This window comes from Musa acuminata, chromosome BXJ1-2 (genome assembly GCF_036884655.1).
Source record: "Musa acuminata AAA Group cultivar baxijiao chromosome BXJ1-2, Cavendish_Baxijiao_AAA, whole genome shotgun sequence".
Classification (NCBI taxonomy): Eukaryota; Viridiplantae; Streptophyta; class Magnoliopsida; order Zingiberales; family Musaceae; genus Musa; species Musa acuminata.
This window is the reverse complement of record NC_088328.1, coordinates 23702014-23760753: the sequence shown is the minus strand read 5'-3', so window position 1 is coordinate 23760753 and position 58740 is coordinate 23702014. Positions and strand designations below refer to the sequence as shown.

Here is a 58740-nt window from a genome sequence, read left to right as displayed (position 1 = left end):
CAAGCCGCATGACGAACAGTGATCTAATAGCTTGACGAACAGTGATCTAATGTGGAAGCCGGACTTTTCTTGAGAGAGAGAGAGAGAGAGAGAGAGAGAGAGAGAGAGAGAGAGAGAGAGAGAGAGAGAGATGACAAAGAAACATGTTTAAGAACTGCACTTAGTGTCGGACCAAAACGTACCTCTTCTTGGCCCAGCAATAGGATGAGAGAGATCAGCCGATGTGTTTGCAATGTGGAAGCCGGCAGCAAAGTTCCCGGTGGAGACGACTGACACAAGTGTTGTTGACTTGTCGATGATTGAAGAGTGGTTCTGTCGCACGAGCGATCAAACCACCGTGCGTGTTGTTGACTTGTCGTTGATTGAAGGCTGTCATCGAAGAACAGGGAATGAGATATACTTCTGCCAGCAGAACATGTGAAGAGAGAGAAGAGTAAGGTGGGGTTGCTGTAAAGAGAGGTGGAAATAGGATGTTGATGATGAAGGAGGTGTATTCCATATATGAAGCTGTAGGCATTTTTGAGAGCCGACATACTTTCTTCTATACTCCCTATAAGGATGATACCATCGGGATAAATCTTCATGATGTTTGCGTTAAGATTGATAATATATTCCAGATCAAATAAAGGAAACATCAGCAGAATCTGCGTCGCCTTGGTCACATGGCTCCGTAACGTAAGCCCTGACGCAGAAGCTGAGCAGCTCCAGCAGGGCGACAGAGGTTCTGCGAAGTTGATTTGACTCGGAAACCATGGCATGGCAGAGACAAGCAAGCAGGTAGCTCCTCGTCGGCCATGTGACCAGCCTGGACGCGTCCATAGTGACTCTCGTGGACCACATGTAGCTGCTTCTCGATCTGCACCTCTGCTTTAATCTTTGTTGTTTCTTCTCCTCACAGTACTTTGTCTGTTGCTTGCTGCTCCGTCCTCATCTGATTACATCATTTTATTTTCCCTCTTGTATCGTATATTACGTGGCTATTACAGAGTATCTATCTATATATGTATATATGTCTACCTGATTTAAGGTGGAGAACTTCCTCTCCTACTGATCGATTTGATGGCGTCTGCAATAGATCGATGAATATATCAGTATTTATATCTGCTGCAATGATTGTGAGGAAGCAATTATTATTCTCTCGCCTCAGTCATAGTTCCTGCATGCGACAGCTTCTTAGGTCACTAACCATTTGTTTTTCCCTTCTACCATCAGCTCAGATCCCCAAAGACGCAGATAGAGATGCTAACATTGTCATGGTTCTGAAAAAGATCACCATGATTCTTTTTCTTCTGCTTGACTTGGAGCAGCCTTTACTGCCCATCCATGGAAAGCGGTACTTATCGTGTGCTTGCATCCAGAAAATACGTACGCCTGGTCTCAGTAGTTTCACCATCTACTAAGGTAGCTTTTTTTGTCCTGGTCCTCGATGTCCAATTCAAAGAAAGCAGCAGAGATCTTTTCTGTGGCCGATGAGAGAGGTAATTCGCACGCAAGCAGCTGTAGCAGAGTCAGCTCTGCCATTAAATAGGCCTAAAATACAATTGCATTCCACCGGTCTCTGATTTTTATTTCCAGATTGATCATACTGTTGTTGATGTTGATAGGAAGAGAGGATAGATATATCAAAAAAGGAAGAGTACGACAAGCTTTTAATCTTCTATATTTCTCTCAAGAAAAACACTTTTATAAATTTCAGAAACTCTTTCATTTTTTCTTCTTGACGTAATGATTCTCCCACTTGATGCAATGAACCTTTTTATGACACTTGAACAAGTTTAATTCCAACATTCTCCCCTTTTAAACTTGTTCCATCTAGCATGCCAAGTTTTTCTTCGAAGTTGTTGAATATATACATCTTCTTCAAGAACTCCATTAAGAAATACTGATTTGACATCCATTTGTAAAATCTTCCATTTCATCTGAGCTGCTAGAGAGATAAGTAATCTTACTGTCTCTAATCGAGCAACTGGCGTAAATACTTCTTCATAATCAATCCCATATTGTTGTTTATATCCCTTCGCAACCAATCTGGCCTTGTATTTCTCCACCTCTCTTTTTGCATTTCTTTTTGTTTTGAAGATCCACTTAACACCGATAGCTTGGTGGTCTTCTGGAAGTGTAGTAAGCTCCCATGTATTATTTTTGTTAATTGCATGAATCTCTTCATTCATAGCTTGTCGCCATTTTTCATCTCTATAAGCTTCTTCGAAGGTTAATGGATCATATCCTGCAAAAAGACAAAATAAAGAAAGTTCATCATTGTTAGTATCAATCCTTCGAGTCACATCATATAGGTCCTGAATAGGTCTTGTCCTTCTTATAATTGGACTTCTTGAATCATGTAACCTAGCTGATCTAGGTGATGATTCCGGCACAGCAACTTCGGTACTTGCTTGTATTATATCATCTTCTTCTGAAACTACAGCTTTCTTATGCTGCTCATCACTTTTCGAGTTCCAAATCTATTGTTCATCAAACTCAACATCTCTTGACATCACAACTTTATTTGTGATAGGATTGTAGAGTTTGTAACTATTGGAATTTTCTGGATAACCTAGCAAAATGTATTTTTGACTTTTATCCTCCAATTTTGTTCTCTTCTCTTCTGGAATCTTGGCAAATGCAACACTTCCAAAAATCCTCAAATGATCAACTCTTGGTTTCTGTAAGCTCCATGCTTCTTCTGGTGTAACATTACCAATTCGCTTTGTCGGAAACCTGTTAAGCAAATAAACTGCACAAGCAACAGCATCACCCTAAAATTCTTTCAGAATTTTTCTTTCCTTTAACATGCATCGGACCATATTAAGGATAGTCATATTTTTTCTTTCCGAGACACCATTTTGTTGAGGTGTGTATGGCATGGTGAATTGATGTAGAATTCCATTATTTCTACAAAAACTTTCAAATTCATTTGATATATATTCACCACCTCTATCTGTTCTTAAACATTTAATCTTATAACAACTTTGTCTTTCAATCAAATCCTTAAATTCTTTGAATTTGCTTAAAACTTCTTTCTTTTCTTTTAACATGTAAACCCAAGTTTTGCCACTATGATCATCAGTAAATGTAAGAAAATACCTGCTTCCTCCAAGTGTTACTAGATTGATAGGGCCACAAACATCCGAGTGTACCAGATCAAGTCGATTCCATGCTCTTTTTGTCCTTCTCACTTTGAAAGGCTTTCTTTCTTGCTTACCCATGACACATACTTCACACAATTTTGTTGGGCGATCAATTTTTGGCATTCCTGTCACCATATTATACTTCTCTAGAAGTTTCAAAACCTCAAAATTTAAGTGAGCATATCTAAGATGCCAAAGTGTAGAGATATCCTCAATATCAGTTTTAAAACAATTTGATTGATTAAAAATACTTAAATGCAGAGGAAACATTCTATTCTGTGCCATTTTCACATGTGATATCATTGTTTTATTCTTATCACGAATTGAGAGAGCCATATCTTTCATCTCAATTTCATAACCTTTTTCAAGTAATTGTCCTAAGCTTAAAATATTATTTTTCATATCAGGAACATAATAAACATCTGAAATGCATAATTCCTTGCCATTATTAAGTTCAAGGAGAATTTTACCTTTGCCTCTTACTGGTCTTTGAGACAAATCACCAAATGTAATATTCTTGGAATAACTTGTATCCATTTCTGAAAATAGCTCTTTGATGCCACACATGTGATTTGAGGCTCCTGTATCTAGATACCATGTCATAGACTGATCATTTTTCAAATTTTCATAACTCATTAGCAAAACTTGATTTTTCTTTTTTTCTTCCTCAACAAAATTTGCCTTATCACCTTGATTGTTAGGATTATAATAACATTCATAAGAGTAATGTCCATACCTTTTGCAAACATAGTATTGTATTTCAGACATTTTAGAGTTTCTGCCACGTCCACGGCCTTGGCCACGTCCTCGACCATAACCTTGGCCTCTTTGGCTATAATTTTCTCTAACATCTTCACTGTTTGGAGATTCTTGATTGGTCTGATTTCTGCCTCCTCTTTCTCTTTGTCCTCGTCCTCTTCCTTTTTGAGAATTTGATTCTCTTTTATTTTCAAGAACAAACTTAGCTTGTAGTGCTTGCTCTATAGTTTTCTCTTCTTCTCTTTTTGTAATCCTTTGTTCATGAACTTGAAGGGAACCCATAAGTTCTTCTAAAGACATTTTTTTCCAAATCTTTAGATTCTTCAATCGCAACAGTAATAAAATCAAATTTTGAATCTAGAGATCTCAATATTTTTTCTATTACTCTCTGATCATTTACTTGTTCACCATTTCGTCTCATTTGATGAACAATAGAAATGATTTTTGAGAAGTAATCAGAAATAGTTTCAGAAGTACCTTGTTGTAATTTCTCAAACTCGGCTCGTAAAACTTGTAGACGAAGTTTCTTTACCTTATCAATACCACCGAATGCTTTTTGAAGCATTTCTCAAGCCTCCTTTGAAGTATTTGCTGGAGCGATGATCTCGAACATTGTATCATCAAGACCTTGGTAGATTGTGAACAAAGCCTTTTTCTCCTTCTTCTTTCTTTCTTTGAGTTGTTTTCTTCCTTCTGCATTCATTGCTCCTTCTTCTGCTGGACTAGGTTCAGCAAATCCATCTTCTATAAACTCTCATACATCTTGGGAGCCTAGAAGAACCTTCATTTGGATGCACCATATATCATAATTTTCTTTTGTCAATCTGGGGATCTGGAGTTGGATGGCACTTGAGGAAGAAGTTATAGCTTAACCTATGCTCGGATACCAAATGTTGATGTTGATAGGAAGAGAGGATAGATATATCAAAAAGAGGAAGAGTATGACAAACTTTTAATCTTCTATATTTCTCTCAAGAAAAACACTTTTACAAATTTCAGAAACTCTTTCAAGAATCAATAACCAATTTGACTTATCCACTTCTAATCCATTTTTTCTTCTTGATGTAATGATTCCCCCACTTGATGCAATGAACCTTTTTATGACACTTGAACAAGTTTAATTCCAACAACTGTATGCTGTCCATTTCTTTAGTTTCCAGTCACTCACATGCAGTGTGACATTTTCTTAATTTTCTCTGCGTTCGAAAGAGAAAGAAGATGATCTGCATCGAAGTTCTTGCTAATCTGCCCGCTTCCAATTGCCATACTGTCTACAAACACAGTGGTCACCCTCATCAAGAATCAGTCTCATCTGTATGAGTATATACGTATATATCTATTTGTTAGCATCTTGCCCGCCAATAAATCATTATCATGTGATCCATCAGACCATTTTTTAACTTGATCTACAGATATTCTGATCATGTGACTCACAGATTGGCTCTTCGGATTAGCTGGTATGGCTCTCAGAAGGCATGACAATATGAAGCAAGATTTGATGTCATGAACACCAAATCATATTCATATATGCTGTTTTAATCATAATTTCCAAGCAACATCCGCTGACTCGTGGGTTTCAGTTGTCCCTGGAGACCGTGGTCGGAGAATGATTCTGTATGCCTCTGTGGGTACTCTTTCCATGAATGAAATGACACGAGTATGGAGGCACTCACTTGAATGATTGATGAATGTAATTGTACAACAATTCAAAAGGACAGTAGTAGCGTAAATCGTCACATAGGTGGGCTGGAGGAATCTAAGATAGCTGACAAAGCTGGAGGGACAAATACCTACCACAGCTTCACTGGAAAAGGAGACCGGAAAGACTGATAAAGCAGACGTGACATGCATGCCAGAATGATTAAAATGTGAGTCGAACTGAAGGGATAATTCGTGGTGGTAAGCCGGGGGTTTTGTGAGGTGGGAGAGGCAAACACTTGGACTGGCCATCTTCCTACATGGAGGAGGAAGAAGAGAAGTTGGAGTGGTAATGCTCACTGATGGATGACAAGTCCTCCCGGCGTAGCCGTTTTGTCTTATAGCAAGTGAAGGGATAATGTGGAATATTCGTCGGTGGATGGATGTGGATCTCTTACAAGATATTCGCCGACCTCAGTATCATGAAATGAAAACAGTCGTAGGAGAGCAAAATGATAGGTCGAGTTCATCTTTCACTGGTCGAGAGAGAATGACTGATAAGCGTACTGATGAACAAGGAGGGATGGCCCATGTTGTGCCACACGAAGCAAGGACGAGTGTGGCATCAAATTGACTTCCCTGGGATATGCCATGATCACATTCTAATGAAGAGAGGGAAGAGTACATGCCAAGGGAATTCTAGCTAAAAAATGCAACTGTTCTTCCCGGCTACTTCGGTGGGGATCATGAAACTGAGAGCTGGAACAGAAGGTAGAGAGGTGATGATGCTCCACCGATGAGATATGCTGCAGATGCATTTGTTCTAGCTATCTCTTTCAATGTATCGGATGAAAGCACTAAACATGATTGCCAAACAAGTGAAGAGATATTGTACTGTAAATTTCCCTTCTTCAACCTCCTCATTAAGCGGTGAGTGTCTCACTCAACCGAGACAGAAGAACAGCACAATGAAGGGCAAACGACATAGATCTACTCGCGGGGTAGTCAGATGAATCTGAATCATTAAAGTGTCACCTAACTCGTATGAGGAAAAGGAGTTGAGGATATCAATAATGACAGACACAAGACTTGCTATTTAATTCCAACGGGATATGTTCCTTGGCATTATTACTTGCTCGTTCCAGTGACGAAAACATGAAGTGGCAACAGCAATAAGAGTTGGAATGTTTGGCAAGAATTCCGGGTCAAAAAGAACCTCTGATGATGAACATAAAGCTAGAAAGCGAGATCTCCGAGCAACAAAACTCTTACCTGGAGAGACAAGATTCTTTTATTATGATTCAAACACAAGGGTTTTTATTTTATTTGATGGCTATTGCCCAGGATAATATTTTTCTTTTTGGGTTTTCTCAAATCATTTTAAATATCTCAAAAACATCCTCCAAAAATTATTCATAGTATTTTTTTTTAGCAATTTCAAAAAGTTTTCCTCATCTTTATAAAGTTTTTATTAATTATTTTTATTCACAAATATATATATATAGTATTTTTAAAAATGATGTATAGTTTTTTAAAAATACTATATAATATTTTTGTTTCAAAAATACTGACATAAAAAACACTTCACAATATTCTTTTAAAAAAATACTATATAAATTTGTTAAAATATTTTTGATACAGTAATTTGTAGATAAAAATCAACACAAAACACGGTAAACAGCTAAAAAAAATTGAATTCAGGCGAAAAAATGATAATTTTAAGGGGTATTTTTGAAATATTAAAAATAAGGAGCGATGATTTGAGAATTTTGAAAAGGGGTACCATCCGGAAAAAAAAAATCTAAAAAGATGATAGTTTTCTTAACAATTACCCTTTATTTACTTTTCTTTGGAGAAAGAAAATAGGGATAGTTGGGCTTTGATTTCCTGAGATAATATCGATGTTACATTAGAATTATGATTTGTTTTAATTATAATGTACTCTTATAAATATTTTTATAGATTATTGCAGATTAATATTTTCGTCACTATTAGTGTTGACAATTATTGGATTATATGATGGTGTTCGGGGATGATTTTAAAAGAAAGAAATTCCATAGATCAATAATTATAAAAAAATAAAAAAGAAAAAAGATTTACATAGTCCAACAATCATTTTTTCTATATCTCGAAGAAAATCAAGTTTTTTATTATGTGAGATGAACTAAAAACTTTATTAGGTTAACCATCCATTAAAGCATAAATTTCCTCTGACTATATCGGAGAATAATTAAAGTATTTCATTATATCTTCTTCAACAAGGTATATCTATAGAATAATAAAATATTAATTTTTATGTTTTTTTTCTTTTATAAAGAGGTATTTTCTATACCTCTTTATAAAATAAATGAGAGTAAAAAAAAAGATCAATTAAAAAACAACATCACAGAAAGTTCATGGAATTTCTTGCTCTAAATAAATACAATGATTTTATTATTTTTTATACAAAGATTACAATTTGAGTGTGGGTAATTTTTCTTTGGCTCAAATATAATCCTCCTTAGTTCTTTTCCGGATCCAATTACTATCTGACGATTGATATCATAACACAATGATTGGATGTAAAGCCGTGTTCATCGAGTTCTAGGAATTGGACGATTCCAACTTAATTCACTATTGTAGAGGATCTCGCACGAGTAGATAAGTATGCACTTTATTTATGTGAAACAAGAGTAATATTTAAAATAAAATTAATGACAATTCATATATATATATATATATATATATATATATATATATATATATATATATATATATATATATATATATATATATGTATGTATGTATGTATGTATGTATGTATGTATGTATGTATGTATGTATGTATGTATAGCCACCGTAGATAGATAGGAAACAACAGGATCTTCTCCATAAATAAGAGCCGCCGGCAAATTCTTCTCCTTGTAGAAACCCTTTTGAAAGGTCGCCTCAAAGGCTTGGAGCCCTTCCGGTTATTGGTGTTGCACAAGAGGAGCTAAGCCGCAGGAGAAAAGAGAGAGAGGCGCAGCATGAACGGCCCTTCTTGGTACGGTGTCATCAACAGCGGCAGCAGCAAAAGCTTTGTCGTATACCTCCTCGCAGCGTCATCCCTCGCTGTAGCCTCCACCTTCTTCATCTCCCACGGCCCGTCCTCTCCCTATGGATTCCAAGACCAGCACGTCATCCTGTCCTCTCGATCCGTTCGAGTCTGGCCTGTGAGTTGTTGTTACCGTCCCCCGTGTTCATCTTTATCTTTCTCCGTCTTCTTCGTTGCAGGCGTTTGGATCTAACGAAACCTTGCCTATACACGTCAGGAGCTCGAGGTGAACTGGAGGAGCGGCTTGGCCACCGTCATTGGCTTCCTGGGCTCCGCCTTCGGCACCGTCGGCGGTGTCGGCGGTGGCGGCATCTTCGTCCCCATGCTAACCCTTGTCGTCGGCTTCGATGCCAAGTCCGCTGCTGCCCTCTCAAAATGTATGGACACCACGGTTACTGCTGCTAGACCACTTTCTAGTCATCATCATGAGATCGACAACTGTGTGTTCTTGGTCAGGTATGATCATGGGGGCATCGGCTTCATCAGTGTGGTACAACCTCAGAGTGGCGCACCCTTCCAAGGAAGTGCCCATCATAGACTACAACCTGGCTCTGCTGTTCCAGCCCATGCTGATGCTGGGGATCACCATCGGTGTGGAGCTCAGCGTGGTCTTCCCCTTCTGGCTCATCACCATCCTTATCATAATTCTCTTCATAGGTTGGTCCTTAGTCCTCGCCTAGGGCTCGTCATCTTTCATGGACATGGTGATAAAACTCCAAGTGTGGTTCAGGTACTTCCTCAAGGTCAATGTTCAAGGGAGTTCAGATGTGGAAGAAGGAAACTCTCTTCAAGGTTGAATCCCTTCTTTCGGTTTCCGTTCTTGATGATAGTTTTGTGGTGTGGTCATTGTCTGACTTGCAAATCTGTGAATACGGCGAGCGCAGATGGAGATGCGGAAGCAAGAGGAGGCTAAATCCAATCAGGAAGTGGGTATGTATCAAGTAGACACATGCAGGAATCATCGAGTCATTAGCGTCATCTAAAAGATGTCATCTTTTTATCGATACAGAGGGCATCGACACAACAAGCGAGCCTCTCCTTCATCGGCCGGAGAAATCCATGCTTGTAAGTGCCAATTCATATGCTCTGACGAGTAAAATAAATCTGCCTTTGTACTATGTTGTTTACCATCTAATATTACTCTACTCCGACGCTGTCGATGGACTAAAGGAGGCGTTGCGGTTCAACATAAGGTGGAAGGGGATCTCGGTCCTGCTGGTCGTCTGGTTCTCATTTTTACTGCTTCAGATCCTAAAGGTGTTGTCTTTGTTCGCTTGCTCACCTTTGATCGTGACAGATTCCTTCGCCTTGTTTTGGACCATGCTCTCATAATTAGTGTCCTGTTGCAGAACAATTCAGAGACCTGCAGCCTTTTCTACTGGGTTGTAAACATCTTGCAGGTGGCTGACCTCATCTCATTGGATCCCCGTTTCTGATTCATGTGATGTGTTTCTCCAACCGTGCTTAGGTTCTTTTGTTGATCACCCTCAGTTTCCGGTGGCGCTAAGCGTGTTCTCGTGGGAGGCGACGAAGCTGTGGAGGGAGAGCCGGCAGCGGCGAATGCAGGGCAACTGGGAGTCCGTCTGCGAGGCCTCCATCGAGTGGACAGGCATGCAGCTGGTGTTCTGCGCCTTCTGCGGTCTTCTCGGCGGCACCGTCGGCGGGCTGCTCGGCTCCGGCGGCGGCTTCATCCTGGGCCCCCTCCTCCTCGAAATCGGAGTCATCCCGCAGGTGCGTGTGCGCGAACCCAAGGTGCTCGATGTTTTGCTCCACTCAACAACACTTGCATTTGCATTTGCTTCGCTCGACACATCACCTGCACCGTCAAACACTTCGGTGGCAAAGGAATCGATTGGAGGTTGAGAACGTAGAGCGATCAGTTGCAGCACATGTTGGTCTATCGATTACGTCCTGCATGATGCAATGCCCTGTGGCCAACTTGGATGGATCAGTATCACTTTTGAGCTTGGGGACCAAATCGTCTGCAACATTCTCGTGAAAATGCCTCACTGATCCATCACAATTGGCCTTGTAATTTAGTCGAGTTTTCCTAAACCTAAAGTTGAAGATAGTCATTGGCAGCGCATAAAACTTATTACAACCGAAACTTAAATGCAAGGATTACAAGAAAAGAACAATGTGGCCATTAGCTGTCTGACGAACTCACAGAGTTATTATTACCCAAGTTTGATCTGCTGTGCTCTGTTTCTTATTCCTGTGCAGGTAGCCAGTGCCACAGCAACCTTCGTGATGATGTTCTCCTCATCCTTATCAGTGGTGGAATTCTACTTCCTGAAGAGATTTCCCATCCCCTATGGTACGTCAACCTATCGCATTCTCTCTCTCTCTCAGCAAAGTCACTAGGCTGAGCAGAAGCTGACAGCAGTGTTTCCTGTGGCAGCTCTCTATCTCATTTCTGTGTCTGTGATGGCCGGCTTCTGGGGACAGTTCTTCGTCAGGAAGCTGGTAAAGTTTTTGAAAAGAGCATCAATCATTGTCTTCATTCTCTCCTCGGTCATCTTTGCCAGCGCTCTAACCATGGGTATGTGCAAGAAGCAGAAATCTATATCTTAATCTCCCTCTCTCTCCATTTATATACCTTATATCCTCTGACCACTCTTAATTTATTTCTGTGGCAGGTGTTGTTGGCACTGAGAAGTCGATTACTATGATTAAGAACCATGAGTACATGGGATTTCTCAGCTTCTGCGAGAAATAGAAATGGGACTGCAACCTGTATTACCTAGTTAATCAGATCATCTCTAGCATAAACCATTAAAAGCTTTCATGTTCTTGTTTGGTCAGCACCTTGCTGACCCCCCCAAGTAATGCACGTCCAGTTATGGGATTTGCATTTGTCAACGGTGGAAGTGCTGGTCAATACCCAATTGACCGTATCATCTCCAGCATAATCCAATAAAGCCCGCATTTATCATTATTGTTGGTCGGTCAGCTCCTTGTTGACCATATCATTTGCTGTTCCAGCTATAGCATTGCGTCCATCATCAATTGTTGATTTGTGTGTGAAATGAAGTAAAAACATAATATCAGTGAACTTTGTGCTACAGTTACAGAGTGACAGTGGTATCCTTAGTGTTTGGTCAGAAGTAACTATTACTGCTTCCAGGCTTTTGACACTGATCTGTATTGCAAAAGCTTTCTTACTTGAAAGCTTGAAGCATGCCTTTTGCCTTTTGGAAAGCTTATGAAGTTGATAGTCAATAAAACATAGAATCAACTTGTTTCACACCAAAGTTGATGAAACTGTAGAAGTTAATCTAAGGAACTGTGGCCAGATCACAAAATCTGTAGTTCCACATCCCCAGTTGCTCTCTGCTTGGATCATTAAATATGCAGAAAATCTACTGCTGCCCAGCTTTCAGTGAAAGATGAAATTCCAGACATCCAGGATTTGCAGGCTAAGGATGTCATCAGTCTTAAGAATAAACAATCAATTACTTATCTTCTTGTTTCCCATGTCTTTCCTGGTTTGGCTGCAGCATTTTTGGCCTTGAATTGAATCCAACCCAGCCCTCCACTTGCAGAGCTACACACTTTAGTAGCTTTGCTCACCTCTGCCATGTTAGCCTGAGCATCACTTGTTGTTGTGTGACACTGATGTAAAAACTTGCAACTTCTGTTCATCAGATCATGTCATTCTTGGAACTCAGCTTCACTTGTGTCAGGTTCATTTCTTCTCATTATGTGCTTGAAACCTGTTCGCCAACATATATATTCCCATCTCTGAATTCTGTTCTGTATTGATGTCTTCAAGCGATTCACTAACCTTTTGTCAATAGTGTCTCCTTCCTTCCTCTCTGCACTCTCCGTTAGCTTCACATCTTTGCTTCCGATGATTAGTGCTTCACTCTCCTCATCAACAACTTTGCAAGAAAACACTTTTGACAAGACTAAGCAAAAGCATCAATTTATTCAATGAGGAATTATTGAGAGCACATAAAGCAAAAGTTCAACCATCAACCCCACATATTTAGGGCAAAAGCAGTTGACCATGTGATCTTGGTCACATGAATAATCCTAAGGAGAACTGATAAGAACATGCAAAATTCATATACTGACCTATATATACATATAAAATGTGGTTTGCAAAAGTTGCTTAGGCCAGTGCACAGCCTCAAATTGATCCATCAAAGTTATGGAATACTGGTTCTTGTTCTTCCTATTTCAACTTGATCCTGAGGTCAATCTTCTCAATTTTCCTATTTCTATTCAATGATCATGATATTGGGCCCCTTGAGGAGAATGCACCTTCAAGTTGTCACCATTGTTGTCACCTTCATATGGAGATAATTGTTCTGGGGATTGTGAGGCAGGTTTCCCATATTATAGTTAGTTATTTGTCACCATCTTGGAAAGAGTAGCTTTCACCAACAAAGGGATGTGGACAATAATATATTGGAGATTTTCTACCACCTAACCCACCCCATAATAATTAATGTCTTGAGAGATCTGATCTTTTCATATGCTTGTTCTGCAAAATAAATTTTATCCGAAAAATACTTTTGATTGAAATATCATTAAGTTTCATGAGTAACATTCTTGTCGAAATATAATACTAACTTCGATTTCTTTTTCGCCAATCATTTATAATCACATTAGTTACTGATCATGAAGTCACTATTGCTGTAAAGATCAAAGACTATCAAGTTAAAGTCACATTAGGTTGTACTGATGGAAAGGGATTGGCATCCTATTCTTCTACCAAGGAAATTATCACCATCAAGATAAAGTCAACAACAGTATCCTATTTTGCCTGGAATTAGATCTCTAATACTCAAGAAAACCAAGAAGAAGAAATAGATACAGCACACAAAGAGGTGACCGATAACTATTCTGTATCTAAATTCTTTGCTGCAGTAGTACATCATGTTTGTTTGCCTTGCATGATTTCCAGATGATGACAAAAGCAAAAAGGACACACAAACTTGTAGTCACCATATTCCTATCACAGTCAACCTTTCATGATTGGAGATTGATTGGGAAGTGAGATGCAGATCTAAATTGTCAAACTCCTCGGAGGAAAAAGCGTCACATGAAGAGAAAGGCAGAACAACTTTCCCCATAATAGCATTCAGAAAAAGAGGAGGAAGAAAACAGGACTAATTTTCTCACTGCTCTCTTCCCAAAAGCAGCATCAAGTAGCTCAGGGGAAGAGAAGAACCCGAAAGTACAAGTCCATAATGATGTCTTTGGAAGGAGAATAAGCTCCGATCACCTAGTCTTAAGCAAAAAGAAAAAAGCTCCTTTCCTTTCTTTTCTATCACATGAGAGCTGAGTTCAGCTTCTTCACCAGGTCCTTCGCTGTCATGCAGAATTCCTCTTCGATCTGCAGAACAAGAAGATAACAAGAGTAAAGCTCGTCAAGCGCTAACAATTCTAATCCCGAAAGCAATTCAGCCACCATCGGCTCATCTGTGTAGAGGTGTAGAAAGCAGTGGCCTGTGAACAGACCAACCAGACTTGCCTGAGTCATCACAGTGATGTCGAGAGAAGAAATAGCGAAGGACATGGCACTCGTGCATATTACAGAAAGGTGGAGCTTCTCGATCTCGGAGAGTGCTTTCACCAACACTCCTTTCTGGTTCTCGCAGTGGATCTTAATTAGGATGCTCTTTTGGAACACTCTCGCTTCGATCTCCACCAGGAGCGACCCACAACGTTGGCGTTCGTCGTATGATCTCTTCGCAAGCACCGCTGACTCGGTATTCCTCTTGGCAACTTGATCCTCCAGGCTCTTGACCTTCTCTTGTAGTTGCTTCAGGTACTTGATGGCATCGCCAAGAACAGAGGCCTTGTCCATCTTCCACAAAAGCTACAGAATCAAGAACATCGGAAGGAAAAGATGAATCGACATGGAGCATATGTACCTTCTTGAGGCCGGGAACTACTGCCGACAGCGCTATAAATCTCTGCGTGAGCTTCTCCCTTCGCTTCCTCTCGGCCATGACGTGTTCCTGGTTGTGGGAGGCCGAGCTATTCCCCATGCTCGGTCTCTTGGTTCCATGGCGAATCATGATGTCCCACTTCCGTTTTGAGCCATCAAGAACCAGGACATCCTTCATCTCTGCTTTCATCTTCGCCGTCGCTGCAGCACCGTCATGTAAGTCCGAATGCCATGCCGCAGTGACTATTTCGTTGGGTGGATGGCATGAAGGGAGTGAAGTATAGCTCTCAGAGGAGGGAGATCCGAGTGCCACTTCTAGTTGTTGTGCACTGAACTGATCTAAAGCAGACAGCTCCCACCGCTTGAAGGAGCTCTGATCCATTCCCTGCCCATTTGCACAAACGAAGGAACCGTAAATTATCTTTCAGAAAACAGAAGGACTCGATCTCGAACTCCTTACCATGTCAGAGTAGCACGGGGATGCTAATGCTTCCATGGTGATGACAGATTCTTGCTTTGCAAGAGAAATAGACAACCTGAATCAAGTACAAAAGTTCAAGCTTCTGGTTGTATATGATCAAATCTCGAAAGCAAATGCCGACGGGTTATCTGAATGCTTCTAATACTTTACGGAGCACCAACTTAGAGAAGAGAGCTAACAGGAACACAGGAAGGGGCAAAGAGGAGGAACCCAAAGAACGCTCAGAGAGTCTTCGAGGAGGAGAAGATGGAAATATATAATCTGCAGGAAGCAGAAAAGAGCGGTCGTCTCCTTCCTCGCTTCCTCTATCACTATGGCTGAATTAACGGCAATCGACGATTGGTTGGTAACCCATTCGTCGCGAATGGAAGAATGGGTTAAAATGGAGCATTGGCGAGCGTCTTCGTCTCCTTTTTGTGATTGCAACGCATTAGGCCACGAGGCCGATTGACTGACTCATTACCGCTCCCTTTCGTGATAGTTTCGGCCACCACACGAATTCAACTCCACAACGTCGTGTTCTCCGTCCATACTCACTCCTCCGTCCTTTCGTCACAACTTGCAACTTATCGCCGATCACTGGTGACGGCACAATCATTTGGATTGACGCTAACATTCCTCTTAATGATTGGCCAACTTAGTCAACGTTAAGAAAATACGTAACTTTCAATTTGTAGCTGATCATTTGTCACATTCTGCTTGCAAGTCGACAGTTTTGATGCCCCCTTTTTTTTCTTCCACCGCTTGTTGATCGATAGGATTCAAATAATTTTTTTTGTAGTAAGGCTTATGATGATTTTTGGGTATGATAGTCTAATCTATCTGACTTGTAATGTTTAGTGAAGCATAAGTCATTAAGAATTAAAAGGTTAGCCAAAATATTCAGTACACACAAGTATATAATTTCTTCCAATATTTTCATTGCAAAACAATAAATTGCACCACTGATGGAGATTATTCTCTTCCAGTATCATCTTAATGGTGTTCTACTTCAATATCAACTCATTTAAATACAGTAGCGGCCCGAAAATAGAGAAAACATCATGTTGATAGATAGGGTGAGGATGACAGTGGACAACCAAGACCAGCAAGTAATAGACTGAATTGATCTGCATCAGCTGTAAGTAAATGCCACTCAACAAAGAAGGCTACACTCTGGCAGCTTGATATCAGATTGACATGGTGATTACTCGGATGTTTTAGCAGCTAAACAACTTATCCCACAACTTCGAAATGATGCAAAGAAGTTGAACAGAAATAGGCTCAAAGCTCAAACCTGCAAGATATGCTCTGTTGTACTACCATTAGACGATAACCCATGTCGGAGACTAGAAAGACCATACGGTCTGCCAGATAACGATTGTTGCATCACATGTAAAAGAAAGTTAATACAACAAATCGGGGCGCAGACCCCAGCCCTACAACTGATTGATAACAAAGATGAGTGGGTTGGATTCATCCAACTGTTAATAGGTTGTTAGAGGAAAACTCAGTCTTTGAGTTGACCCTCGCTCCGCTGAGCCCAGATCTTGACTGTCTTATCATTACTGAGTGCGCCAGAAGCAATCATGTTTTCAGATGGGTGGCACGACACTGCAATAACAGTATCGGTATGACCTTCCAGTTTCTGCACAATTTTTCTTGTTTGGAGATCCCACAGGTACACGCAGTTGTCTTCCGATCCACTGACAATGTACTTCCCGTTTGTGACCGAGAAGGTAGCTGGAATGCAGAACTTTGAGTTAACGTGTCCGGTATATGTCTTGAGAAATTTACCTGCCGAAAAGTTCCACAGCCTCTGCATGCAACATCAATTTACATTGCTGGGTATGAGTTTTGTCCCAATATGTAATGTCGCACATGCATCTAGTCAAAACATAAGAATAGAATGTAACATCAATTTACATGGTTGGGTATGAGTTTAGTCCCGCGATGTAACATAACACATGCATCTAGTTAAAACATAAGTACAGAACAGCAATAAATTCTTTAGAAGGTTTTAAACAATGGGTTTGAAAAATATCTGGATGAATCTATTCAACCTGACAAGAAATATATATAAATGGACAGAAAGACACATACAAGCATAAAGGGAGGGACCCAATAAATACCTAAAAAGAATTCTAAGAAGCTTTTTTTTAGAATTTATATGCCTACTTACCTATTCACCTCTCTACACTGATGAATAGATATAGTAGACTTCATTATACCTACTGGATTCTCAGTAGTATGACAGAAAAAAAAAAAAAAAAAGTTGTGGTAAAGCAAAGCAAAGACAGCATTGCCCATCTTTTATCAAACACCGGGTTTGAATGGATATGATTTGATATCCACAAGCAAGGAATAACTTAGCCTGAAAGTATTGTTGCATATATGTCAAAGCATCTGACTACAAGTTCTACAAATCATCCCACCATTTCTCTAATTAATTTATTTCCAACCAGAAATTTCTCATGAGAAAGCCAAGTATATGGCTTCTTGGTAATTGTCGCATCACTTCATATTCCGAGAAGTTCACTCTTAACTACCTTTGATATAGTGTAAAAATAATTGGGACTCATCATACTCTAAGTAACTAAAAATTTAGCCTCCTTATCTGTAAGGCTGCCAACCAAGCAAAGTAACATAGGTGACCATTAGAGAAGTTATTTTAACCACCCAAAAAAAATGGATTAAACCTTTCATAAGGGTACTTTTTTGGCTATTAACTTATCAGAATCATCTCCAACTCACACGTGTTTATGTTATGTCCTGTCATACCGGGTAAAATCATGCCCGTCAGAGTACTAGGTTACCATGAAATGTCTCTTGTGCCAAGCACTCTGTGTTGTAATATGCAAGCTGTGTCGCCATGAATGCCCCCAGAATTTTATATGGTTGCACTAGCAATAAGCAACCACGCTCGGTGTCAACACCCACCCAACACAAAACAGATGGATGGTGTAGGCAGGTTTTACCTAGTGCCATTTATCCTAATATTTTGCATCATTATACAACCAACCTATACGAAAGTCAATAACATCTTTGATATACATTTTCTCTAAGTCCAAAAGCAAAACAGTCTCATAGGCATCTATAACACAAATCGAGTGATGCACAACTTCTCCCAATCTTATGTAACAAGTCCAGAAGCAAGACAATCTCTTGAGCATCATAACTTTTCAGATTTTTTTTGGGAGACTAAAAGATAGATGATACAATCAACAGGCCCATTAGTGATAACTCGAGTTCCACAAAGTCCAATTTTCAGGAACAGAATAGTCAGAGTCAAAAAACTTCAATCCTACAGTGATGTCACTGGTGATTGCCTGGGCACCTGAGCTAATGCCTGAGTAGTAAACAAACTTAAGGCTGTGTAGGCTATATATATGCTCCCCTGGACCATATGTATCATCTATAACATCACATATATTTGTATATGTGAATACAGAAATATACTGACTAAAATCAAACAAGTAAACCGAAAAGTGCAATTGACAAGGCAATTGCATTTCAGATCCAAGCCAGACAAGTCTTTAAAGTGATATTTACATCCAAGAAAAATAGATGATCAGAAATACAACTAAAATTTTTAAGAACTCATTGAGCTCTGTTCATCTTCAAATGGTGTAATTCCAACAGCTAAATCTCTAAACAGCACCAAAAGAACACACAAACAATGAAGATATATTAACTAATGAAAAGAAAGGAGCTGCTTTTCAATCTCCATATAATAATTCACAACAAGAAACATTAACCAGTGGAACAGGTTGCGTGTACATACCAATGTGCTATCGAGGGTCGCGGTGAGGACAAACTTCCCATTGGGTGAGAACCTGACGAACGAAACCGGCGGGCTCTCGTCATCGATAAGGGTCTTCACGCAATGCCCGGTCGCGGCGTCCCAAATCCGGCACAGCCCGTCGTAGCTACTCGAGACGATAAGGGTCCCGTCGCGGTTGAAGTCGACGGCGGTTACGGGCTCGGAGTGGGCGGGGAGGACGCGAAGGCACTTGCCGGACTTGACTTCCCACACGCGGACCGTCTCGTCGAAGGAGCCGGAGGCGATCATATTGGACTGGGGGTTGAAGGAGCAGCAGAAGACGTAGTTGGTGTGGCCGGTGAGGGTCTTGACGGCGACGGAGGCGGCCAGGTCCCAGATCCGGACGGTGCGGTCGTCGGAGGCGGAGCAGAGGTAGCGGCCGTCGGAGGAGAAGCACAGGTCGGAGATGCCCTCGTCGTGGCCAGAGAGCTCGGCGCGGAGGGAGAAATCTGCGGTGGACCAGACGCGGAGGATCTTGTCAGCGGAGGCGGACGCGAGGAGGGAGCCGTCCGGGGAGAACTTGACGGCGGAGACGGCGCGCTCGTGACCCGTCAGGGTCTGTTGGAGGACGTATGGCTGGGAAAGGGCCGCGGCGGTGGAGGGAGGTTCGGCGGAGGCCATCTCCGGCATGGTGGGCAGGGTTTTAGTTTGGGGGGTGAAGAAAGGTCAGAGTTTGGGAATAGGGAAAGAGACAACGTAGAAGGGTGTTTCAATCGATACTGAAATAGATGAAGCGCCGGTCCCTAAAATAGAAAATAAAGTGTATACATATAATTGGACGAATTCACAGTATGTCTTTAATTGTGAGAATTTTACCCTTATAACTTAAAAAAAAAAATATCTTCGTGGTAGCCCTACCTACCTCTTTGCATGCCGTTAGACTGTCCAACCTGTTAGCCCTTATACAAGACAGGAGGAGATACAAGGGTTATGATAATCTCTGTATGTCGTTAGACTATCCAACCCGTTAATCCTCACACGAGACAGGAGAAGATACAAGAGTTATGACAATCTCTGTATGTCGTTAGGCTATCCAACCCGTTAATCCTCACACAAGACAGGAGAAGATACAAGGGTTATGACAATCTCTGTATGTAATTAGACTATCCAACCCAGACAAGAGGAGATTGTGACAATCTCCACATATCCTATTGGTTAAACCCATCGTCATCTTCGGACTCTTCTTCTTTCTTCCTCGCCAATAAGTGAAATTGAGACAATGGATTCTTCTCCTTCCTTCCTCGCCAATAAGCGAAAGAGAGACAATGGTGAGGCAAAGGCACGATCAAGTAGTTAAAGATTTTTTCAAGAATAATTTTTTTTTAAAATAGTTATTTTTAGAAAAGAGTATCATTTTGAAAATTTTTAAGCTTAGGACACTTAACGTAGAATACCGAACGTTAAAGGTTTTTTTTTTCTGAAAATTCATCATATATATTATTATTTAATTTTTAAAAAAGAGTCAAAATATTTTTTATTTTTAAAAATAAAAATTTTTATTACATTGAATTATATACACAATGCTCCTACATGGACTCAAATATAAAACCTATGTCCTATTACATTTTATAACAACAGTAAAGATAGATTCTTTAGTGCATTGCTGTTGGCATCTCAAGATTCTGGTTTCTGAAAAGACCTATTTTCTTTCAACGCATTGGTTGAAATGGAACCAAAATGTATCATATAGGCTAACTACTGTTTCTGCAAGTTCATTGTGACAATAGTAGCATCACTCCTCGAAGGGTGTATCAAATAGATGGAACTTATATTTTGCAAAGCACCAAAGCATACATAAAGCTTAGAATCATATATATGAATAGAGCTAAATTGAACAATCATCTATTCCTTGACAGATGACTGCAGACACTGTGCCCAACAAGCTGCCACTGTTCTTCTCTGTTATCATATTTCACTCAATTGATTATTGAGTGAACACATAATTGATCATTCCAGGAACTTGGTTGCTTTTGTTTACTAGAGATCATTCAGATAGAGAAAGCAAGAAAACATAACTACTTGGAATTAATGTTAATTACATCTCCAAGACCATCATCCGAAAATTTGATTGGAAATATAGCTCGTGAAGCTTCCTCATACAAGTTTTTACCATGGAAATTGTTAGCACAAGGCAAGTGAACCTAAAAGAAGAAATGGAAAGTCCTTTGCTTCACTTTGACTTCTTCCCTTGCTTCTTCTTCACCACTTCATCAATGTACATTATGCCCTTGCCTTTGTAAACCTCAGGAGGCTTGCAACTACGAACAGCACCTGCAAACTGATGCACCCTTTCTTTGTCTATGCCAGTGCAGCATATTACGTTCGGTTTGAAGCAGAAGACTCGGACGGCTGGAGGTACGGAGAATTCGACCTCATGGCTGTAACCCAGCTTCAGAAACAGCTGACGACCTTCTGCCTCGGTTCTTGCTTTGAACCCAACACCAACAATTTTGAGGAACCGAAAGAACCTCGCCTCCATTAACAACAGGTTTGTGAAAGACCCCCTGATGACAATGGAATCGCTTACGAATCAAAAAACAAATGAACAGGCAGATTAAGATAAAAATGCTACGCTCCAAATTAACTCAGATTTACTTGATCGGCAATCAGACTGTCGTCTGCATGAAGAAGGGATAAATTCTCAGTCACACTTGTTACAATTATTTTATGCCTCCTATTTCAGATTCAGAAAAGAAAAGAACACTAGCTGGCACTTACAGTTTTGATCAAGTGAAGTGTTATGGCAAGAGAATCAACAAATCACAGTGCTCTAAATGCCATAGTCACCGCACATTTTAGCTTCAGATGTTTGTCTTTGACCATCAGTTCATTGCAACCTAACAGAGATAGAACCGTGTGATGTTACCGGAGATTTTTGCATTGACTATATGATTCGAGCGAAAGATACTAACATCAACATCGTCTCCTTAAGCCGAAAACTACATTCTTTAGAATTCAACAATAGGTTAAATTTACAGCAAAGAATTATCTTTAAGACCACCTCTACGTTATTTCCTTTGTTTCATTATGTTTTCATGTTTACCCTTATAGACGTATTAAAAGAAAAATAAATTCCCATCATTGCCATCATATTCTTCAATCCTTGATTACTGAATAAGAATCTGCAATTTGAAGGAAATGAACAAGTGGATGTTCCAAAAGGCGAGTAAATCCACGATGGCGAAGAGCAGAAGTACTAAACAGCACAAACCTCTCCTGTCGCACAAATTGGTAACCCTATCTATGAGAATGTCAATTCTTCTCCTAAACTGATGGGAAAAATTTCCAAGATCTGAATCAAGTTTCTCGGATCAATCCAGAATTCAAGACGAAAAATGACATATCTGACATACAAGCATAAATCTTATCAACGATTAGATATTTCTAGAGACGCTTACCTGAGAAGCGAAGGCGGAGGCCTCGACGGCAGCCACGATGGCGACGGCCGAGGTGGGTCGTGTCAGAAAGCGGCGGAGAGGGCGTTGGTGCAGGCCCGGGTTAGGTTTTCACAGGGCACGGACGACGGGGAAAGCACGAACTCCTCACGTGCAGGTCAGTGGCAACTGGCAACGGCCGGTGAGCTTTTCGATTAGAGCCTTTAATTAGACGTAATTTTCAAATGGGCAAGTAATTTTTAGGGACTTATGTGTAATACTAATCTCTTCTGAGGGTGCAAAACCAAACATCCATGGGAACGCATCTCAAGCGTCAAAAGCTAATCGGCACGAATATTGGAGCACGGGTGATCGTTCCACGCAACCCACGGCGGCGTATATCAACCACGAAATCATTTGGGGTTCGCATCCGTGACACGCTCCGCTCCTCGCTCTTGGTCTCTCGAAGCGATAGCGACGAAACTTCTCCACTTCCATCGTTTATGGTAAGGATCAATTAAATCCGCGTATATGATCTTATCGCTGTTATTCTCGGTTGCTGTTATGCTCTAATTACATAAAAGCTCCTCGATTCGTTTATTCACCTGCGATTGCTAATCGTTTCTATGCTTTTTCCGCTTTTGTTGGGTTGGAATTAGATGCATCGAACTGTGATTTTGATCTATTTTTAAGTTCTTATTTACCATTAGCGAACAAATATACCATGGTTAATGAGTCAGCATGACCAGATCCACGGATCGATGTCAGGAGCTTCCTGCTAAGTGAGCCGGATGATGATGTGACCGTACTCTCGGGATGGAGTGTAGGTTCGCGTTGGTCGGGATCCGAGCTGATTGACTGCTCTCCTTTGCGCGGTGGATGATGTCCCCTGGGTTGAGACACTCGCCGCTCGCGGGTGGTCGTTCGCCTGCAAAAACGACCCTCGTTGGGTGATCCTCGGCTGTGGACCCTCCGATAAGCAAGTCAGTAATAGGATTGACTATTTTCCTTTCTCCTTGGCTGGAGGTTGAACGAGGGCTTTATACCATTGCCCGAAGGTCGGTTCTGCTGACCGATCGTCGTCTTGGGGCATGCGAAGCAGCATCAGACGGCACCATCCCGAGCTCTCGGGACGAGACGGTCGAAAGAGCTTCCTAGTACGGTTCCGACTTGGCGTGTGGCGCGTCAGAGGGGCGATTTAGAGGGGCGGCATCCCGTGCTTCGGGCAAGATTGACTATGCTGATTGGGCAGTAGGGGCCTAACGAGGCAAGACCGACGTGTAGAAATCGACATGGCAAATCCGACAAGGCGAAACTAAGGTGTCGAAACTGACATGGCGAAACCAACGAGGTGAAAACGACGTGTCGAAACTGATGTGGTCGACTTGGATAATGGACGAGGCCGACATTCGGGCGTCAGATCGACCGAGATGCGATTCGTGCGTTGGATCGAAGCGAGATGCGACTCGGGTGTTGGATTGGGCCGGCGGGTCGCAAGTTGGGAGCGATCTAGAGCAACCCGGGCAGGAACCGAACCTGGGGGCCGAGTGACTGAGCTCGATTCCGGTTTCGGTGCCGGCGGGTCACAAGTCGGGAGTGAACTAAAGCGACCCGGGCAGGAATTGAAGCTGAGGGCCGAGTGACTGAGCACGGTTCCGGTTTCAGTGCCGGCAGGTTGCAAGTCAGGAGCGAACTGAAGCGACTCGGGCAAGAATTAAACCTGAGGGCCGAGTGACTGAGCTCGGTTCTAATTTTGGTGTTGGCGGATCGCAAGTCAGGAGCAAACTGGAGCGACCCGGGCAAGAACTGAAACTGGGGGCTGAGTGACTGAGCTCGGTTCTGATTTCGGTGCCGGCGGGTCACAAGTTGAGAGCGAACTGGAGCGACCCGGGCAGGAATTGAACCTAGGGCCGAGTGACTGAGCTCGGTTCCAGTTTTGGTGCCGACGGGTCACAAGTCGAGAGCAAATTAGAGTGACCCGGCCAGGAACTGAACCTGGGGGCCGAGTGACTCAGCTTGATTCTAGTTTCGGTGTCGGCGGGTCGCAAGTCGAGAGCGAACCGGAGTGACCCGGGTAGGAACTGAACCTAGGGGTCGAGTGACTGAGCACGATTCTGGTTTCGGTGCCGATAGGTCGCAAGTCGGGCGCGAATTAGTGCGACCCGAGTAGGAACTGAACTTGGGGGCCAAGTGACTAAGCTCGGTTCCAGTTTCGATGCCAACGAGTCGTAAGTTGGGAGCGAACTGGAGCGAGCCAAGCAAGAATTGAACCTGGGGACCGAGTGACTGAGCTCAGTTCTGGTTTCGGTGTCGGTGGGTCGCAAGTCAGGAGCGAACTAGAGTGACCCGGGTAGGAATTGAACTTGGGGGCCGAGAGACTGAGCTCGGTTCCGGTTTTGATGTCGACAGGTCGCAAGTTGGGAGCAAACTAGAGCGACTAGGGTAGGAACTAAACCTGGGGCTAAGTGATTGAGCTCGGTTCCGATTTCGGTGCCGGTAGGTCACAAGTCGGGAGCGAACTGGAGCGACCCGGGCAGGAACTGAACCTGGGGGCCGAGTGACTAAGCTCGGTTCCGGTTTTGGTGCCGGCGGGTCGCAAGTCGGGAGCGAACTAGAGTGACCCAGGTAGGAACTAAACCTGGGGGTTGAGTGATTGAGATCGGTTTCGATTTCGATGCCGGTGGATCACACGTTGGGAGCGAACTTGAGCAACCCAGGCAGGAACTGAATCTGGGGGCCGAGTGATTGAGATCGGTTTCAGTTTCGATGCCGGCGGGTCTCACGTCAGAGGACAAGATCGAGTAAGTAAATGCTGCTACCAAGGAAGCTAAGGAGAATAGAATCGGTGCAAACCCTACAACGTGATGGCAGAGGCCATGCATGAGAGTTGCAATCTGTCTATCCATCGACCAAAAGGAGCTGCTTAGAGAATACAGATGTGTTAAAGCAGGGGGTCGAAAGGGGCGAGGAAGCGACGACTAGTCCAGAGGGACATAGCTACCCAAAATCAAGCATCAGTTAGAATGGAGGTGAACGCGGAGGAGTGCCATAGAGACATATCTACTGATTGTGAAGAAAAGGGATATAGATGCGAGGCAATGGATAGTAGAGCCATGGGCATGGCAACGCCATGGTACCACAGAGGCGGGACTTTCGCGAAAGTCATTGATCCCTTGCTCTCATGGAGAGAGAGCACTTGCTCATGAAAGGGGCTGAGGAGGTGAAGCATGCAGAGGCACACTCCAAGTACTGAGATAAGGCCGAAGGGCAGAGGCTAAGGAACTTTGTAAGATCGGTGTCAACGAGCTTCTTATCAAGATAGCCTGAAAGTGAAGGACTTCGGGAATGAAGTAGGCAGTACGTGGTGCTGTACCTTTGCTACTCAGTGGAGTATGCGGCTAGGTTGATGGAGAAGATGGTACAATCCCAGAGGCGACCAAAACTATTAAAGACTTACTCTAAGTTGGGGTGAAAACTTCCTGTATTTCAGAAGTTCGATGGCATTGAGAAGGTGAATCACAGTAGCTAACTCAATGCAAGGAGTGCAAACACTTCAAGTGCTTCAAAAGTGTGAGCAAAGAGTAGGCGAAGGCTAGTAACCAGCTCGATGCATGGAGTATAACCTCGAGGAGGCGGGCGAAGTCAATTAACCTTTACCTTCTCAACTCTTAAGAGAATGGGCGAAACCGAGTACCCCAATTCTCTTATCTATCCAGCAGAGAAGCTCTGCACAGGTTCAAAGACCCTTCAAAGATAATGGAAGACAATAGTTGTCAAATCCTCACCAACGATGATTAGTACTACTGAGAGTAGATTGTCTGCTTCATTTCCCAATGAAATGCCAATCGGAAGCGGAAGTGATGCGAACCTACTTGGAAGTAACAACTAAGTGAAAGAAGAGTCAATCGATAAATTTTGTGGATGAAGGACCTAAAACTTCAGAAGTTTGCGAGGTGATTCTCGTTAAAGCTCCAACAAGCATCCACCCAATTCAAGCAGCATGAGGCATTTGAGAGACTGGCGTATTGTAAGGATGGTCTGTTCCTTCATCTAGAAGATCCATAGAAACCAATAAGGATCAACAAAACTCAGTCAACCCCACACTAGAGTTAGAGTCATTGGTAAGTTGAAGCAGCATGACGGATCAAAGGTTCGACTACTCAAAAATAGCAGCGGAGAGCAACTGGGAGTCAAGAGGCGCATTGCAGCTGGAGCAGAAGATTGAAGACTCAACAAAGGCGAGGAGTTGTAGTATCGGCAAATGCTTCAATGAGGACGTCGAAGGAATAAGTGGGGGAGAATGTCACAGACAAACTTTAAAACAGGATGGTTGATGTAATGCTTATGTATGTCCGTGTCTTTTGGTATATTCATTACTTTGTACAACATGTAGAGAGATGACCGAAGGCTTAATAGTCCCATTTTAGTTGAGTTTGTTGGCCGCTTTAGGCTTGTAAATAAAGATTGTGTCATGTGGACACTTGTGAGAGATTTTTTATCTATAATGGACCATTTTGACCATTTGATGTGTAACTGTTCAGAGCTTGTAAAGTATGTTTATAATTTGCATTGTCTATGAAGTGTTTTCAGAAATGTTTGCTTGTGGATCTTGAGTGAGGCATTCTCTCTAACCCGTTTTCTCTTTTGTAGGTCCTAAGGGACCATGGGAGGCTTCAGGGAGGCTGACCTTTGAGGACGGACACGCAAGGGTGCCGCACGACTTAGGCAAAACCAGCTAAGTCTGTGATAGTCGTATGTCTCCAATGTAGGCAACCTGAAGTTAAGGGGCACCGGCTTGTCCTGTATTTCCTGAGTGAAAGGGGACCCGCCTGAGCCGCCTTCATTGGACTTGCTCCATGATTTTCGAAACTCGTGTTGGAACGCATCCTGGCGTTGGTTGACCCGGGACAACTGAGCCCTGAGCGAGTCGTCTACCGAGTTGGATGATACAGTGTCAGGCTCGAAGTGGGGTAATGTGACTTAGCAGGGTGCGGGTATATTCTGCCCGGGTGGACCTCTCGGGTCCGTCGCTTGCTCTCGGGCTTCTCCGATCCTGACTTGCTCCTCGCTCGGCCTCTGCCAAGTTGGGTTTGTCGGGGGAGTTACTAACCGCATGATCTGACGAATGAGCGGAGTGAGCGTTTGCATCATGCCTACCATGGCCTGCACTTGCTTGGGCAGGCCGAGGATCCTGTGGTGAGCCTAGGAGGTGACAACCCCGGGTCGTTGAACAGACGCCAGTAGCGATTTGGCGTCGAGGCCGGGATCCCCCGGTGCAGGGAGGGCTTGACTTTCAGGTTCGATGGAAGGGAGGTCGGTCAGTGGTTCTCCCCCAGGAAGAGCTCCCGCTAGATGCTCCTACGACATGACCCTCCTTCTAGCGTCAAAATGTTAGCGAACAAATATACCGTGGCTGATGAGTCAGCACGACTAGGTCCGCGGGTCGATATCGGGAGCTTCCTGCGAAGTGAGCTGGATGATGAGGTGGCCGCGCCCTCAGGAAGGAGTGTAGGTTTGCGTTGGTCGGGATCCGAGCTAATTGACTACTCTCCTTTGTGCGGTGGATGGCATCCCCTGGGTTGAGACACTCGCCGCTCGCGGGTGGTTGTTCGCCTGCAAAAACGACCCTCGCTGGGTGATCCCCGACTGTGGCCCCTTCGACGAGCAAGTCAGGAATAGGATTGATTGTTTTACTTTTTCCCTAGCCGGAGGCCAAACGGGGGCTTTATACCATTGCCCGAGGGTCGGTTCTGCTGATCGGCCGTCGTCTCGGAGCGTGCGAAGTAGCGTCAAACGGCACCACCCCGAGCTCTCAGGACGAGACAGGCAGAAGAGCTTCCTGGTACGGTTCTGACTTGGCGTGTGCTTCTGACCTGACGTGTGGCGTGTCTTGGGCCCAAAATAGGCCGTATCATTTACTAGACATTTGTGAGATGAATTTTGGGGGTAGATTATATTGGAATCTTGATCGTAGGAATTAGATGTGTCGAACTGTAATTTTGATCCATTCTTCCCATTTAAGTTCTTGTTTACTAGAAATTTGTGGGATGGATTTTGGTGTTGATTATCTTGGAATCTTGATCGCAGGAATTAGATGTATCGAACTGTAATTTTGATCCATTCTTCCTATTTAAGTTATTGTTTCCTGGAAATTTGGGAGATGAATTTTGGGGTTGATTATCTTGGAATCATGATCGTTGGAATCATGAATTTTGACAAATGCGACTAGATTGACAATGAGGAATTAAAGATTGATATTGTCGCAGTCGAATTGTAAGAAAACCATTAGCATTAAAGATCGTGGGCGATTTCTGGAGTTGCTTTTAGGGTGGGGAACAAACAGAATCATGAATTCCGAAATTAATTTATTTGCATTTGTCATGAATAAAATGAATTTAGGAATAAAAGACGTGTATTGCTGTAGAAATATTTCTTTGTGGAAATTACAGAAAGAAAGAGAGAGAACAGTCTTTTTGTTATTGCTATAAGAAGAAATGAAAACCATTGGTGTTCCATATTTGGAGTGAGTCCTTTGCCATGGCAAAGATATCAAGAATAGATCAGCGTGTAATGGGACTGATGTATGACTATTGTTATCACAACTCGCTAATAGTGAGTTACTTTTATAAGTGGATGGGACCAGATGACACATCATGGGGAAGAGGGTAGAGGGTAGAGGGTAGAGTCGAAAACAAGAATTTTTCGTCCTTTAGAAAAAGTAGATCACGTCAACAAATAGTTAATGCTTTTTTCTTGATAATCAATTACATTTTATTCAATATAAAATTAATATATATATATATATATGTATATGTATATATATATATATATAGTACAATTTGGTGACGAGATGATCTACTTTTTGTAAATTAATCAATTCATTTCACATCTGAATTGTTGTGCTTGAGAGACGAGAGGTGAAGAGAAGGAAAGAACTCTCAGCGTTCTTGCACGCACGGTCATCCGTAAAGGAGTTTTCCTTTGCGTAATAAAGAAAATGCCACTTGTACGCTCGCGGATATACGGTCAAGATTCGTGATGAGAGTAATAATTGCGATAAGACTCACGTGACGTTAGCTGCACCAGGTGACGCATCATGCCTCTGTCGACTTGATGAGGCACCCGGTCAACGCGGACCGGAATGCCTACTGAGGTACATTAACACCCGGCCCAGGCTCGATCCCCCACGTCACGCCAACGGTAATGTCAGACGCTACCAGAAGTATGATCCTAGTCCCTGCAGACAGGCATATCATGCAGCGATAATTCTCACTGTAAAAACCCTCGCACGCCGAGAAGAAAAGAGGGGTGCACGAGAAGTAGAGACAACTGGGCTAAAGAAGAGCGAACCCCCCACGATCACTCACTAACTTGATCGTCGGAGGGGTTGGGCCGAGCTCCCCGACCCGACCTTTGTGCAGGTGCGAAGCCGAAGGTCCCTACTGAACGCGCAGGCAGGGAGTTCTTGCCCGGAGGGAATAGCGATCTCATCCCAATCGGAACACCGTGATCGACCACCTTAGCAGTCGGGAGGAGCATCACAGAAAGATCTCCGTCATCCGGATCCGAATCGAGTCACGTTGGTCTCGAGACCACGACTTAAGGTTGTTTACACTAATAGTTCGCTTGCTTGCGACACCCCAAACGAGTCGTTCCAGCAGCACCCTAGCGCGGTGGGCTATATATATATATAGTTTAATCACAGGTGTCACTGGCTGCTTTTAGATTTGGTGAACTGGCAGAAGTTTTGTTAGTAAGCTATTTCCCGCGCAGTTTGTAGGGGATTCAGATGCTACCAAAACTACGCGCCGAAACAGGCCTGATGTCGGTCGTGAAACCTCCACGTGTCGTTGACCACCGTCAAGGTTGAACAGGAACGACGCGGAGACGGTGAACCCAACCGAAGCAAGAAACCCACCGCCACACCCCCCCCGCCCCCCGCGTGACACGCGGCATCGTGTGGCTAAGCGGGCGCACTGAGACACCTTCTTGACGAAGGAAGTGTTCTCGGGATTCTTCGATTTATTCTGCGATCTTGAAGGCGTCCAAACCCAGATCTGAAGACACCATAATGGAAATGGACGGCCTCCTTGTGCTCTGTCCCACTCTGATCATCTTCCTTCTCGCCTTGCTGACCTTCTTCCTCCGGAGGTTCTTCTCAGCCCCTTTCTCCTCGAAGAGCAAGAATTCGACGACGATAAGCTTCTCGGAGATCGTCAAGAACGGCCATCGATTCGTGGAGTGGACGGCGGAGCTAATCCTCGCCAGCCCCACCAACACCATCGTCCTCCCGACCTCCGTCATCACCGGGAACCCCAAGAACGTGGAGCACGTTCTCAAGGCCAACTTCCACAACTACCCCAAGGGCCACAACCAGACCTCCGTCCTCGCCGACCTCCTCGGCGGCGGCATCTTCAACACCGACGGCGACCACTGGCGCCTCCAGCGCAAGACCGCCAGCCTCGAGTTCAACACCAAGACCATCCGCTCCTTCATCCTCGGGAACGTCCACCTCGAGGTCGCCGACCGCCTCATCCCGCGCCTCGCTCGCGCAGCTGCCAACGACGAGGTGGTCGACCTCCAGGACCTCCTCGACCGCCTCGCCTTCGACAACGTCTGCAAGGTCGCGTTCGACGTCGACCCCGCCCGGCTCGCCGGCGACGACTCATGCGACGAGTTCTTCCGCGCCTTCGAGTCCGCGACCGCTATATGCATCAGCCGTTTCCGGCAGCCGCGGCTGTTGTGGAGGCTCCGTAGAGCGCTCAACCTGGGGTCGGAGAGGCAGCTCAAAAGAGACGTCTCCGTCATCGACGACTTCGCGATGAGGGTGGTCAGGGAGCGGAAGGCCCGGACGGCGGAGGAGATCAGGAACAGCAGCGACCTCCTCTCGCGGTTCATCGCCGAGGACGACGACTTCTCGGACGAGTTCCTCCGGGACATCGTCGCAAGCTTCGTGCTGGCCGGGCGGGACACGACGTCATCCGCCATGGCGTGGCTCTTCTGGCTCGTCTCCACGCGGCCGGCGGTGGAGCAGAGGATCCTGGCCGAGATCGGCGCCGTGCGGACGCGGCACGGAAACCGGGCGGGGACGCTGACGCTGGACGAGCTGAGAGAGATGGACTACCTGCACGCGGCGGTGTCGGAGTCGCTGCGGCTGTACCCGCCAGTGGTGCTACAGCCGCGGCGGGCGGAGGCGGACGATGTGCTGCCGGACGGGACGGCGGTGCGGGCAGGGATGTCGGTGACGTACAACACGTACGCTATGGGAAGGATGGAGGGGATATGGGGCGCCGATTGGGGGGAGTTTAAGCCGGAGCGGTGGCTGGACAAGGAGGGGGCTTTCCGACCGGTGAGCCCGTTCCGGTTCGTGGTGTTCCACGCGGGGCCGAGGACGTGCCTGGGGAAGGAGATGGCGTACACGCAGATGAAGGCGGTGGTGGCGAGCGTGATGGAGAGGTTCGAGATGGAGGTGATGGACAAAGGACGAGAGAGGGAGGTGGAATTCTCGATGCTGCTGAGGATGAAAGGTGGATTGGTGGTGCGGGTGAGGAAAAGGGAGCTCCAACAGTAATTGGGAGGTACGTGGTTTTATTGATTCCGTAGTCCGTATACTGACTGCTCTACGTTATGTCATAGTGTTTTACGTCTGTTATATCGTATTGAATGTTACGTCAAAGGTGAAAAAAGGCCGCGTTCGAGAATAATACACTCTTTCCTTGGAAAACAACGATCCTGATTGATTCAGACAACCAACCCTTTCGAACTTAGAAATACACCAATATTCTATTACATGCAATCTTTAAAATGGATATTACAAGAGAACCATACGTAAATAAACAAAATTACCAATCTCAAGGATCACTTGATAACACCATACAACTAAAACATTCGAAAATTTACTTTTGAACAAAAACTCCAATAGAACATTACAAATCAAAGCACAACATTTTTTGAGTCTATAGCAAATAAACGACTCAACAAAAAAAAAAAAAAAAAAAAATCTTTTACGGTCGTGCACGTTTGATGGCCACATATAATATAATTCTTTTCGCCTTTAGTTATAAATTCTCCATTACATCTAAAATTCATCACAACCCACTTATGTTCTATGAAACACATTGGATCATTAAAATCATTAGATTGACAAAGGTTAACTGATATCCAAACTGGATCTGAGAAAATCCTTGCCTCATTTTTTCTCTGCCAACGGAAGAATCTATTGCAGTACTAGAGACCCTAAACTTCACATAATCATTTCTTCTCCAGAGAACACTAAAACTACCTGATAAGATCGATAGAGGTGACGAAAGGTCAAGAAAACCTAAGACAGCTCAAATCCAAATTACATGATAGGAGAAGAGATCCTTAACATAAACATGAACACTCAATGATAAGAACAGCATATGATGGCTTGACTCATAACATCAAAATTTATAACATAAAAAAATATCTTCGATTATTTTTAAATAATCTTATTATAATTATATTATTAATTAATAATTATAATCAGAATCTAATTAAATTTATAATATATCTTTATAATTAAAATAATATCATATCAGTAGTTCATCATCGCACTTAAATTATAAATCAGTCACTCTATTACCAATTCCATTGTCGTCTAGTCCGGTTAGGATACCTGGCTTTCACCCAGGCGACCCGGGTTCAAATCCCGGCAATGGAAGCTCTTTTTAGATTTCATCATCGCATTTAAAGAGCACACTCTTTATTTCTATATACATTACTTTTCCTACTAAATGGAATTTTATAAATATTTATTTTCAGTTTTCATATCTATAATTCAGAATTTCGAAGAAACTTATATTTCCACTCTATAAAAACACATTTCTGCATCAAAAGTTTCCGGGGATAACCGCACACACGAACTATGCCCATCGCACTTTGTTCTATCCGTCTTCCAATCCTTTCTTCGAGTCAAATCCCGCACCGCAATCACAAACCACCCTCAGTCTCTTCTCCGTCGCCTCCCCTCGTCATCCGCTTCCGGACCTCCCGCCGCCAGAACCTGCGATACCTTAAATCCCTCGGCATCACCGCCACCTCCCCCGAGTCCATCGCCTGGACCCTCGCCGTCGTCGAATTCCTCAAGTCCAAGGGCTTCTCCGACCGCCACTTTCCCCGGCTCTCCTCCGCCAGCCCCACAATTTTCTCCTCCGCCGACGTTAACCGCACCCTCGCCCCCGTTTTCGCCTTCCTCGTCGCCGAGCTCTCCGCTGACCCCGACCAGGCTCGGGACCTCATCCTCCGGTGCCCTGACCTCCTGATGGCCAGCGTCGACTACCGCCTCCGGCCGACGCTTCTCTTCCTTCAGGAGCTCGGCCTCAGAAGCCTCAGCTCGCCGACCAATCTCAACGCCCACCTCCTCAACACCCCCGTCGAGAAGCTGGCTTCCAAGATCCGGTTTTTGGAGGGATTGGGGCTCTCCCACCAGGAAGCGTCCAAGGTCTGCGCCCGATGCCCAGCGATCTTTGGCTACAGCGTGGAGAACAACCTGAGGCCCAAGGTCGAATACCTGGTGCGCGAGATGGGCAGGTCGATGGAAGAGGTGAACAAGTTCCCGCAGTACTTTGCCTTCAGCATGGAGAAGAAGATAAGGCCGAGGCATTTGCATCTGAAGGAGAGAGGGGTTCGGATTCCATTGCAGCGGATGCTGCTGTGGAGCGACCACCGATTCTACAGGAAATGGAAGTGAGGCACACAGAACCAGAACACGTTGTGTTCGATCGGTTGGCAAACAAGCTGCGACTTGCAACCGGGCTTGTACACGATCCACGCGTAAACGACCAAATACATTGCAAAAGATGTTCCATAAAGTAATGTACTTAAGTATTGTTTGTATTGCAAAACATAATGTTGTTATCAGTCAAAGCAAAAGTGTTGTCGACTACTGATCACTGCAAAGTCATGGTTGTTGCTGTTTCCATGAATAACCAGATAAAGCCAATGGTGGGAACGGCCGTATCGAGTCTAATCACTCGAGATTTTGTTGGCAGATGGGTGCAACAAAAAAGGGCCTTCAAACCATCAACACTTTCAATTTAGCAAATTAACCAATGAGGGTTGCAGGAAGAAAGCATTCGACAAAGCATTAAGACAGCAGCAATCTAATGAACAAACAGCAATAGGGACAAGAGAACAAGCATTTCTTGGATTAATGCCATAACATAAGCTTGAAGAACGAGCCAAACAATATTAACAGAACAATGGGAGCAGGAGGATATCAGAGAGTGTGCATTGTTCTAACTCAAAGGAGGAGAAGAAAAGAAAAGAGAAACAAACTACTTGGAAGCTTTCACTGAAATTGAAACAAACTCGCTATTCCTAAGTCTGTTCCAAATCATACATGACACCATAAAACTATTCATGAAGCAGCCAAGACATGACAAGTAGCAAAGTTTGAGCAGAGCTCAAAATGCACCTGCTGTCTGCTGGATTCATATGATTTTGACCTAACTGCTAATTGACAATGTCCAGGAGTCACATTGATGATACAAAGCTAACAGAGTCTTCAGTCAGTCACCCTGGGGCTGCCTAGTCAAATTGAAGTTAAGTCGCCCACCCCCGCCCCCAAAGTCGGGAAATCATTCTATATACTACTTATATATCTATGTACAGAAAACCTGAAAGCCAACCTTGATGGAGCTACAAATGCCAAGCTAACTTTCGGCGTCGCCAATACCTGTTCCAACACCACAGCCATCCTGAGCATTTTCCTCCCTGTGGCGCTTCCTTGGATTAGATTGACTCTCATTGTCAAGTTGCACAGAATTCCTACAACTCAAACTAGCTTCTGCCTGCTTATCCTCAACCAAATTAGGCTGTGCAGTGATGAATTCCTGATCTGACATCACTGAGCTGCCAGATTCTGCCCCCTTGATAATGACAGAGCAGGAAGCAAGCTTTGTTCGGGGGCTAAATGAAGAGGCTGCCGATAAGATATCAGGCTTAGCATTGATATCGACCCATTGATCACCCACCCAATCTTTAGATATCCTTAGCCTTTTCAGTTCGCAAATTAAGAAGATGTCTTCACCTGTGAGATCATAAGAAACATTTAGAAAATAACAGTCATTAACCTTGGAATCTGATTCATTAGTGAAGAAAGAAAAATGATGCCTAAAAACTGTAAAAATTAACTGCAGTATAAGGGGAAGCTAGTTGTTACTCAAAAATGCAGAAATTTCCTTACTACAACAATCTTGTATGACAGATAGTAGTCCTAACTCCTATTATGAGTAGCTTGGAATAAGTTTTTTCCACTTTTCTTTGATTCCTTTAAATATACCAATGACAGATTTTACGAAAATTTTAAAAGGATCATCATTTTTGTAACAAGCTTGAATAAAAAATGGCCATCAGTTGAATAACTTGCCGGCAGCCTGTTGAGTGCTAAAAGAAATCCATCCCTTGAGATCTAAGTCAATCGACCAACAGAAGTATCCACCTTTGAGCAATGTTTTTGAGCTTCCACTTGTATATGCTGATTACATATGTAGTCGAATAATATTTTAAATGAAATGATAAAGATCAGCTCCATCAGGAAATTCGAAAAAAAGCAAGAAAGAGAATAAAAGGAGTCATTTAACCGAACTTTCAAATGAAAGCATTCGTTTGTACAAAAATAAAAAGAAAACTTAGCTTGAAACATTATGTTGTTTGGTAAATTCTTCAACTAAAATTATAAGCGTTAAGCATGATTAATCTTAGTAAATAGGAAAATCATCTAATAACTCAACCAACAATTACTTAACATCAATATGCAATTTCACTTCTAGTTAACGATATTTCATTTGTTGTCTTCCTATTAAAGAACTTGACATAAACCAGAAAGCTTTTAAGATTCTAGTCTCTTCGGAACAATCTATTGCAGGCCCTGATGTCATCATAAACATATTCAATCTTCTAGATGTCCATTGCTGCTTAATTAAAATACCATTCTGTGAAAAACTGAACAAGAATGAGTGCCTAATTTGTATATTAATATTCATTTTCCTTCAAACAGTAATTAAAGTCTATTGATCACTGTACCATTTCAGATGTCAATAGATTAAATTATTCACGTAAACAATTCAGATAGTACAGTATTAAGGGTTTTGTAGGATCATTGGTTCTGTGAAGCAAGCATGGTTCTGTATACAGATGCACCACTTGGGAAGAATATTCACATAACAAATTGCTCCAGAGCATGTGCACTGAAAAAACACTTGAGATGAGCTTTGCAAAAGGATGCAGAATGAATCAAGGGTACAAGTTGTAGCAAACAGGAAGTTCCTATCCATTAAAAAATACATAATATTAACTAATTATCTAGTTTGAGGAACGAACAGCCCATTCAACCATCTATTATTTTCCTGGTCACTGCCCCTTCTCTAAAATTTCTTGTGACTAATTTTCTTCCATATAACCAATGACGCGTATTGAATAATCCCAAAAATCATCTGTAGGTGTTATCAATATGAATTTTTTTTAAAAATGCATGGTTCCATCAAGAGATCAAACCATAAACACCAAAATTAGTAGTCAAGAACATGGAATACAGCAATACAAAGAATTGAGGAAGTACCTGGCAAGTATACTTGCACATTATCATCTCTACTGTTTGCCAGCTCAACAATAATTCCCTCCCACCAGCCATCATTCCATTGTACATCCACTGCCATTCCCTTTTTAAGATCAATGTTGTTAAGCAAATAAATACATTTAGGACATGGACGAATTGTTAGACGGCCTGAGCATCTCATGCCCAATCTATCAGGAGCTGCTGTTCTGAAGGCAGGAACCCATTCCTACAACATAACAACACACATGTAACAGCAAAGCAAAGTGTCAAAAATCGAATATTTGTTTTACTTAATATGTTATGCATGCAACATAATCTTCTTGTTAGAAAAACAAATAGTTTCCTTAAAGACATTTTAGTGATGAGGATCACATAGGCCTACTTTGTCTGCTAACCAGAGCACAAAAGGTGGTAGGAATTTGAACATCAGCATGAATGAGCCACATCCTCAATAAAATCAATCCTTAATGCTGTTTCACAACATGAATGAGTTCCTCTCACATTGTTGATGAGCCATCTTTCTGATACCTCGACAATGACTAACCGACCCACATGGGGTCATCGACCTTTGTACAATGGAGCAAATATATTAAAGGGGTGGCACATTTATTCTCCTCTTTGAGAAAATGAAATTATGGAAGGAACTAAATGCACAAAGAGGAGAGTAATGAACCACCCCCTAAACTGTCCTTTGCCTACAATGTAATAATTGACCTACAAGTTCCCAAAATCAGGCACACTCTGACTTAAACATCGAAAGAACATTCCATTGAACCCATTCTCAATGCCTCTGTTCCTTTTGCAAGTCTGACCTCCAAGATCTAGGTCAATAATCGAAGCTACCAAATTCCAACATGGTGCTTGCTTAGCAAAAGGATGAGAGCAAGGCTGAATCCAACCTTCTATGTCAGCTGGATGACCAAAAAATGTTTCATCAACCAGCATAACTAAAAAAAGCATAGACTTATTGATCTTACAACATAAAGTTGAACTATATCTACCTTTGAATTCTAAAATGCAATTACTGATTATAATGACGAACAATGATACAGCTATAACAAATAATTTCTAATTAAAAGCAAGATAATATAATTTACTTGGATTTATATGAAGGATTTCTCAGATAGAAGCTCATACCTCCAAATTCCCATACCCATCGACATTTTGCACATCGTCATACTGGACTTTTAACTTCTTAAGTGATAATCTTAAAACAGTGCACTTAAACCAGCAGCCCCTGATACCACTATCCTGGCAAAGAAGCTCTATTTTCTCTCCGACTTCAAAAGGTGGCATAAGCCAATTATGAGGCCCAACAAACTTCATTGACAGAGGCCTTCTCACAAGTAAATCATATTCCAAATTCTGATAAGCTGGTTGGCAAGTTGTTATATGGCCTAAAAGGCCAGATATTTCAGTCCCAAAATGTTGTGCCAGAAATTTCTCCTGTACCTTAACAAATCGAGTTCTCCTGTGACCAACATGTTCTTTGATCGGACTGTAGCCAATTTCCGCTTCTCCTTTTCCAGACTCATCACAAATACCCAAGCGGGAAAGAATTGCTTGATTAAAATAACCACGCAACGTTCTTAGATCAAAGAGTTTGAATTTATTTTTAATGTACTGCCGAAAGCATAAACGAACTCCTGCTGCAGATGAAAGGGAATCCAAGCATTTCTCATAATGTTCAGGAGTCAAAACAGCAGCTATGTCATCCACACATTCTGCACTAATGACCTGAGAGAAAGGTGTTATGAAAACTTCACTGGGATGTGGAGCAGGTGCAGGTATCGCACAAGCAAATTCCTGATTCTGATGAAACCATCGTACTTTGACCTTCTTTTCCCCTTTTTTATTCTCATACATATCTTCCAAGTAAGCAAGATAACGATTTTCCTCCTCAGACATCACAAGGACAAAAGAGTGGACCTACCAAACAAATATTATTATTTTACACCAAACCATAAAGGTATGCATATGGAAACATGGAAGTAGTGATGTTGTGCTTACAATCACTGTTGTTCCATTTCGACAAAAAGCTTGGTAATGCCGGAGCTGCTTCCCACAAGTCCAGGAAGCACCAGACCAAATGATGTCAGATCTGTTGCTGTCATCCTAAGATAGAACAATAACAATACTTTACAATAAATCAAACAGCACAAATCTTGCTAGAAAATTTTTAGAAGAAACTAATTACCATGTTTTCAACCAAGTGGTCTCCAGTATCACCACATCTATTAATTTCCATCTCAACACCCAAATCATGTTTCATGCATTTTGGCAACTCTGGTGTGACACAAGTTATTAAAAGTCAGTTTCTGACCAATATAGCTGGCATAATCAAATTGCACAAACCTATCAGAAAGATTTCATGGGTATAGTTATCCAGAAAAATCAAAGAAGAAAAACCTTAAAATACATTTAATTGATACTTACAGTGACAAAAAAAAAGATAGTATAATCAGATTGATAATAGTTATCAGAAGGATTTCCTTCATATTGTTATCATGTATGCAAAATACAGAACTAAACCTTCTGCCGATTAAACTTTGGTTGCAAAGTGTTCAATACTTGAGAATAGACCTTTGTGTAAGATATTTGTGCATATATCATGTTTCGCATGCCCATATTTTAGCACAACAAAAAATAATCTAACAATATTATTTTCACCATCATGTCTGGTTATCGCTAATCAGCATATAACAATTTTTCGACAGCTAACTTCACAATTCCTCAGGTGTAAAATTATTGTAATAAACTACGAACAAAAATAACATGTTCCATCTACATTTTATTCTCCGCTAAGAAAGAATCCTTGTATCTTTGATAACATAAAAGAAGAAAAGCATAAATCATCAGCCATCAGTTAAATACTGAAGGGTGTTACAATTACACAATTTAAAGCAAATAACAATCTTTATGCGTTTTGAGCATCAGCTTCACAAACCACTGGAACAGTCATACAATACGAGAAACAAAAATTGCAATAAAACAAAATCCACACTCCTACGATGCAGGCTAGACAGCTATATACTGAAGGAACAGTCATAAGTCAATATTCCTGCCCATGAATAAATTCTAGAAGATGAAAGCAGACATGGTAGATTGTACAAAACCCATCATCTACAGACATAATCATGAAAAATGAACTTCCAATGACAAAGTAAGAGTAGTACTCGAAATATGTGAATCACAGGCTTTGGCTGGAAGGAACGAAGCAAGCCAATCTACAACCTCTCTTCTCGATCTCCATTTGAGGGAGGACAACCCTAACTTGTTGGACCCGTAAACCTGGCAGAACTTCTCTGACACGACATACAGCATGTGCCGGAGACTCCGTTCGGTGCCGACGACGGCTAGATGGGAGTCTCCAGAAGCGTCCTCAAGGTAGTAATGAACAATCCGGCGCCCACGCTCCTGTGATATGAACTGCTCGCTCCATTTCACAAAATCAGGACCATCTCCTGACATCGTCATGGATCCGACTACCAACACAAGTCAAGGTAGCACTCCAAACAGCAAAGATGACCTATGCACAGGAAGTTCACCAAGCTTGGCCATCACAGAACTTAGGGCTTCACAGAACAAGGGAAAAATCCAACAAAATAGGGGCAAAAACTTGGGAAATCTCACGTTGCCGACTTCCCTAGAAAAAGAAAAATCGTCTTCCCTAGAAGAGGACTGCGGTTCCAAAAGCTCGGTGAGGAGGTCTTTCGCGAGGGAAACACCAAAATCGAAGAACAAGAGGGACAAATGGACAAGAGAACCCCAAAGGCGTCACCTTTATCAGAGGAACGGGGCCGGGATCACCCGCTTGAACCGAAAAGGGTTTAGGTTCAGCAAGAATCGCTCCATGATCCTACAGTCCAGCACACCAGAGGCGCGGTCACCTTCCGACCCCGGCCAAAGCTTGGGGAAGAGGCAAGGCGAAGACAAGCCAAGGCAGGACTCGTCTCAGGCAGGGAAGAAAGCAGGGAAAGAAGCGGCGGAACGGTCGGCGGGCAAAGGAGGAGGGTTACGGCGGCGAGAAGAACCGAAGAAAAGAAACGGGGCGACCGAAGGAGCGCGATCGGTACCGTGAGAGGAATGGGAAGGGGGCTTCGTCGGGGTCGGGTTGGGAAGAAGGAGAGAGAGAGAGAGAGAGAGGATGAATCCGTGAAGCTGTAGCAGTTCACAGGCACAAAGGGAGCAGACGGAGACGGTGATGGTAATGATGATGACGACGAACAGCTCTCTCTATCCCTCTCTCTCACAGAGAGGGGTTGGCTGAGGTGGTGGGTGAGAGGTGTGAAACGGGCAATGGGGAAATAGCTGCCATTGGCATCCCACAGCAAAAAGGGAATCTTCATGATGAATGGGGAGCTACAATTTGTTGGTCTGCTGAAGTCCAATAGACACTAAGGTAGAAATTAATTTGTCCTCCTAATCACATCCCAATTGTCCATTTTATATGAGTTTTAAGTCTAATGATCCACAAGTTTGTGATTTCCCCAAAAGAAACCTAACTAACATTCTATAGCTTGTGATGATAATTCGTGTTGAAAAATACGTTGAATTACGATAATGAAAATTTACTAGTATTATTAAAAAATATAATACATTATAAAAATATTATAAATATAATTTTTTTTATTAAAATGTATATAAAAATATTATATTATAATATTTTTATATTAATAAAAATCTTATAATAAAATATAAAAATATTATGATTAGATTGATTCATCCTATCAATCGGGCTATAAAAAATGGTATTCCAATTAATAGACAAAAAAATGATTATTATTAAAAAAAATAAAATGAGAAATGCTTCTTGAGAAATTTTTTTAAGAAAAAGAGTTTAATCTTTACAAAAATATTATATTATAATATTTTTAATATTAATAAAAATCTTATAACATAGTATAAATAACTAGATTGATTCATGCTATCGATTGGGCTATAAAAAATGGTATTCCAGATAATAGACAAAAAAATTGATCATTATTAAAAAAATTAAAATGAGAAATGGTTCGTGAGAAATTTTTTTTAAGAAAAAGAGTTTAATATTTACAAAAAATATTATATTATAATTATTTTTAATATTAATAAAAATCTTATAACATAGTATAAATAACTAGATTGATTCATCCTATCGATCGGTCTATAAAAAAGGGTATTCCAGGTAATAGATTAAAAAAAAAAATCATTATTAGAAAATTTTAAAATGAGAAATGTTTCGTGAGAAATAATTTTTTAAGAAAAAGAGTTTAATCTTTACAAAAATAGGTTGATATCTGCTAGGGTGGCTAAGAACAATGTCATACATGTCACTGCCAATCCTGCTTTATTAGGTTTTTTTTGGGGCATATATATATATATATATATATATATATATATATATATATATATATATATATATATATATATATATATAACATGATAAAAGTGTGCATGCAAATGTCAACTTTGTAGCAATGTTACCAGTATGGTAGTAGTGCAGTTGAGTGGCTTTCAAGAGGATGGAGGAAACATTGGACCACAAAATAGACAAAGACCAACTCAATTTAGATCCACAGGATACTTGTCTTCTTGAACATAATGTAAGTTCTAATCCAGTCGGTAACAATGTCTATCCAGGTAGAAATAATGCTCGAGTTTCCACACCCAACTCACACTTGACTTTAAGCCACTAGCTTTTCTCTGTGAGGGAGAGAGACATGAAACAAAACTGGATGTTTCTTGGGCATCTTAAGTTTTCTGTGTTCTGCATCACTTGCCAAAACCTACACATATATAACAATTGTTTAAAGGAACCTTGGTTCTCAACTTTCAGCAGAAAGAAGCATTGAAGCCAGTAACAATTGCTTCTTCCATGGCTGGCCATTGACAACTCCATCCTCTACCTAAGTCCTTGAAACAGCAGTCCAGTCAGAGTGAAAGAGTGATAGATATCCTACAACAGGCTGATCACTCTTCCCTTTTTGGTATGCAGACATTGCAATGCACTGTAAGAGATGGATAGCAGTCCATACTCCTCTCTCTAAACCAACAGGCCTGAATTTTCACGGCACTTGTTAAACATGAGATGTGCACAGAAGAATCTTGTTCACTGTGAACTCCTAATGACTTCAAGATGAGATGCATCTATTTTGCTCCAGGAAATCTGGACATACACAAACTTTTATGTGGAGTATGTATGCATTCAGAAATAGGTGATTTAGTTGTCCCTATGCCAATCTCCCTTACAGCAATGCGTGCATACGAGCAAAACTTCATGCAAGTTCTGTAGATATCTAAGAAAACAATTGGGTGTAAGTTCTTACACAATCTAATGACAGTCCACCTCACCTACCATTAGCATGAAGCGAAACAGTATTATTATTAGCCCCATCGTTGCAGGCCTAACTCTTTATCTCACTTTGGATGCAACACATTGGCTGTGAATCATTTGCATGATATCCGAGTAGTCTCAGAGAGATTGGTTTCGGTCGTCTTCCACAGTGTCTTCTGACTCAAAAAGAAAACAAATAAAAGACTGTTGCTGTGCTTTGCTTTGTGTCATTTTCTCTTGCGTCATTTCCTCATCATCGCCTCCAAATGGAGGAGCCCCAATTCCAGGGCAAATATGCAGAGGCTGGCTGAGTTTTAGCCACTCGCATGGCTCAAGTTTGGGTATGGAAGTCTTGCAACTCTGAGGGAAACATTTGAGGTGCCTCTTTAGGCATGCAAGAGGCAGCCACCATGCCCATTAGTTAATGCTGCAAAACATTCTCCAAAACTCTTGGTCCCCTCCGACTTTGAACCAATGGCTGGTGCTACTGTTTGTGCTCTCAAGGCACAGCTCCTTCCCAGTCCTCAAAAACCATGAATCCAAGCGATCTCATGCATATTAAAATGGAAGTGGTACAGAAGCTAGCTAGCAGGGCCTGCATACAGAGTTAGGGTTCGTAGGACTCTCCTTTTCATATGTTCAGCTTAGCAACTGGCCGACATGGAAGGCATAGTCCTTTTCTTTCCTGCTGATGGGAAGGAGGCACTGTCTCAATTCTAATTGGATGTCATAGTCATGACCTCATAATACGATACTCGCATTTCCAATCGCCAACAAGTCCTTCTTGCTCTTTCTCTCCCTTGATGAACCCTCAATAGACATGACACTTCACAGCACACTACCAGAGAACAAAAGAGAATCCAGTATAAATGGTTCATGAACATGAGACATCTCCAAAATTTGGTGCACAATGAATACAAAATATTCTTTGTCAAATCATATATTTTACTGCATAAATAAGACATATAACAAAACATGTATAGCTCCAAAGTTTGCAGGCAATCTGCAGGAAACAATAACAGGAAAAAGAAGAGGTAATGTAAAATTAAGAATTGCTGGAGAGACTGATTTCTAAGAATTTCTCGAGACTAATATCATGTGAAAACAATGAACCAGATTATATTGACTGGATCTCCAACATTCAACTGTGTTGGATCTGAATCATGCACTCTAAGGATTCATTGTCCGAGAATACAGGCAATATTTGAGCCGACCGAGCATCATAAACAGGAGACAGAGACCATTAAGGAACGGAAGCATACGAATCTCTGATATTTTGCAGCTATTAAGAATAGCTCAATCGTACCACAAGCATTTATACTAAACTGATCTTATCTCAGTTTGACAAGGAAGGAAAAGGATACCAAGTGTCAAGTGGTCTTCTTTATGAGGCTGTAGAGAGCTGCAGCAGGAGGAGGTTCTTCCTTGTTGATGGGCCACCATGGAGTCGCAGAATTCTATAAAGCATATGTAGTTTATGGCTCCTTTTCCTACTCCTTTCTCTTTGGATTTGTCTAATGGAACTTCGGAGGGAAAGCGACATGCGCTTACTTGAAAACCTGCACATGGCGTCCCTGCTCTCGAAGTCATTGGAGCTGAAAGCCTGTACAGTGATACCACCACCTTTGGTCCTCCCAAGAGAATCAGAGTAAGAAACAGGACCACCCATCTGGTGTTGTTGGAGAAGACTCAGATGTTGGGGGAAGTAAAATAGGATGGCAATCCATTTCTAGTGGAGCCGTGGGAAATGTGAAGAGGAGAAAGGGCCATCCAGAAATTTCAGTGCTGCTTCAATAGAGAAAGAAGACCAGCTTTCCCACATTTGCTTAGATCTCTCTGCATCTGGCTTCTCGGTATATATTCCTCTTTACTGTGTTACCTCCTTCCTTCCATCTCCTGTGATCTCCTTTTGTTCATGTCACAAGAAGCAGCGTGTTCTGTTCTTCTTCCTTTGTTGCGGGTGGTTCTATGTTGGTGTAAAGGAAGGAATATGGTTTCTTCTCTACTACCTGACATCAGATTTTGCTGTCTTTCTTGAATAGAAGAAATCTTCGATCATTCAATGGCCCCTCCTTGTTTCGTTAGGCTCACAAGAATGGCCATTGCACTCTCCCTCCTCTCCATCTATCTCAGTTGTCACACTAGTTTTTCGCCTTCGACATCGTTTACTTTGTTAGCATCGATTCTATATACGTCTCCATTTTTCATTACTAGGATCAAACGGCTTTGTAAGTTCAACACAATGGAGAAGCCACAGGGAAGTGAGCTCGGTTCAGAGATTATGCCACCGCCCGAGACACTGGAAGTGAAAAGAATCATCCCAGAAGAGGGAGGCAATTACGACGTCGACGGACTGCTCCTCGGATCAACAAACCCATCAACGGGATCTGCAGGCCTCGAGGTAGAGGAAGAAGATGACGAGCAATCCGTCGACTCTTTAGTCTCAAGTCCACCATGCAATTCACTTGGAACCGAATCGGAATCGCCAAACCATTGCTTTCGATCAAAGGAAAGCTCAGAATGTTCGATGTCAGATGATGAAGGCCTCATTGAGATCGCGCTATCGGATGGTCATTGTGTTGCACCAAGAGAGTCAGATGGACTCTTCATCCCATCACAGCCGGAGATGAAGAGAGGGTTGTTGCCGGAGACCGCGTTCAGGCAACATGGAATTATGGAGCTCTTGTCAGAAATTTACGAGGAGGATAACCTGATCGAGATCGACATCGCCAGGGGCTCCATCAAGTGCTCAAGATTGGAAATAGAGGCGTGAGCAAGGTAAGCCGAGTAGTGTATCTTTAGTGGCAGCTTCCGTGAAGATGTAGCATATAGTTGAGATCTTAAAGGGTTTACTGTGGTTTCTCCTACTCTGCCATTGCTCTTTGCAGCTCTCCATGCTGCTCGAAGTCCTAAAACACATGAACCATTTCTTCCTTTGATCACCGAGATTAATCTGTGTGTTAATTTCTTTAGAACCCTTTCAGGTTCCAAATTGGTGCTTTATGTTTTGTCCTTGATTTGTCTTTCAGCACACTTCCTCCTCTGGCATTACAAGTGTGACTAAGTCCATAAAGTTGGCATCATAATGACAGCAATATAAAGAAACCTATGGGTTCTTCATTAAGCTAATTCCGAATTGGTTTTGCAGGGGCTAAAAGCCTTCAGAGTTAACAAGAAATATGCTTATCAGTATAATGTTCAATCATAGAAGGATAAGGGATACAGATTAGATACTCAATTCTGAACCATCTCAAGCAACAACCATTTGGGAACTGGATATGTGTCTTGATCAAATTCAGCTGTATATATAAATGAATCACTGCTTCAGGTGTCCTCAGACAGTATCAAGGTAGATAATTTCATGTCTGTGAATTGCTACCGCTTATAGTTTATAGATTTGTAGCACAATATTTCAAAGGTTCTCAATAATTGCAAGTGTGAAAGATACACTCGGATGTTCCAAGGAATAGAAGGAACAAAAAGGTCCTGAGAAACGTGGGACATGAGTTTTTCTCGAAGGAGTTGTCTTATGTCTTCTTCCGTGTGTGTGTGTGTGTGTATCCTCTTCCTCTTGGACATCAGTGGGGAATGGTTGTGCTTCTCTCCATATTTGGCTTGAAACCTGACTGATTGAGAAGAAGAAGAAGAAGAAGAAGAAGAAATAAATAAATAATGGTTCATGTGATTTGGTAAAGCATGATGGCAAGATGATCCTGGCAGAAATGAGGAGCTACTGTGATATATATGTATGTATGTATATATATATTTTGCATCTCATTTGATGAAGTATATAATGCTGCTGGAAATCACTGGTGAAGTCTGCTGCAACTCAAATGAAACCTTAAAATGATTGCTGATAGCAACCTGAAGTATATAGAAAGTAAATTAGTAAATAATTATAGAACATGGAAGTCCCCCATGCTCTTCTGTTTTTTCTTCATTTTAAGGAGAGATATAGATATTAAGGTCGAATAAGATAAAATAATTAGTATCGGTGGTGGAAAATGACTTTTAAATACTATCAAAGTATGTCTTTGTAATTACGAACTATTATTGTCACATCATTCAAATATATGTCTTTGTAATTAATTGTTGATCATGTATTTTTGATGGTGTATAGAGAAGCTGCTGCTTTGAGTCACTTCAAATTCTACACTCGCTTCTAATTCGATTGCTTGCCATCCATCCTCAGATTAATGGCGATGCCGTAAACATCATTAAGTAGGCAATTTACTCAAACCTCTACTTCTCATGCTCCCAACAGTAGAACATCAAATGATGCGCATCTTTGAGCAGCAAAAAGGAAAGAAAAGAGCAAACAAAAGAGTGATGTTTTGGTTCATCTTCATGTCTCTCATGTCCATTGCTGGCTGTTCACCTCCGAAGAATGCTGTCACATGCCAGCTTCCCCTCAAGATCACCTATTATTCGGGCAACTCGCACCTCCAAACCTTTCTGTACTTGCCTAAATATGGTTCTTATGATGTCTGCGAATTGCCTCAAGTTGAAGCCTATAGATTTGTCATGCGCATCAGATCCAGAAAAGCTAGAGTTGATCTTTGACTGTATCTCCATGAACCTTTGTCCTGTCGCCACAATATACTTATGTAGCTCAAATGTCTCTTCTAGGTAGCACTTGAGCGTTTCGGTTTGTTCCCTTGTCCTGCTACCTTGTGAGTCTCTTCTGCTCCCTGATCTGTAGGTGTCATGCTGAGACATCAGGAGGAAACAAAGAGAACAGTGAGATGTGTATAGGCATCGAAACAAAGTTGCAAAGAATTAAGCTTAGTCTCACCATTCTCCTGCACAAATCATCGGTCTTCTCTTCGAGTGACTGATATCTTTTCACTTGTTTGTTGAGCAAAGATTTCGTCAGGGAGAACCCCTTCATCTTTTGCTCGTTCTCATCGATCTTTCTGTCATTAGATCCAACACTTAGAGCATCCATGGCTGTCAACTGTTTGCTTGCCAGTAATCCAGCCAACTTCTCGAGAACAAGTAGCTGCTGCTTCAGCCTTCTGATGTTGTAGGACACTCCAAGAGCATGGATATCTGTCTTCCAGGAAGATTCCTCCTTTGCAATCGATGGTTTGGTGGATGACAACTCGTCGGAAATTGCAGCATCTCCTTGGGAGCTGTTTGCCTCGTTAGCAATACCTGGATCCACACCTACATCCTTCACTTCTTTGATCTCAGTTTGCTCCTGCAGTGGATTCTCCTTCACTCTTTCTGGCTGTTCTGCAGATAGTTTACCGGTGCGGTGTCTGTCATGTTCCTGAACATGACTGGTTTGTGACGGTGAGCTAGTAGAATTAGTACTGGTGTTAATTCCACTGTCTTTACTTGATTCCAACTGCATCAGACTATTCTTCTCCGGTGTTTTTGCGTCCGATTTGTGGGCCTTTGAATCCTTCTCCTTCTCCCTTGACTTCCTTTCTTTGATCTTTTGTTGACCAGCTTCGGGACTGGGAGAACAGTGTTGGTTGCTCTTCTGGTACTGCTGAAGAAGGAAGCTGAGTTGCTCCTTCAATCGCTTCGCCTCCTTTTCCTTATCCAACAGCTTGGCTTCCAATCTGATGTTTTCCTCCCTGAGGTGGGATAGATTCCCATCGACTCCTTCGATGTGAGACTGGAGCATCTTCGTCTCCAGCTCCTTGCTCAACATCTGACGTTGCAGAGCTTCAAGCTTCTCGTCCGTTTGCCTCATCTGTTCTGTGAAAGCTTCCATCTCTGCATGATGTCTTTGCTCGAGGATGGCTGCGTACTTCTCGGTTCCGGTTCGAACCCAGTCTTGTAGCTGTTGGAACTCGTCCTCAAGAATCTCTGAGGCAAAAGAATCAAGCTCAGAGAAGCAAATCATGCTATGATGAATCTAAAGATGCAGTTCTTTGCATTAAATTGCTTTGAATTTGACAAAAAAAAAGATCGATATGATGAACAGGAGATTCAAATTAAAGACAACAGTATGGAAATTGTACCAGTTTCATCATTTCTGTCAGTTGAGTAAAGATCCAAACTCTTGCAAGTCGAAGAGGAGTGATCTCTCCTGCTCTCAGCTTCCAAGTACTCCATCAGAAGATTCTTGGGGTTATGTAGCCTACTCTCCAGCTGCAGCCGCGCCCTTCGTTCTTGAGAGCACCCTGCCTCCACAGACCGCAAAGCTCTCGAGCTCCTCTTGTGCTTCGATTCCCACGTTTTTCTCCACCTCTCCATCTCTACTTCGGCCTGTTTCTGCTTTGCTCTCAATGCCTTGACCTCTCTTAGCAGCATCTGCCTCTCTGCTGTGTCAAGCTTAGATTTCCTTAGCATCGCGGATAAGATTTTGTCTTTCTGCTCGCGGTCCTTTTGGATCTTCGCGACATCCCCAGAGAGCTTCTCAACCATTGCATCGGCTTCTTCCTTTTGTTGAATTGCCCCCTTGAGCTTCTCCTTTGCCACCTCAACTTGTCCGAGGGCGTGGCCCATCTCGGATTCCATTCGGCATTGGTTCGATAGAAGCTCCATCAAGGTGGCTTTATGCTTCCAGAGTTCCTCCGAGTGGGCCTGTGCTTCCTTCTTAAGCCTCTCGCTCAATTCTTCTGCCGCTTGTTCAGCCAATTTCAACTTCATCTCCAAATCTTTTCTTCTCTTTGCTTCTTCCTCCAATGACTCCTTCATAGTCACCACCAGTCTCTCCTCCTCCTCGAGTCTCTTCTTTAGATTCGAGACGGCCTCTTCATTGCTCGACCTGAGGACGCACATCTCACCGAGCTGCGCTTGGATCTGATGCCGGAGGCTCTTCCTCTCGGCAACCCAGCTATGTTCACGAGCGGCGAAGATGCTGACTACCTTCTCGTTGGCCTTTGCGTCTTCGGTCCTCCTCCGCTTCAGCTCTGCGACTTCCGATCCGGCTTCCCTTAGCTTCGCCTCCAACGCCTCTCCCTTCCTTTGAGCTCTCTCCACGAGCAATCCCAACAACTGGGCGCTCCCTTTGAGCATCATTTCTCCGACGATCGACCACCTGACGTGCTCCAACCGGAGCTCTCTGGTCCTCGACATGAGTCGAAGAGCAAGGAAAGAGCACGCGACGCCAAAATACATCGGATAGACACCATCATCCACCTTGTCAGGTGAAGATAAAAGATCTCCACCTATCATTTGCCGTAAAATCTTCTGCTTCACGCTTCACCCAGATGACAGGAAGAAGGCAAGAACGGAACCGCTGCCTTAATTGCTAGTCTCAGGACAAGAAGAGTCTCTGACGCTGCAGATGACAACCACATCCAAATTAACTTCAGGTGGTACCAGCAGCTACGCAGATCTTCCGAGTACGATTGAGAGCTGAGAAGGGCACGACCGCTGCCCCATGAATCATGTGAGCCTGGGAGCACTTACAGCCTGAGATGGGCACCTGAAAGGAAATCTACACGCAGGGACGACGGAGATTCCATGCGTCAGGAGAGCAGGCATAAAGCTGCATGACAGAGTTCCGGGTTTCCAGTGAAAATGACCAGCCTACTCGTCCACTTTCTTCCATTCTTTCCCCTTCCATCCTCTTCTTGGAAACAGCCAAGAATCGGAGAAGGAAAAGAAAAGAAAGCAGTCAAGATAGCTGGCATTTTCCGCCCACGTAAATCCATGCAGAGAGGATCACACTCCACTGTGGAAAGCAAAACCAATGAATCGAGGCCATGAGCAAAAGCAGGAGACGGTGGTGGACATGCAACATGAACTCGCAGGCCCCGGGACCAGTTTGCAGTGTGCCCATGTGGTGCTTCGGTAGCAGCAAGCCTCGCTTTGGACTCGATGGTGGAACTGCTGCTGCGAGCAGTTCAGGTGACAGTAGCACGCACTCGTCCTTTCATCTGATGTAAACTTCTGTTCCACATATGAACGCTTTGAAGGAGGAATCGTTAGATGGAGATAGAGACGACGTCTACGTCGAACGTATGTTGCTATTTGGTTTCGTACTATTCTTCAGCAGACGTAAAACAAGAGCACATGAATGTTCTTCCTATGCCTCATCTCCTTTTGCTACGTAAACAATATAGAACTCGCCGAGGCCCCATTTCTTCTTGTCATCACCATCGTCATTATTGATGGCTCATTACGAACCCATCCCGGGAAAGGAGGCTTTCTTCGTGCCTGTTGTCGACACTCGGCGGTCTCCTTTTCGGAGTTACGTAAAGCGGGGTGATGCCGAAGAAAAGTAGTACGTTTGCAGATCCCAAGATAGTTTCCATTCCGATGAGAACTGAGACCCCGGTGGCACAGATTTATGGCTTGCATCTCCTTGTCGCTCTGACCGGTGGGAACAGCCCCCTACTGTTCTGTACAGGAAAAAGAGGCTCGTCACATGGAAAGCTCGTTCTTTTTCTCCCAACCCTTTCCGGACTCGGTTGGTCAATCTACAATGATGAAGCTTATTTGGTTGCACGGGAACAGAAGTTCGATGATTTGGAATCATCTCATATCGTTTTCTTTTTAGGCAAATCGAAGGGCTTGTGGAATATATCATGAGCACCTGAGCTTTGTGCCTCTGATGATATACTTGTAACTCTGCTTTGAGTTGTCCACTCCTGTCTCTACTGAGTTCCACTTTGCTGGTCCTCATCAGTGGGCTGACTGTCCTTTGTATTGCGAAGTATGGAAGAAGAATCAGCAATATGTCTCAAGATGTTGGAAGAAAAGTAGGAAAGGTTGAGAATTATGTTCCTGTCTGCGTTGGTAGGTTGAATTATGCACTGTAGGCAAAGTAATGCATTGCAGCCAAGACACACAATGAACTGTTGCAATTGTAAGGAACAATCTCACTTACAGAAAATGAATTCAACAACCGATGTCTACATTAACGAGGTCGGAGTATGATAAAGTGATTTACCCTGCCCAAGTATGAATTTATCATCCCAAATTCGATCGTATGAAAGGGTCGAGGAAAACATCATACCGTACGACCAAGGATGATGAGCAAAGATTCTAGTACTTCCGCTTCCGTATCTTAAAGCTCGTCGACCTGATAACATCATCATCGGTGTTGAGCCTGGACTCCAGAACAGCCAAAGAATCAGGTTTGGTGAAATAAGTGAAGAGGAGGTATATGCCATCCAAGTATGTGTTGCTCTCCCCTGCCTTGTTCTTTTTCTTTATGCTGTATGCAAGTGGGATCACTCCGCGGTTAAACACCTCCACATACATTCCACCCCCTGCAACAAGCAACTGCAACATATACCACGCGCAGATGTAAGCCGAGAAACAGGATTTATTTCTTGGATGGTTTGAGAAATGCAAAGCCTGATATCTGATATAAAAGCCAAATAATCACGTCATGTATTATAACAAGCTTGCAATGAATATGGACATAAACGAATTGCGAAATCCAATTTCAATAGTGAAAATCTGAACTTCTCTGAATACAAGGTTTAAACAGAATCCAACCTTGGAGACATTTGGAGGAACATCAAAGTGAATAATTACAATCAGGCACATGCCAAGAGCAGCAGAGAGAAGAGAGAGAGAGAGAGAGAGAGAGAGAGAGAGAGAAAGAGAGAGAGAGAGAGAGAGAGAGAGAGAGAGGCACGCAAGTGCAAAATAAACCACCAAAGGATGGCTCAAAGTACAAAAGACAACTAACATTCGCGTAGATGACCGCATTAGTTGTGATTCAAAATTCATTCTTGTTGTACAAAGTACTAAATAATTACAGGATGAGAGAATGATATTTAGAATCAAGTGACATTACAGAAGCTTTATACCTCCACTCAGCACATAAAAGAAATAAAAGTAGCTCCAAGTGTGATCAGCTCAGTGTAAAAGTATAGATCTCATTTGAAGTCTAGACTAAAGAAAAGGAAGCAGAGTTTACCTCTTAACTAAAGGATCCACAAGGCCAGCTTGACAAAATGACAAATGACCATGACTAGTATCTCGAAGATAAAATTTTCCAGAATGGACGATCCACATTCAAAATTTTCATTCCTAATCCTAATTCTAAAAAATTGCTTGAAACATTTTCATATTCAAGATACACCAACACTTTTGAGCATGAACCTCAAAGCAAGAAAAAGGGTTAGCTGTGCAGCAAAACTTAATCAGCCTAGCATCAACTATTTCCAGAAATGACAATGCTAGCAAAAAAAGGCATTTGTAATAATTTGCTTGACAACAAATAGAATTCAACTTTATTTTAATAGTTCTACCATAAAGATTTACTCTTTAAGACACTCCTCACAATCGAAGCAATCCGTATCAAAAAAGGCATTTGTAATAAATTGCTTGACAACAAATAGGATTCAACTTTATTTTAATAGTTCTACCGTAAAGATGCAATCCGCATCTGAGGAAAGTATGCCAAGACTGATCTTATAGATGAAAGAAAATGGCAACGAAGAAACATTAGTTATAAGAAAAAAGCTCTCCTTTCGAAACCAAACCAACCAGATTGGTGCAGAAACCAAGTTCACACCCAGGCATGGAAACAATGAGCTCAGGGGTCCTCAATGTGTTCACAAGGTGGATTCTAAATGGAAATAAAGCAAGGTAGCGAAGGTTGTAAGTAATACAAATGGTCATGGATTGCATTCACTTACATATTTTCAGTTATCTATGATTGGATGTTAGGGAGGATCTTTAGAAAAAGAGTAAACCAATATGATCAGATCCCTTGTTTACACATCACAAAAAGTGAAACATGTGGTCTACTAAAGGGCACTTGGCGATAAGGTACCTAGAGTGCTAATAGCTAAAGCAGTTTCCTTTACATGTTCCAGCATAACCTTTTGTTCAAGGACAATAAAGTCAAAGATGTAGAGTGGCAACGTTTTCTTGATCCCTAAAGGACATCAATGACTATGAAGGCCGAAACAATCAATCTAGAGATGTCCTACCATACAGGTGGTGAAATTAGACAACAATGACTGTTCATTTATGTTCACTACAAAGGGCCCATGCTCCCTGAAAGGCACTTTAGAACATTGCTAAAAGAGTCTTATGAAGGAGTTGCAGTATGCACGATTTCAAAAGTAATCTTCATCATTAAGCACAATTTTGTCCGGTGCCAGTCTATGTGCTCACCTTAGAATAGATCCACGTTATCTATTTTGGACCAGTAATCTTAATTTCCATGCTATGTGCTTACTTCTTTGATTCATTATCGACTGGTAAGATCCATTGAACCCACTTTTGATTATGTCTTGTTTGATATGTATTAAAGCATTTGATTGTAGCCGTTCTCCAACATAGATATAGTGACATAACAATGACAAGCATATCCTCCTTATCCTTTCATGACTTAATCTGTGTTCATAACTTCAACCTTTTAAATTCAATCCATTATATAAACAATCAAAATCAACCAAAAACCAATGGTTGTTTAATTTCTTTCTAAAATGCTTTAAAAAAAATCAAATCTTGGCGCATGTAGCGAGCTTTTCGAAAATGGTCAAACCCATACCTTGAGATTTCTTTGAAGCGTTTGGGCTTAACATTTAGTACAATACTTAATTTCCATAAAAAAAATTACATTTTTGATGAACTCAAGAGCCTAAAAGAGAAGAAAAGAACAAATACCTCCTCATATCGTTGAATTAGGGCAAGGCGCTCGTCCTCGGTCATGTCGGGACGCAGCACTGCCATGGTCTCGTACTGCCGAAGGCCCGGAGGGCACTGCGGCTCCTCCTTGTCCTCCAAGGCCACGCCGGCGGCGGCGGAGGCCGAGGGGCCTTCCTCCTCATTCCCTCCTCCCTCAAAGAAAGAGCCCGAGAAATCAAGCGTCAGTGCTCGAATCGACAGAGCCCGCCGGTGGGTTCGGGCTCCGGGAGATGGCCGAAGGAATTGGCAAGCGGAGATCGAAGTAGAAGATAGGAAACCCAAAGCATAATGAGAAGAGCGGAGTTTAGCCGGCGAAGGAGAGACGGCCAGAGATGAGGCCATAAAAGCCATTGGAGTAGAAGGATCGAGCGAGAAAACAGAGCGGATAAGGGCGAGTGGCGTAATAGCGAAGGTATTAATGGGCTCATCTAAAGCGGCCCACATCTAAATTGGGCTCCGAACTCTTGGTTTCAGTCAACTTCCAGAATTCCATGTCAACGTCCCCATTAATTTTAGCTTCAGGTAAATCCTTAGCGTTTGGCTTGAACGACAGTTTGCTCCCACTGCAGCACAAACACCTTCGTTCGGTGATTCATGGTGCTCACATGAACCAGTTGCCGGGTTGACTGGAGCATGCACCATATCTAGATGATCCAACTGTCTCCAGAGCAAGTTCTTCCCTTCGAAACTCAATGAGAAACTACGTACCATCCTAATTCAAAGTTAACCAACTGCGACCACGGATTCTTCTCTAACCTCAACCTGACATGAGAAAAGTATCCAACAGCAGTTTCGTATCGTACTGGTCAACGATGTTCCTTGACAAACCTCCAAACCCGACAAGGAACTTGGTGAGCAATCCAAGGAGGCGTTCCTTCTTCGTATGCTCCAGTTGGAATGGATTCTAAATCAAGGAAACGTGCCGCAGTAGGTCAACCATCAAGACTTGTACGCAAGTGGAGATTGATGCTGTTAATCCATGTTGTATAATTCAATCTAGGAAACATATTCTACGATTATTGCAGTAATATATATAATGAGGCCACGCGTGTGCATGCGCAGTGACCAAATCAAAGATGCTGCTTCGAATCCAAGCATGCCACCATCTATATAAATTAGAACAGCAAGGTAGATTTGGTCGGCAAAAGAAAGGCGAAGGAGGCGGACACGCATGTCTGCCGACAAAAAGGATCAAGCCGGGGCATCGGAGGGCGAGGCGGACGGCGGTGGCGAGCGCGCCGTGCGGCCGCGTTACGAGCGGTGGCTCTCCGGCCTCGAGCTGGCCATGGAGGCTGGCTCGCTCAAGGACCTCGACCCGGAGAAGCTGAAGAATGAGATCAGGAGGTGGGCCAAGGCGGTCGTCGCTTACGCTCGCCAGCTGAGCTTTGGCGCCGTCGACAGGTCGGAGAGCTGAACACTGTGTAGACGATGCTTCTCGGACTGATCCATGTAGCTAAATCTTCATTCGTTGTGTACATAGTTTGATTCGTTCGGTTCGTTGGGCTTGATATGGCGAAGAAGATGGTGGCAGGAGAACGCTCTGTTTCTCCGTTGACCGCCTACTCTTAGAATAAAAGTGAGCAAGCAACGATTCAGGTTCTGCTCCACCATTCTTTGTTGGTTCGCAGTGAAGTATCGATCTTTCCAATTCATGTTTTTGTTTCTCGTGAGATATCCATGGTTTCTCTATGGATTTCCATCCACATAATTCTTCATGATTCATGGACGATCTGGAAATGTTTGGTATCAACCCTGCGCCGACGTTTGGTGTCAGAATCTGAACTCAATGCTTCTCGTTGGATTTCGTGGTCATGTTTTTGGTGTTCGTCGTGGTTGATGTGATCGATGTTGATCTGTGAAATCTTGATGTGTAACGCACGTTTGCTTGATGAAACCCAACCTTCACGATGGGTATCAACTCATACTGTGTGTGGCTAATCAGCCAATTAACAATATGACTCTCTTATAATTACAAAGTATTATAAGCAAGTATAAATACCTCTACTCACATTAAATAGTGGCCATGGTCTCCCTCTGTTGAAATTATTCATGACTTCACATCAAATTGCTTTTACACCATCCAAAAGAATGTATGGTAAATGCATGAATATGAAAATTATGATCATTCACGAAAAGAAAACAAATTACAAAACAATGTTACAGAAGAAATTGCCTTTAATATTTAACACCATTATCTTAGCTGCACAATGAGGCCGACCAAGGAAAGAAACATAGTAAAACTTATTATTACATTCATAAACAAAATCTCATAGTGAGAGAAATTGCCTAGGACATCAACATACACAAATCTGGTCGGCAGAAAATATAGAGAGAGAAGTAGAGTAATGAGCTGTATATGCTGAAACAAGCTACAAAAATAGTGAGCACTAGGGCTCCTTGGTTATGTTATCATATTTACAGGTAACTAGAAGAGAGGCAAGACACTTCTGATGCCAGAGACAAGGTTGCAACAGTCTCATGCATCGATGTCACTTCCATTGAGCCCTTTGAGAGAGGCATCAACGATCAGGAACATGTGTCTCTACAAACACAATCATGAGCCATGTTGCTGCTGCTCTTCTTGTCTTGACTGGAAAATCCTTGCCGTTGATTGCGTCGCAGACCTCGCGTTGCGAGGCACCACCTTAATGGAACGAGTTCGATTATCCCTACTGCTTAATTGTGATGGAGCAAGGTTCTCTTTGGCTGGAGCCATCGGGAAGAGGGGCAATACATCTCTTGCCTCTGCTTGTGCCTTCTCACAAGGGCTGCTTGCTGAGCTTCCTTGTAGCTCGGTGTCTTTTGATGCTTGGAACATCCGAAGATGGCCACTGATTGCTTCACTCCTCGAACGGGAGATGTTGCATGAGCTCCTGGAGTTCTAATCAATTTGTCCATTGGGTCGAGAACAAGCCAAATTGCTAACCTGTTCGACTGGGGAGGTCGAGATTGTTGGATTCATGTTGGGAGGACCATAAGTTGGAAAGTAATTGGTTGTAATTGCCGAAGCACGAACACCCAAACTTGGTGACCCATGAAATGCTGCAACACCATAAACAGTGTTCATGAAGTTTCCTGCTAAAGGAGGTAAACCGAGAGGTGTACAACTTGCATAAACGGGAGCCAAGAAACCACTAGTTGGTGCACTAGGCCCTGAATAAGGCTTGTAAATTAGTCCTTTTGAAGGTGACATAACAAGAACTAGCCACTGATTTTCCAGTTGATGGAAACACCAAGGAGTTGGATTGTAGTCTGGGGCTGCGGAAACTGATGGTAGATACTCAGAGTGAGGCCCTCCATCAGCTCCCTCCTCACAAGTAGGAAGAGGTGGGTTTCTGGCGATGTTCTCGGTTGGTCGTTCCTTCTGGTCTGATTTCTGGCGATCATCTTTCTGTTTTTCTTCGTCTCATTGAGAATTCTTACAATCGAGCAGTGGAATCTTCGAGGGGATTTTCGCTGGAGATCTGCACAAATATGGATTGCCTTCAAGGAGAAGATAAGGTGATCCAGCTATCGACTTCTGAACCTGTTAAATAAGGGTCAATCTCATATTATCTAAAGTTTATGGAACTTTTGATGCACATGCTAGATCATTCATTATATAACTGATGATGAAACCATCTAACCTTTATTAGTCTATGCAGTTCAAACACTTGTATTGCAAAAACCCTCTGTTGACTGCAAAAAGGGGGCAGGAACCATCAGAATGAAACCTATAAAGAATTGCAGCAGGAATGAGAAAAGCATGCTTCTATCATTTTATAGATTCGATATTAATGATTCAATCAAGTGAGAAAATTCAAAATTTTGATTCTGCAGCTCCACAAGTCTTGAACTAGCGTTGTTTTCTGCCGATATACAAAGCACAATACTATAGATCTAAATGTATCTGCCAGCATAGTCATCCTAAAATAATACTAGAAATTTCCATCTCTCTTCAAGGTTCCAATCGACCATCTTGAATTTTTATGAAAACCACATCACATTTCTTCTTTCATTAAATCATACACACACAGCAAACTGCAATCTTATACAACCCCTAATTTGACCAATCTTAACCATGTCTCAAATTTCATCTTGGGCCATTTTGGTAGGTCATCATCATCATTAATCAACAT

The 58740-nt window shown here is 42.6% G+C and overlaps 9 protein-coding genes, 1 non-coding gene and 1 pseudogene across 15 annotated transcripts; 4 read left to right on the top strand and 7 right to left on the bottom strand.

The window, feature by feature from the left end:
• Positions 1–8416: 8416 nt before the first annotated feature.
• Positions 8417–11668, top strand: LOC103975211 (sulfite exporter TauE/SafE family protein 4). Its single transcript, XM_009390115.3, has 12 exons — positions 8417–8719; positions 8819–8978; positions 9058–9258; positions 9332–9393; positions 9486–9531; positions 9611–9666; positions 9772–9858; positions 9951–10001; positions 10093–10332; positions 10825–10918; positions 11003–11143; positions 11241–11668. The coding sequence occupies exons 1-12, from the start codon at positions 8534–8536 to the stop codon at positions 11318–11320; spliced, it is 1404 nt and encodes a 467-aa protein (XP_009388390.2). The 5' UTR covers positions 8417–8533; the 3' UTR covers positions 11321–11668.
• Positions 11669–13655: 1987 nt separating this feature from the next.
• On the bottom strand, positions 13656–15403 carry LOC103976010 (transcription factor bHLH25). 2 transcript variants are annotated; one of them, XM_018822139.2, is made up of 5 exons: positions 15167–15403; positions 14967–15042; positions 14490–14891; positions 14087–14434; positions 13656–13948 (listed from the first exon to the last, which is right to left on the bottom strand). In XM_018822139.2, exons 2-5 carry the CDS (start codon positions 15000–15002, stop codon positions 13883–13885), a joined length of 852 nt encoding a protein of 283 aa, XP_018677684.2. In that variant the 5' UTR covers positions 15003–15042; positions 15167–15403; the 3' UTR covers positions 13656–13882. The 2 variants fall into 2 exon arrangements, with proteins under 2 accessions (XP_018677684.2, XP_009389452.2); XM_009391177.3 differs by having other exon boundaries at positions 14087–14422; positions 14967–15389.
• An 847-nt stretch (positions 15404–16250) lies between these two features.
• LOC135600740 (COMPASS-like H3K4 histone methylase component WDR5A) lies at positions 16251–19493 on the bottom strand. Its single transcript, XM_065094157.1, has 2 exons — positions 18751–19493; positions 16251–16785 (listed from the first exon to the last, which is right to left on the bottom strand). The coding sequence occupies exons 1-2, from the start codon at positions 19417–19419 to the stop codon at positions 16477–16479; spliced, it is 978 nt and encodes a 325-aa protein (XP_064950229.1). The 5' UTR covers positions 19420–19493; the 3' UTR covers positions 16251–16476.
• A 1289-nt stretch (positions 19494–20782) lies between these two features.
• LOC135612721 (large ribosomal subunit protein uL6m-like) lies at positions 20783–22354 on the bottom strand. Of its 3 annotated transcripts, XM_065109348.1 has the most exons (4): positions 22188–22354; positions 21508–21626; positions 21385–21407; positions 20783–21293 (listed from the first exon to the last, which is right to left on the bottom strand). In XM_065109348.1, exon 4 carries the CDS (start codon positions 21266–21268, stop codon positions 20960–20962), a length of 309 nt encoding a protein of 102 aa, XP_064965420.1. In that variant the 5' UTR covers positions 21269–21293; positions 21385–21407; positions 21508–21626; positions 22188–22354; the 3' UTR covers positions 20783–20959. The 3 variants fall into 3 exon arrangements, with proteins under 3 accessions (XP_064965420.1, XP_064965407.1, XP_064965415.1); XM_065109335.1 differs by lacking the exon at positions 21385–21407; XM_065109343.1 differs by lacking the exons at positions 21385–21407; positions 21508–21626.
• A 7791-nt stretch (positions 22355–30145) lies between these two features.
• Positions 30146–31890, top strand: LOC135600724 (cytochrome P450 CYP94D108-like). The gene has a single exon (XM_065094156.1). It carries the CDS (start codon positions 30235–30237, stop codon positions 31732–31734), a length of 1500 nt encoding a protein of 499 aa, XP_064950228.1. The 5' UTR covers positions 30146–30234; the 3' UTR covers positions 31735–31890.
• Positions 31891–32773: 883 nt separating this feature from the next.
• Positions 32774–32847, top strand: TRNAE-UUC (transfer RNA glutamic acid (anticodon UUC)). The gene has a single exon. It is a non-coding gene; the product is annotated as a tRNA-Glu (tRNA).
• A 124-nt stretch (positions 32848–32971) lies between these two features.
• On the top strand, positions 32972–34071 carry LOC135600708 (transcription termination factor MTEF1, chloroplastic-like). The gene has a single exon (XM_065094155.1). The coding sequence runs from the start codon at positions 33052–33054 to the stop codon at positions 33874–33876; it is 825 nt and encodes a 274-aa protein (XP_064950227.1). The 5' UTR covers positions 32972–33051; the 3' UTR covers positions 33877–34071.
• Positions 34072–34480: 409 nt separating this feature from the next.
• LOC135600672 (uncharacterized) lies at positions 34481–41071 on the bottom strand. 3 transcript variants are annotated; one of them, XM_065094151.1, is made up of 8 exons: positions 40526–41071; positions 39921–40273; positions 38942–39030; positions 38755–38859; positions 37882–38673; positions 36748–36970; positions 35557–35664; positions 34481–35217 (listed from the first exon to the last, which is right to left on the bottom strand). In XM_065094151.1, the coding sequence occupies exons 2-8, from the start codon at positions 40219–40221 to the stop codon at positions 34841–34843; spliced, it is 1995 nt and encodes a 664-aa protein (XP_064950223.1). In that variant the 5' UTR covers positions 40222–40273; positions 40526–41071; the 3' UTR covers positions 34481–34840. The 3 variants fall into 3 exon arrangements, with proteins under 3 accessions (XP_064950223.1, XP_064950226.1, XP_064950225.1); XM_065094154.1 differs by lacking the exon at positions 35557–35664 and having other exon boundaries at positions 40526–41068; XM_065094153.1 differs by lacking the exon at positions 35557–35664 and having other exon boundaries at positions 39921–41068.
• Positions 41072–47207: 6136 nt separating this feature from the next.
• Positions 47208–51720, bottom strand: LOC135600640 (uncharacterized). Its single transcript, XM_065094149.1, has 3 exons — positions 49036–51720; positions 47853–48880; positions 47208–47767 (listed from the first exon to the last, which is right to left on the bottom strand). Exons 1-3 carry the CDS (start codon positions 50192–50194, stop codon positions 47432–47434), a joined length of 2523 nt encoding a protein of 840 aa, XP_064950221.1. The 5' UTR covers positions 50195–51720; the 3' UTR covers positions 47208–47431.
• A 103-nt stretch (positions 51721–51823) lies between these two features.
• On the bottom strand, positions 51824–55081 carry LOC135600656 (small ribosomal subunit protein bS6c-like). The gene is made up of 2 exons (XM_065094150.1): positions 54602–55081; positions 51824–52252 (listed from the first exon to the last, which is right to left on the bottom strand). Exons 1-2 carry the CDS (start codon positions 55064–55066, stop codon positions 52013–52015), a joined length of 705 nt encoding a protein of 234 aa, XP_064950222.1. The 5' UTR covers positions 55067–55081; the 3' UTR covers positions 51824–52012.
• A 1763-nt stretch (positions 55082–56844) lies between these two features.
• LOC135611663 (ELF3-like protein 2) overlaps positions 56845–58740 on the bottom strand; it is a 5090-nt pseudogene continuing 3194 nt past the window's right edge.

Coding starts and splice junctions, on each gene's coding strand:
- LOC135600672 (XM_065094151.1), bottom strand. CDS start 40,221: ATGACGATGTCAGGAGATGGTCCTGATTTTGTGAAATGGAGCGAGCAG. Junction 38,860..38,941: donor ACCACTTGGTTGAAAACATG/GTAATTAGTTTC, acceptor GTTCTATCTTAG/GATGACAGCAACAGATCTGA. Junction 36,971..37,881: donor ATGGGTATGGGAATTTGGAG/GTATGAGCTTCT, acceptor GTTATGTTGTAG/GAATGGGTTCCTGCCTTCAG.
- LOC135600724 (XM_065094156.1), top strand. CDS start 30,235: ATGGAAATGGACGGCCTCCTTGTGCTCTGTCCCACTCTGATCATCTTC.
- LOC103975211 (XM_009390115.3), top strand. CDS start 8,534: ATGAACGGCCCTTCTTGGTACGGTGTCATCAACAGCGGCAGCAGCAAA. Junction 9,394..9,485: donor AGAAGGAAACTCTCTTCAAG/GTTGAATCCCTT, acceptor CGGCGAGCGCAG/ATGGAGATGCGGAAGCAAGA. Junction 10,002..10,092: donor GGGTTGTAAACATCTTGCAG/GTGGCTGACCTC, acceptor GATCACCCTCAG/TTTCCGGTGGCGCTAAGCGT.
- LOC135612721 (XM_065109348.1), bottom strand. CDS start 21,268: ATGGAGGCGAGGTTCTTTCGGTTCCTCAAAATTGTTGGTGTTGGGTTC.
- LOC135600740 (XM_065094157.1), bottom strand. CDS start 19,419: ATGCCGGAGATGGCCTCCGCCGAACCTCCCTCCACCGCCGCGGCCCTT. Junction 16,786..18,750: donor CGACCCTCGATAGCACATTG/GTATGTACACGC, acceptor TGTTGCATGCAG/AGGCTGTGGAACTTTTCGGC.
- LOC135600640 (XM_065094149.1), bottom strand. CDS start 50,194: ATGATAGGTGGAGATCTTTTATCTTCACCTGACAAGGTGGATGATGGT. Junction 48,881..49,035: donor TGACAGAAATGATGAAACTG/GTACAATTTCCA, acceptor CTTTTGCCTCAG/AGATTCTTGAGGACGAGTTC. Junction 47,768..47,852: donor ATGATTTGTGCAGGAGAATG/GTGAGACTAAGC, acceptor CTGATGTCTCAG/CATGACACCTACAGATCAGG.
- LOC135600656 (XM_065094150.1), bottom strand. CDS start 55,066: ATGTGGGCCGCTTTAGATGAGCCCATTAATACCTTCGCTATTACGCCA. Junction 52,253..54,601: donor TAATTCAACGATATGAGGAG/GTATTTGTTCTT, acceptor TATATGTTGCAG/TTGCTTGTTGCAGGGGGTGG.
- LOC103976010 (XM_018822139.2), bottom strand. CDS start 15,002: ATGGAAGCATTAGCATCCCCGTGCTACTCTGACATG. Junction 14,435..14,489: donor TAGTTCCCGGCCTCAAGAAG/GTACATATGCTC, acceptor TTGATTCTGTAG/CTTTTGTGGAAGATGGACAA. Junction 13,949..14,086: donor ACATCACTGTGATGACTCAG/GCAAGTCTGGTT, acceptor CTTGTTCTGCAG/ATCGAAGAGGAATTCTGCAT.
- LOC135600708 (XM_065094155.1), top strand. CDS start 33,052: ATGCCCATCGCACTTTGTTCTATCCGTCTTCCAATCCTTTCTTCGAGT.